The sequence below is a fragment of the Ursus maritimus genome, unplaced genomic scaffold (genome assembly GCF_017311325.1).
Source record: "Ursus maritimus isolate PB19 unplaced genomic scaffold, ASM1731132v1 scaffold_6, whole genome shotgun sequence".
NCBI classification, from domain to species: Eukaryota; Metazoa; Chordata; class Mammalia; order Carnivora; family Ursidae; genus Ursus; species Ursus maritimus.
The window spans coordinates 50,889,120-50,951,740 of record NW_024426774.1 but is presented as its reverse complement, the minus strand read 5'-3'; the positions used below and the strand labels follow the sequence as shown (position 1 = coordinate 50,951,740).

Here is a 62,621-nt window from a genome sequence, read left to right as displayed (position 1 = left end):
AATTTGTTTTTACTTGCCTATTGTAAATGCTTGAGTTATTGGTGAAGGCTATTTGTATGAATACTTAGTCATTCCCATTAATTATAGGAAACAGTACCGCTGCTTTGATACCTACCTAGAAAAGTATGGAATCTCCAACTTTATTTGGCTTTGGAAGCATTACAAATTTTTGGTATTTTATCTTTAAATTATATAGTTAACTTAGCCAAAATTTTAATACAAATTGCATTTGCTGACTGAAAGCAGGATAAGGCCACCTTGGAGGAATGTTTTTTTATTGTCAAAAACAAGCATGACTCTGGAATATAATTATGAGGCAACTTTGTTTTTCTCTCCCACTGTTCATCTACATTTATTCATGGGCCTATCTCTTCTCCTGGCTTTAGATGGAAATACAGATAGAGGATAGAGCTGGGTCTTTTCTGGTCACTGTTAGGTTTTAAAAAGTCCTACTTTGCATCCCTTAAGGTCATTGTAGTAATTAATATGTCTAGTCAAAATTCCAAACTTGATTTACAGTTGAAGCTTCTTCCCTTGTTTAGCTCTGGCCTATTGCCAGCAGGAATAAAGAATATGGTGGACTTCTCTTCTTTCTCCACCTCATTTCTTCCACACGCCCAGCCTTCCACCCCAGCCCACACTTAGCCAGGGTTGTAGCAGGAGGGAGAGTAAGGGGAAGCAGGGAAGTCCTTACCTGACTGCTCGTGCTGCGGTGGTACAGGGTCAGCACTGTGTACCATTGACAGTTAACACTGATTCTTAGGGGCATTCTCCTGGGTTCCTTTATCAATCCCGTCACCAGGGAACCACTCGTCTTCTGTTCCTTTGGCAAGGCAAATGTATTCTCCTTTTCCAGCCCCTAGGAAACTTGGTGATACCCTCAGGTGCTCTTTGCTGAAGTCAGTTTGTCCTTCCACCCAGACCTCTAGGACAGAATCTAAGATGATCCCATGCTGGCTGTCTTCTGGTGGCCCACACTTGTTCCGTGGGAAACACTTGCACATCTTTTGTGCTGACAAATTCTGGGCATGACTGATGCCCTTGCTGCCATTCCTCTGTCCCTCTCCTCCCCATCCCCCACCAGGCTGCCTCAGTCAGCCTCTCCCCATTCAAATTTCTCAGGGATGAGTCAGACGCCAGTCCACTGGGGCCCCAACTACACATAGTGCTGATGGGAGTATAAACTGGTGCACTCTTTTCAGAGAACAATTTGGCAGTAGTTAATAAAGTTGTAAAGCTCCTAGGAAATCCACTTCTAGGAGTCTATTTGGTGAATCTTTGCACATGGTGTTCATTGCTACTCTATAAGAACATTAAAGTAGAAACAACCTTACTCCCTCAAAGGTAAACAAATTGTGGGTTAGTGACACAATCAGCAGTGAAAATTAACTGGAGATTTGTCAACTAGATAAGTCTTAAAAGTATCATTTTGAGAACGGAGAAAGGTGCAGAATGATAGGTACACTATGATTCCATTTAATTATATGCCTAAATGTTCTCAAGAACATGTATTACTTATGGGTATAAGAACATGTATGGGAAAAATGATACACACTATTCTCAGGATGGTGGTTACAATGGAGGGAGAGAGAGACTGAGATGGAGGGTGAACTCGTTCTATATTCTATTTAAAAGAATGAATCAAAGAATTTTAATTTTAAATTATCATACTTGTGGTGGGTCCATAGGTGTTTATCGTATTACTCTGAGTAATTTATTGTAAATACTTTATTTACAAAGTAGCCGAAGGGAGTCAGGGAGTGAAAGTCGGCTGCCCGGAGTCCATAGCAACTGCTGTACACTTCAGGCAGACAGCTGTAAATTTTGCTTGGGCCTCCAGAAGGCACTGTAAGCCCTGCCAGTCCCGGTACCAGACCCTACCCAGACGTTCCATTGCCGCTAGGAGGGAAGCTAAGGAGTGCAGGGAACATTTGCCACAACCCGGCTAGAGCAGCAGAAGGCTGATGTTTAAGAAACACAAAGGCCTAGCAAACTCCACATTGTAGGTCCTCCTCCTCCCCGAGGAAGCCATGCCAAATCTCCGCAAAGCGTGATCCCAGCAAATGGTGAGCTCTTCTAAGGAAGAACCCAAACTGCGCCGTCCTTTTAGCCCCTTGCCTGGCACAGAGCCTACTAGGTATCCGGAACTCAAGGAACCTTTGCAAAAAGAATCAATGAGGCGCAACTCCCGGTCGAGCCAATACAATGAGGTGTGTAAAGTAACGCTAAAATCTAGGTTGGCCCCAAAGCTCACGGTAGTGTGAGACCCAGGCCGACCGCAGGCCAGCAATCACCTAAGCGCCTAAGCTATTCCCAGTTCCAGCCCGCGTCCCTTTCAGTGCAGGCTCCACCCACCAAGCACACTCGTCTTTCCCCGCCTCTTCCGGAGGCTCGCCGCGCGCACGCGCCCTCCGGTCCACGCTTTGTTGCGAAAGCGAGGGGGCGAGGTCCTGCGGTCCCGGCGCGCCGCGCGGCTAGACGCGGCGGGCGGGGCGGAGGATGGAGGCGGTAGCGTCCGCTGCAACGGTTGGGGCTGCGCGTGAGAAGGTGGCGGTGTAAGCAGCCGGGCTGGGTGGAGGCCGGCAGCGGCCGGGCCATGGCGGGAGACGGTCTCCGTTGGGCTCCCTGAGGTGCGCTCCCTGAAGTCCCGGGGAGCCGTGGTCCATGGGCTCGCTGAGCAGTCGAGTGCTGCGCCACCCGGGGCGAGCCCGAGCCCACCAGGAGCCGGGTTCTGGGGCGGGGGGCTCGACTCGCAGGCCGGAGACTGGCGGCGATGCGGCCGGCCACGGCTTCTGTTACTGCCCGGGCAGCCGCAAGCGCAAGCGGAGCAGTGGGGCCTTCTGTTACTGTCACCCCGACTCCGAGACAGACGAGGATGAGGAGGAAGGGGACGAGCAGCAGCGGCTTCTCAACACCCCGCGCAGGTACGTGGAGGGACGCGCCCGCACCTGTTGGGCGATTCCAGGGCTGCGCCTGGGGACATGCCGGGGGCCGGGTGCTCTTCGGGGTACGGTGCTCCCCAGCGGGTGAGGAGCCGACGTGCCCTTGACCGGGAAACGTGGGAGCCAGCCGGATGCTGAGCGGATGGGGAGCGCCTTGGGAGACGCCTGGCGTTCTGGATTATAAACCACAGACGCTGCCCGAGTGGTATTACAGCTCCAAGATGAGACTGGCAAACGCCAAGCCAGAGCTTGTGCCTCATTAAACCTTAGACTGGAACGGCTGGCTGGCCTTCCTAATACACCTTTGTCCTCTCTGAGTGGGTGGCAGGAGAATGAGTTGTTTTGCATCCGGTTACCTTAAGGGGCACCCCTACTGTCGTCCTCCAGTGTAAAGGGAAGTGATTGCTTACGCGAGGAGTTCTCCTTAACTGTAAAGGTGAAGTTTATCAATAGTGTACATTTGTTCCTTACTTGGAACAAAGTCTTTCAAGTCTCTAGTACTTGAACGTTGACTGTGGATGTGTGTGTGTAAGTCAGTGCTGCAGCTTAACCTTTTTTTGAAAGAGTTGAAAAACAGGATGTTTACTTGTGAATTAGAAAATTAGAACGTAGTTTATGCGTAGAATGTTTTCACATAAAGCAATCTCGTTGCTTTTTTTTTTTTTAAAGATCATCATTGGGTTCACATAAATGTAATTTTTTAAATGAAACTTTGAAAAAAGATGTAAAAACTTTGCTACACAAGTGTAACTTACTTATCGTAAAAAGTATTATGGATAACCTCTGTTAATAGTTTGGTATCTAAAAATCTTTCATACAGTTTTATGTAGGAATGCTTGTATTTATTTANTCACATTTTTGGAGAGTCAGTCTAGTATAAAGAACTCAGATTCTGACTTCTATTCTGGATTCTGTGCTTAATGGCCTTAATTCCTCATGAGTAAAATGGTGATGCTAATACTTACCTTTTAGGGTTTGAAAAATACTAGATTGTGTATAATGCACAGTGCCTGGTGTTGAAGCACTCAGTAAATATTATGTCTCTTTGATAAATTGGCCCCCTTTATTATTATAAAATGTCTCTCTTTATCCCTGGTAATATTTCCACTATTACTTTCTTTTGATAAGTGTTTAAAAGGTATAGTTTTTCCATTGTTTCCTTTTTTACCTGTATCTTTATAATAGGTATGAGAGCGTATAGTTCAGCTAGCTTTTTTTTAATCCATTAGGATAATCTCTGCCTATTAATTATTATTTAGACCACTTATATTTAATGCCATTTTTGAACTCTATGTCAGGGTCCATCCAAAAGAGAAACTATGCCGTAATTAAACCGGGGAAAATTTAATACAACCATTATTAGCAAGTAATGGGGAAATAACTACTGAAGGTAAACTACTAAGGTAAAGAGATCTCTAAAAATATACAGGAATAGAGCATATAAGGGTGCAATCACAACTTCTCAGACTGAGACAGAATACCCAAGGAAGGAACAAATTTGGAATATAGCCGTCTTTCCCCAGCTGAGATTCAGATACTGGAGGTGGTGTGGCCATAGCCCATACTAGATGGTAGAGAAGTTTACTGAGATGTGGTAGGCTAAGGCGGGCAAGCAGGCAGCTGCCATTGGGATGCCAAAAAACTTGCTTGGAGCCTGTCTGGCCCACAAAGCCAAAAATATTTACTGCCCAGACCTTTACAGAAAAGCTTTGCCAACCCCTGAACTACATGAATGGCCTAGAATGGAAAGTCTTTAAAGCAAACCCTTATTAGAAAATACATTGAGAATTTAGTATGTTTTGTATCCGTGGAAGAGACCTGGCTATTCAGCCCAGCATGGATGAAGGGTGCAAGAAAATATTAAGACCTAGAAATTTGTGTGTTGGCATCAGTTATGCTCTCTGAGGTTGTCTGATGTGCTCTCCCACCTCAACCAACTACTCCATTAAAAGCTTTGGCTTCCGTGCCCACCTTCCACTTCATTCACACCTTTTGACAACTGTATTTTTTACTTTTACATTAATGTAACTTAAAACTCAGCTGTTCTGCAACCAGATCTTGGGTGTTTGCTGTGCCTAGACTGTCTTTAAATTTTGAAACCTAGTAAACAATATTTGTTGTTAGAACTATGTAAATACTGTTCACTGCAAAGTCAAGTAGTGTGCTAAGATTATAAATGATACTTCCAGGGTGCAATGTCACAACTCCTTGTTCTTCTATTGGTGAAATTTTCTAACCTCAAATTTAAGTACAATCGTTTTTCTCATTCCATCAAGTGCTCAAAGTCCAGCCCTGTTTTCATTTGCATCTTATTGCAATAGTTCCCTTTTTTGTATTGCTTTTTTATTTTCCTAGAGTTTTCTAACTGCCTTCCCCCTCCTCACCATTGACAAAAGAATACTATTCCTTCATTATATATTCAGGTTTTCTTATGGATCCCTTCATCTTCCTGTTCCATTCTGGATCCATTGCTCTCCAGGTCTGCACTTACCCTGGGACTTAATTTTACCACATCTCTAGGATTGGATCTACTGTTTTTTGTAGCCTGGGTCTTTTTCTTTCTCACCCATTTTAGAGAACTGCATCCTCATGTATTTTCCTCAGAAAGGGTGCAAACGGAGGTAACTTGTGCTTATCTAAATGTAAATTTAGTCTTTCACTTTATTCACCCTTTGGTATGGAACTCTAAAATAACTTCATATCCTTGTTGATATTACTTCGTTGTCTTGTAGCCTACAGTGTTGATGAAAAATAGGATGCTGGTCTAATTCTCTTTTCTTCGTAGGTGACCTTTCTTCCCTCTGGAAATTTTGGAATTTTTTTCTTTGGTATTTTGGAATTTAACTAGAATGTGCTTAAGTGTGGGTTTTTAAATTGCCTCAGCACTTGGTTGATCCTTACAATCTGGAGACTAGTTTGGAGAAATTTTCTTCCATTAATTTTTCCCCTGATTTCCCTTTTCCTGTTATTTTTGTTTTCTCTTTGGATTCCTCTTAACCAGATTTTGGATTTCTTGGAATGTACCTCTTTCTCTTTTCTTTTTTTCCTTTTTAGGTCTTTTTCACTTTATGTTCTGGGAAATTTCCTTAACTTTCTCAATCAGCCTCTGTTTTGGCTTTGTAATTTCAGTAACTGTGTTTTTAGTCTCTAAGAGCTCTTTTTTCCCTTGTTTCCTTTATTATAGTATCCTGTTGTTTTATAAATGTAATAATCTCAGATATCTAGATATACTAATTTTAGAGTGTTTTAAGTTTTCTTCCCCTTGAATTAATATATTTCCTCTGGGGCCTGTTTCTCTCTTTTTAATAGTCTTTAATGCTCCTAATTCTCTTCATGTTGGGTCATCCTTGGTTGTCTGTTTATATTTAAGAACGACTAACGTGTGTGTGTGTGTGTGTGTGTGTGTGTGTGTGTTTTAATTGAGTAAATAGATCTATTTCTACTAAGCCTTCCCTTTAAGTAAGAAGACTGACTACTAAATTGGGTGTGGGTGGGGCATGCTTTGTTTTAGAGCAGAGATTCCCAAACTTTTTTTGTTCACAGCACCCTTAGTGTCTCAGTAATTTTTTTCATGGTACCTCTGGTCCTAAAGAAATATCTCATAGTTAGATTCAAACTACTGCTTAGTAGTAGTAGATAGCATGGTATCTGAAAGATGCTCCTGAGTTTGGTGTGGTGCTCCAGGTGCTTTGACATGTAGTTTGGGGACCATGATTCAGGGTGAATGGGTTAACAGCTCACAGGCTACAAATTCCTCAAATACCAGAATGAGGATTGCTTTGTCTGGGGTGCCAACGCCTTCCTGATAGATTTGTCCACTCCTTCCTAGAACAGCCTTGGAATCTTTATGCCTGAGTTATCTCTCTTCTGGCTCTCTCTATTCTGTGTTCATACATTGTGGAAGAGGCCATTAGGGGAACATGTTTCCCCATTTTCAGCCTCACTTTTTGCCTTTTGTTTCTCCTGAGACTCTTCCCCTCAACCCACACAGGCTTCTGAAGGGCAGATGGGCTTCAACCTGCATCCTAGACCTTCATGATGTATTCCGGGCTGTGGCTTCTGCTGCTCTTTTCTATTACATTTTATTTTCTAACTTCCAGATCCATCAAATTCTCGTCAGGTGATAAGCCCACCCTTACTTTCTGCTGTTGCGGGCTTAATCCTTTCTGTACTTTTAATCTTTTGATGTGATTTGGGGATGGTGCCATCAGAAACTGGAAACTATATTGTCCCATTTATTTCTTACAGTAACCCAATAAAGTGATTACTACTAATATCCTCTTTATATCTGGGGTAACTGAGGGACTCAAACCCAAGTCTCTCCACCACCAAAGCATGTGCTATTTTTACTGTCTGTTGGGAAGACGTGGCAAACACACTGGTTCAAGACATCATCTGAAACAATTACTTCATTTTTTAAAAGATTAAAAATTTTTAACTACCAAGAAAACTTGTCAGGATTGGCCAGGAATATAAAAAGGTATTTATCGGCCTCTGCCTAGGGCTTTTCTTATTCATTGTACCATCTTGGAACAATGATTATCAAACTTAAAAAAGTATATAATTAATCTTTTAAATGAAATCTTATGCAGAAATCCCTCAGATGCACTGCTGCTTTAGCTGAAGTTAGGTGAGGATGCCCAGGGTTTATTCCTCAGCGCTCTCTGGTGGCCCCGAAGACACTTCTCCATTGAGCATAGTTGTGAAAACCTTTGATGTAAGGCTGCAAACCATTTGTCTAATGGGAAAAAAAGTTGTTTAGTTTAAGAATGATTTGGTACCAAAATAAGATTCAATGTAAATTATTCTAAAAATTACTTGGGTAGGTAAAATTTTTACTCTTGTTCTCCGTTTTGTAGTTGCATAGAAGTATCATTGCAGTTGTATTGAGAGCCTCCATAGTACTGTTCTCTAAATGAGGAAGTAAGCAAAAAGCACTGTGCTGACCTACAGGTAATTCATTTAGTTCAATAATCACAAATTGCAAAAATGGTGCACAGTGAAAGGTCACATGTACATGCTGTCCCATCTAGCCACTATTAACCCTCTTGGGAATATAGTACCCTAGAGATAACCACTGTTATTAGTTTCTTATGTGCTCATGCAAATTTGAATATAATATCCCTCTATTCCTTTTACACAATGGATAAGTTGGCTTTATTTCATAGAAATTGAACAAAAGGAGTATTTTGAGTTGTATGCAAAATCAGCAAAACATTCAGTTTTACACATATATAATATTTGCTTTTCTTTTAACAGGAAAAAATTAAAGAGTACCTCCAAATATATCTATCAAACATTATTTTTGAATGGTGAAAATAGTGACATTAAGATTTGTGCTCTAGGAGAAGAGTGGAACTTACACAAAATATATTTATGTCAAGTAAGTATTTTATTTTTCTATTTGAGTAAACAAGGTGGTTACTTAAAAATAACTCAAACTCTTTCAAGTCATGTTCTTTCTAATTGCATTTCACAGCAATCTCTTTGCATGGACAGTAGTTGTTTAAGTCCTCTCATCTCATTTCAGAGTCTTGTTTTATCAGAAATACAGCACACACTTAGTTTGGTCTAGAAGATAGATTTTTATTTTTCCTTGTCATACCAGCCCAGCAAATACCTTTTTGTCAGTTACTTCAGAAAGGTTCTTATTTTGGTGCCTTTCGTTGACAAAAGGGAAAAAAGTTAGGGGCAAAATGTCTAAAGTTAAGATTGCTAAATTTGTTTATTTTGTGTATAATTATTTAAATTGGATGAATTTAGCCAAAATGGTATTTTGTAGATATGGTTGAAAGTGAATGAAAAGTTCTTGACACTTACTCTTCTTTCCTTCTGGAAAATGCAGTTAAATTAAAGACAAGACCCAGCAAATACAGACTAATTCATTTAGCTGGTATACCTATTTGGTTTGTGTGCTGACAATATTACCATCTGCTACCCCATTTTAAAGATTCAAAACTCTCAAAATGAAAGAAAATGTTGCTCTAATGGCTCAAATATTTTACTCATTTATTCTTTCATCAAATGTATCTATTCTTTCTTCAAATCATTGTTGTAGGCACTGGGAATAGAACAGTGAACAATTCAGTTTTTATCCTATGGAGTTTATATTTTCTCTGTTCTTCACCGTTTGACAATAATCACTGGTAAGACAGTATAGTATAAGATTTTCAGTAGAAATATTTTAAAAGAACTTTTTCTATAACATTTTAATCATAATGTTTTTTATTTAAATTTTTTGAATAAGTTTACTTTGGCTTGAAGTTTATAGCTCAGGGAATATATCAGAATATCGGTCTCAACTTGAGGATAGGGTCCATATCTTTTTTTTAATCACTGGAAGCAGTTTTGTGAATTTAAGGATGAGAATGCCTCAGTGAAGGCTTTCCCTCTCAAGAGAAGCTGTATTGATTATAGTGCAAACCACATGCAAAAATATAGTAGGCCCCCTAAGGACAGAAACAATGTCTGTTTTGTTTACTGCTGTATTCACAGTGCCTTATACATACTAAGTATTCAGTAAAATTAGTTAATATTTGATCTATTCCAAAGTAATTCTAATTAGGAGAGGTACTATCTAGAAGGTAACTAAAGACTTCATCCATTCTGGTACCTTACCAAGAATTAAGGCCATTCTGGAATTTTCTGATTAGATAAAACTAAACTTTAGATTTATCCTCATTTCTGGGGATCATCCCATTTACAGCCACTAACACAGTAAGGATTCAACAGTAGGAAGGTTCTTAGTCTTCACTCCTCCTCAGTGCATGTTTATGTATTTACCTTGTGTGTTGTCGTGTTTATGAGAGTCTTAAATACATGATATATTTTCTAAGCTTGAAGGAAAACCTGTAATAGACTCAGAAATTGTTTTAACCAAGTAAAAAACTAATGTAAGGTTCAAATAATAATACAGGAATTCAGTTCAGATAGTATTTTGACATTTTCAGTTTCATTTTCCTGTAGACATGTTTGGCAATTCTTTTTCTCTTAAAATAATATGGACTTATTTTGATAGAAGAGTTGCTTGGAATTAGAAATGGGAAAATAATTTGCAAGACACAGAACGTACTGGATAATTGTTTTTTTGTTCTGTTTTTTTTTAAGTCTGGCTACTTTTCTAGTATGTTCAGTGGTTCTTGGAAAGAATCCAGCATGAATATTATTGAACTGGAGATTCCGGACCAGAATATTGATATAGAAGGTAACCCCCACCATAATTACTGTTATGCAGAATTGTAACGTAAACTTTTTATTCATTTAGTAGAAGATAAATATTTTCTTCCAATCTTGTAGGCTAGAAAAAAGCTCCATTTAACACTCCAGGGAGTCAGCTTTGTATTGATTTGCTCCATAGTTTTTATCAATTCTGTTCTATCTGTCCCTAATCTACTTAGTCATGTAGGCCTTATCAGTCTGCTTACTTATGTTTATAAGTGTATCTGCCTGGGATATGGAGGATGTAGGGTGAAGGAAGAAGAGTATGACTATTTTTAAAAATTACATAGAAAAGCTGGTAAAAAAAAAAAAGAAAAGAAAAGCTGGTAAATAGTGTTTATTGATTATTCCCCATGTGTGAAGACTTTCTCTGGGAACAGTAGGATATGAATCATGTAATCGGTATCTTAGAGCTCTGAGTTCTTAGATGAGGAAGCTCAGGCCCAGAGGATTTAGGGACTTATTTTAGGTCTCAGCAGTTTAGTGCGCCTCAGTCAGCCTATAGTTCTCCTAATTCCCATTCCAGTGCTCATTCTCTGCTCCCCTCTTTGATTGCCCAAGTGTAAGTACCCAGTACTCACAACACAGGCAAAGAGGAAAGCTAAGGATATTCATAAACACACACAAGAGTGGCAGTGGAGAGAAGGAAGGACAGGCCTAGATAGCTGTGGTGGCTGGGGGAGAGTGTGGCATGGAGAAGACCAGGAGCTATTCCCCACTCCCCAGGAACGAAGCACTGAAAGCACCAGGGTTAAGATTATCATGGGGTCTGTGTACTTAATGATTGGTCTACTCAGGGTGTCTTCATAAAACTTTTTCCAAGGGTATCTTAATTCTGACCACCAGCTAATGTCAAGATTAGATGTGGAAGAATCCAGCTCTGTTAGGTAGAATAAATGGAAATTTATAACATTATTATTAAGTTAGTACAATTGATCAGTAACCATTATTAGCATTTTAATTAGTGATACTTCTCTTTTATGTACATCCTAAATTTAGACATATGTCTTAGAGTATAAAGATGGTCATTATTGTTATTTTTGTAATACCTTTATAGATATCACTGTTATTTCATTCCCCGTGTCTGCTTTTGCTTTCAGCACTGCAGGTTGCATTTGGGTCACTGTATCGAGATGATGTCTTAATAAAGCCCAGTCGAGTAATTGCCATTTTGGCAGCAGCTTGTATGTTGCAGTTGGTGAGTGTGCACATAATTCAAAGAAAGGATCACAGTTGGATCTTTGTTTCAAAGTATCTATTCTAAAAACAAAAATAAAGCTTATCATTTTACGATTTTTAAAATAAAAATGAAATGTGTAAATATGTCATTTGTGATAGTCATTTAAAATGCTTACCCCCAAAAAATACCACTAATAAAATAAAATGCTTAATGAAAACCAATTTATTATAGATGAGGGGGTCATCATGTCTGTTGTAAGGTAAATGCAGGCTATTTCAGTGTAGATACCTTAGAATTACTATAATGTAAGAATTTACTTGTCTAAGTCCATTTACAGATTTCTGTTCATTAATGATTTATCTTGACTGTTATTAAGCAGATCACTTATGATTACTAATTCATTTAGGTCATGGGTTTAAAAAACATTGAGTGCTTACTTTGTTGACTTTTTCTTAATTATGAAATAATTGTGGTAAACCACATAAAAACATATAATCCTTTGGTAGAATGACAGATTTGTTCTTTCAACAAATATATTGAGCAATGTGTCAAACTAGGCATAGGGATCTGAAGGTAAATTAAGACATAGTCCCAGCCTTCAGAGAACTCACGGTATAATGTGTGTGTGGAATGGGAGCAGGAGGGTTAATAAACAGACCCAGAGATAAAGTAAGAACTGTCCAGTATTATAGATATGATAATAAACATCCTGTAGGATTTAGTGGATGAACAGAAGGAGTGGTCAGTTCAGCTTGGTGATGCAAAGAAGGAAGTTGAGTCTTGAAAACTGAAAATGTATTTATCTTGCAAAGAAAGAAAAGGGGAAGGAAGCATTTTATAGAGTAAATTAATACTCTGAGAAGTGAAACAGTAGAGAATCAGAGAATCTGTGTGCACGTGGCTCTAGCACAGAAGTGAGAGACACATACAAGAAGCTCTAGCACATGAAAGGAAGGGTTGTAGAGAAGGTGGCAGAGGCCAGATTGTGAAAATCCCTCTATACCTTTTAAGAAGTTTAGACTTTATATGTAGGTACTTTTGGAAGATTTTTTAAAAATTTATTTATCTGAGAGAGCTTGCACGTGAGTAGGGGATGGGGCAGAGGAGAGAATCCTCAAGCAGACTCGCTGCTGAGCGCGGAGCCCCATGTGGGGCTCGATCCCATGACCCATGAGACCGTGACCTGAACCGAAACCAAGAATCGGATGCCCAACCGACAGAGCCACCCATGTGCCCCCTTTTGGAAGCTTGTAATCAGAGGAAAGACTGGTGTTTTAGAAAGAATACTTCAGAAATAATGTGAAGGATGTACTGAAGAAAAGAGTACGTTAGAGACAAAATCTTATTGCGGTAGTGTCTAAAGTAGGGCGGTAGCAATAAGCATGGAGAGGACAGACTGGATCACAGAAAGATTAATCAGGGATAATCCACTGGACTTGGTGACAGACAAGATGTTAAGAGGAAAGCCGAAGGGGCTGGGGGGCTAGTCTCAAATGATTTTCAGGTAAGTTTAAAATCCTAATGGAGTCAATATTGTATTATGATCTTTAGAAAAAATTAAGTTTCCTTTTCTGTGACATTTGTATAATTTTTTATTTGAAGTATTAGTAAATAGCTTGCTCAATATATTTAGCTGAGATTTAATTTTTTAAATGTTGTCATCCTTTCAGTACTTATTTTCAAAAAGTATACTTTATTTTCTAACTTAAGTCCTTTTGGTTTTGTCCTAAATCTCTTTTCTGCATTATCTATGTGACTTAACTAACTAACTTAATAATATACTTGCATGATGAATATATTTCAGAAATTTAGGTAAAAAGTGACATTCTTTCCATATATTGAATAAAATTAGTTTGAAATCTTACATATAAACATTTTAGATTAATATTTCAGTGCAAATAATGTTTCATAATTTTAGATTAATATTTCAGTGCAAATAATAATCTCTTAGAAATTGAGAAGTGTTTTATACTTCAGTAAACACTTCCTGACGATTCATACTGTTTATTTGCATAGCTCCGTCCCATGGTCGACTGAGTATGTTAAAAGGTCTCCATTTAAAAAGAACAGGCAAACCAGACATAATGCTGCTTAAATTTGCAAATGTCCCAGAGAGGGGAAGAATAAAAAAAGAAAGAGAACAGCAGTATTCATCTCTACTTTACTACCTTACTGCTTTTATCCCCTCCGTTCTGTTTTTCAATTCCAAGTATTTAGTTGAATACTTGCTGGATTTTTTTTTTTTTTCAGTATTTTTACTGGACTTAAAAATTTAGGCTTGCTGCACTTAATGAGTTTTCTTTCTTTCTTTCTTCCTTTTTTTTTTTTTTTTTTTTTTTACCTTTTAATATGTACAAGCACATATTCAGAGCTAATTTTTCCCACGTGAAATGGGCCTTTCCAGTGCTTATTTATATTTACAGGATGGTTTAATACAGCAGTGTGGTGAGACAATGAAGGAAACAATTAATGTGAAAACTGTATGTGGCTATTACACATCAGCAGGGACCTATGGATTAGATTCTGTAAAGAAAAAGTGAGTTACCTTTTTTATTTTTCCTCCCATCCCACTTGTGGGAATTTGGCTGCTTTGGTTTCTTAAAAGAATGTATAGCTATAAGAAAGAAAGAAAAAAAAAGATAGGGGACTAGAATTTTGTTATAAAAAGTCTTTTTTTTACATTTGGATGAATTAGTAAATTCCTTGAAAGTGTTGCCTTTGTAAGTGACCATGGGTGGGTTATACGTGTTTATACATGGCTTATAAAAACTCTGGTCACTCTTTACAGTGCGTTTTCTATTAATATTTTTTAAGTAGTAGGCATCATAGACATTGTATCAGTACACCTACTGGCAATGTTTTTAACTCCTGAGAATTGCAGTACCCATTTTCAAAGGTAATAGCAGTGTGCAAGCCCCTTCATAAATGATGTAACACCAACTTGAAATGAGGTTCTCTTAATTAGAAATGCCCTTATTAATATAAAGGAAATATTTCCTTAATAACTGCTGACAAAAACAACACTAAATTTTCGGTTGTTAAATTTAAAAATTTGAGCATGTTCTGGCAAGACTAATTGTTTTTATTTTAACTAAGTCCTACTAAATAAGTCATAAATACATGATATATTATTTATGTATCATGTAGTAAGAAATTCCATGTTTTAATTTCAGGTGCCTTGAATGGCTTCTGAACAATTTGATGACTCACCAGAATGTTGAACTTTTTAAGGAACTCAGGTATTTTAATTTTAAGTAACTTTATAATTAATCATCCTAAAATAATGTTTATTTGTTAAAGTATGCATGTACTTTATACAAAAATATATTACTTATGAAAAGTGAATAATTTAATGAAAGGTGTCTTGAGATCTATGAACTGAAGAAATGGCTTCACAAATCTTGTCATAAATAATATGTATATTATGTCTACTATTTTAACCAATTTTAATAGAAAAATTCATTGTGACCATTAAACTATAGAAAAATATCAAGTGTTACCTCACTTTTGCTGGGCTCTTAGAGAATCTAAAAGATTATTTAAAAACCATCTTTACCATTGCAAAATTAAGTTTTAAAGATTTTATTTTAAGTAATCACACCCAACATGGGGCTCAACTCGCAATGCTGAGATCAAGAGTCGCCGGCTCCAACTGAGCCAGCCAGGCACCCCTGCAAAATTAAGTTTAAGGAGGTTGTTTTAAACTTTATGCTAGGCCTGATGAAGTTAAATTTGCAATCAGGTTGGCCTTTTGAATAGCATCTGCTTATTATTCCTTCCTTCCTTCCTTCTTTCCTTCCTTCCTGCCTTCCCGCCTTCCTTCAGCAAACACTTGCTGAATGTCCACTGTAGATGAAGGTACTCTGTGAGAGGCTGTGAAGGATATAGAGATGATGATGTCATGGTTTTTGCCCTCAACGAGATCATTCCTGTGATGTCAATTTTACTGTTTTTTTTTTTCAAGGGTGGGTGGGGAAGTGGTGGAGAAAAAGATAAACATTTTTATGTTTAAATGCAATATGGAATAGAGAGAATTCAAGCTTCTTTGAGTTTTAAACATGAAATAAAAGAAGTAGTAGAAACGTTGTTTTTATGGCTATCTCCTGGATTCCTGGGTCCTTTCCTTTCCCCTGCCTTTAAGAGGTACTTTGGTAGAAAAGTTTAAGAAACATTTTTCTACCAAAAAAAATCATTACCTAATGATGTCAGGGCATAAACAAAGCTCTGCGTTATGTTTGGTTTGAAAATCGTCAGGGCACCTGGGTGTCTCAGTTGGTGAAGCATCTGCCTTTGGTTCAGGTCATGATGCCAGAGTCCTAGGATCCAGCCCCGCATCCAGATCCGTGCTCTGTGGGGAGCCGGCTTCTCCCTCTACCTCTGCCCGCTACTTGCCCTGCTTGTTCTCTCCATCTCTCTCTCTCTCTCTTTCTGTCAAATAAATAAATAAAATCTTTAAAAAAAATCATTAGAAACACTTTCATTTTTTTCTTTTTCACAATTTCTCATTGAGCTCTTTCAAAAAGAAGATAAATTGTAGTGGTCATCTTAAAAACCTAGATGTTCTTCTGGCTTTTTATGGCTTGACGGGGGAAAAACAGCTGGTAATGTAATTTCTACTCTAATTTTAAACTAATACATATTTCTTGATCCTACTCTTAATGAGAACATGTTTTATGACTAAGCAATTCTCTTAAGCCTCAATGTTAAAGGTTAAAGATATAGATGTTTCGGTGAATTCTGACAAGTGTCTTTTTTTTTTTTTTTTTAACAATGAATGGGCAGGAAAGGCAAAACAGGAACCGTGCCACTTTATCAGAGCATACTAAAAGTTATTTCATTGAGACTTCGTTTTAACTTGATTAATCAGCAGATCAAAGTTCTTTGTTTTCCTGTCAGTTCAAAGAAAGACCTTTCATAGTATACTCTCTGAATTAAAAGTATCCTTGTGTTCAGATAGGTTATTTCTGTCTAAGATTCTTTTTTTTTTTTTGCCCCAACACGGGCAAAAATACCGATGACATTTTCTTTTCATAAGAAAGACCTAAATTTTTTAGTTCCGCCAGGGTGTTTTAGCCTGTGCATGAGAATAAACTCACTACCTCTATTTTATCTTTTCTAGTATAAATGTCATGAAACAGCTCATTGGTTCATCTAACTTATTTGTGATGCAAGTGGAGATGGATGTATACACAGCTCTTAAAAAGGTATTGACATGATATGTATGTAAGGACATCACCTCAGCATTACTTATAATAGTGAAAAACTGAAAACAGCTCGTGTCCAGTGATAAAGAAATGGTGTAAATATAAGAAATGTAAAAGGAAATATGCCAAAATGTTAAAAAAAAAAAAAACTTTGTTTAGGGATTTGCTATCATGAGTGATTTTAATTTCATTCCTTATGCTTGTCAACCTTAAAAGTACAATAGCCAGTTATTTTACCAGCAAAATGGATTTATTTGGGAATAGTAGAACAATTGGAATTTGGGACATGTAAGCTACGACAAACCATAGGCAAGTCCAGACCTCAAAGGAGATGAAGATTACATTATCGAGGAAAAAGAGGAAGTTGGAAGTGGCTGCTTTGAATGAAAGCGTGTTGGAGGAAAGCTAGAGTTCCTTGTTGTCTGAGTTGTGGTATCTTCTTATTGGCTGAACTTGTTGCTAGGCAAGAAGAAATTCTTCCTTTCTCCTGTTAGAGTAGTAAAGTTGGCTTCTTCCTGTTGGGAATGCAAGGTACTTCTCTTACTGTTGGGTCTGCAGTTGACAAGTGGTAGGCCATGAGAGCGCCTGTCCTATTTCCTTTGTTTGGTTTTAATACTTTTCTATCCTAGGAATATGTTTCTTTTTTTCTCAGATTTTTTTCAAAAACAAGCATGATGTTGTTATGTTATTTACATAATCAGAAATGTTAAATAATATGGTTTTCAGAAATGTTTTCGAAGTTGAATTAATGACTTTATGATGAAATTTTCACTTTTTCTAGAAAATGGTGAAATTCTTTAAAGACCTTATTTACACTTCAGGCATATGTGTCATTTCAAACTTTTGAAAGGTTTTAACATTTTTAATTTTGTTTTCACAACTCTGAAGAGACAAATCAGCTATCATTCTTGTTCTATAGATGATAGGACTTAGGACTTAGAACTTTTACAGTTACCAAGTGGCAGACTTGAGGTAGAACCCAGATTTGTGAGCCCTAGTCCATTGCTTTTCCTACTGAATAATTTTTCCTTTAGCCTTTTGTCCCCAGCAACAGAGTCTCCATTTAACACAGCTTTGAAATCTGAGAATGAGACACCTTCTAAGTTATATCATTGGAATTGCTTATTTTGTGGTAGAGATGAGATTCTATTACTGTTCTTTTTTTTTCAAGGAAGTTTAGTAACTGAGTTATGTAATCGTTGAAGGAAGGGTAGACAGGCCATTTCTGTCTCTGAGCCAGTGGTAGCATTCATTGTTTCCTATTGTTGTAATTGCTTTTATGCCGGGAATGGTAAGCGCTCACTGTGTGCCAAGCACTATTCAAAGTAGACATAATAACTCTTTTAATGTTCTATGAGGTATCATGTTCATTTTATAAATGAAGAAATTAAGGCCCAGAGAAATTAGGTAATTTGCCCAGCTGTTAATTGGCAGGACCAGGATTTAAAAGTCCATACCCCCTAACTACTCTGTATATTGTCTTAACAGTAATAAAACAATAAGAAACTCTTTTTCCCTTGTTTAATAAATTATTATTAAATAATCTATTAAATTATTATTAAATAATTAAGATTATTTTTATAACCTTACACAACATTTAGCAAAATTGAGTTAATTGATGAGTAGAATAAATTAGTGTAAAATTACTAATGTAATATATATATCAAACATTTACCATTTTGTGTAACTGTACTGCATTTGAGGTCATAAATACTTTTCGGGAATTCATTTATTATTTATTAATTTATTATTTATTATAATTTATTTATTCTTTATGTTTTAGTTTTTATCATTGGACCACAATTAAAAGCCATGATGAGCGGGAGGGAGGGCAAAGAGAGAGGGAGTGAGGGAGAGAGAGAATCTTAAGCAGGCTCCATGCAGCATGGAGCCCAATGCAGGACTCAGTCTCCCAACCCTGAGATCATGACCTGAGCCAAAATCAAGAGTCAGATGCTTAACCGACTGAGCCACCCAGGTGCCCCAAAGCCATGATGAATTTAAAGCATGTAAGCATGTCATATAATAGTTCTACTTCTTTCAGTTGCATGTACAGGAAATTAAATTTTTTAGATATTATGTTTTAAGGTGGAAACAGTTTGAATGTAAAATTGTAACATGATGAAATCTTGTAATTTTTTTCTTAAATTTACTTTTTTAACCTAGTGGATGTTTCTTCAACTTGTGCCTTCGTGGAATGGATCTTTAAAACAGCTTTTGACTGAAACAGATGTCTGGTTTTCTAAGAGGAGAAAAGGTATACCTGAAATTTTTATTGAGAACTTGTTTTGGGGGCCTTAATAAATAAATTTAAAAAATTTATTAAAATCAGGGCCTAACTTACTTGTAGACCTAGAGAATTTTAGATCTGGTGAGGACCTTCAGCAGTTTTAATTCAGCCCCTAATTTAAATTGAGAAAAGTAAAGCTGGATAAGAAAAATGCCTTGCCAAGTATTAACTGAACTATTACTCCTTGAACTAGCACCGTAGTTTGATCCCCTGAACTATTGCCTTTCCCATTTTATCAACAGCAGGTCTTGGTGATTACGTTTGTCTTTTGTTTGACCACATTGAATTTCCCTTAACACATTAACCCCATCTATCAGGCAACAGTTCTTAACGCGGGGGGCCCATCTACAGGCTTCAGGGTATTGCTAACCCCCAAAATTATATGCAGAACTTTATACATATGTATGTGTTGCATGTATTTTGCAAGGTGAGAACTTCATATCTTTTGTCAGATTCTCAGAGAAGACTGATCTAAAATTCTTTAAGATCAGCTGCCATTAAATTCTTTCTTATTGGGGTAGAGGTGGAACATGCAATGTATCTCTTTTGTACTTTGCCAGAACAGATAATAGGCAAAAAATTTTAGGTACAAAGAAGTGGATAAATCATAATCCTTATTAGTTCATGATTTTCTTAGTCCAAGGTCATTTTTGGTCCATGCATAGCCACCTTTTTTGCTTATTTTTAATAATATATTGAGCCCCCACAAACAAATCTTCAAGTACTAGAACATTAGTAACTTCAGTCTACTCCTATGCTTCTCTCCTGTTGTGTGTCTCTGACTTTCCCAACCACTCTCTTGAATTTTGTGTTTATTATTCCCTTAAAAAAATGTTATTGCATTGTGCATGTAGGTCTTAATATACATAACATAGAGGTATGCTAGTAAGCTGGTCTTTGAAAAAATAATCCCTGGCTCTCAGCGTCTTAATAATTTCCATGATATAAATTCTCCCAGTGTGGCCAATTCCAGGCTACCAATATGATGTCATTGACACTGAATGCAGAGTTGAGAAGAAATGCACACCATCAGCTCCTATAAGCCAGGGCAAGCCATCTCCAGCACACCACAGGACAATATATCATTTGATTTTAGTTGTTGTTGAACTGTTTCAATACATGTGTTGCAAATCAATGGCTATAGTGTCTATCTTATTTTGTATTTTAATAGAGAATTAATATATTAACTAGTAGTGTTTATCACATGTAGCTAAAGCATAAATTAGATGAATCCCAAGGGACAAATCCATGTCCTTTGTATCTTATGAAGACTCTTGAGTTTGGCATTTGAGCTCTGGACTACCGCTGGAGTGTTCAGTCCCTGGGAAAAGGGTTTCTGGAGAGATACCATAACCCTAACTACCATTCTCAAGCCTTCTTTTCCCAAACCTTGCTGCACTGCTCCAAACCCCAGAAACTAGGTATACAACTGAATTCCCAGTCCGAAGGCCACTTGGGACCAAAGTTAATTTCCTGGGGCTACTTCTTAAATCTCTTCAAGTTTTTATCCATACGCCACAGGTTTATATAATCTTTGAAAACTAGCTTATTTGTATTCTAATTGACATACGTGTGTGTGTGTGTGTGTGTGTGTGTGTGTGTGTGTGTGTGTGTGTGTCCCTGCCCATAAAAACATTTAGGAATAAAATAAATAGATTTGAAAAGAATGCCTATTGAATTTAAACTGTTTTTTAATAGATTTTGAAGGTATGACCTTCCTTGAAACTGAACAAGGAAAACCATTTGTGTCAGTATTCAGACATTTAAGGTTACAGTATATTATCAGTGATTTGGCCTCTGCAAGAATTATTGAACAAGATTCTCTAGTACCTTCAGGTAAGAGAACATGACGAAATTATGATTTTAAGTGATATCTTTCTGATTATATTAGTAATATGTGACATAGAAAAGAGTAAAAAGAGGGGTACCTGGGAGGCTCAGTCAGTTTAGTGCCTGCCTTCGGCTCAGGTCATGATCCCGGGACCCTGGGATCCAGCCCTGCGTCAGGCTCCCATTGGGAGCCTGCTTCTCCCTGTCCCTCTGCCTCTCCCCTCCGCTGGTGCCATCTGTCTCTCCCAAATACATAAATAAAACCTTTAAAAAAAAAAAAAAGAAAGAGAATAGAAATTACCCTTAATCCTAGTAAGATATACATTTTTGTACCAAAGTGGAATCATACTACATAGGTAATTTTCTGTGTTCACATTCTATATTGAGTATTTTCCCCCATCATTAAGCACTATCTGGACTATTTAAATGACTCTAGTTTTCTGTGATACAGTTTTGTTTTGTTTTTTTAAGTATGAGGAAAAAGAAACTAATCCCATCTTCTAGAATGAACATCTTGGTGAATTTCTTCTAGTCCTTTTTATTAATATGTATACATTAAAATGAAAACAAAAGTATAATATGTACCAAGTTTATATATTAATATGGATATTCTTTAATTTGATTAAGTAGTACACTATTTTAGACCAGACTTTTTTTTTTTTTTAAATAGGCTATATGCAGTTTATTAATATGCAAAATGAGTCTGTTTCATTTTCTGAGATGCTTCACTAGACCCAACTTGACTTTCCCTTCTGTTATTTTTTTCTGGATTTTTTACCTCTAGACCAGACTTTTAAAAATGAGTTTTAAAGTATTTGAAGTATACTTATACTTCAGTTGGATTGGGAATAAATAAAAGCAGAAAGATAAATATGGTACTAAGCCAATTCTACCTATATTATTAATAATTTTTTTAACTAAAATTTCTAGACTTGTGGAAAAAATGATATGCTTATTAAAGGAAAAAATATAACTTTTATTCCATTTAGAATGAATTAAAATCTCTTTTTAATATGTTACCTAAATCTAATATGCCAAAATTATTATTTTTTTAAAGATTTATTTATTTTAGAGAGAGATACCAAGCGAGAGGGGCAGAGGGAGAGGCGGAGAGAATCTCAGGGCTGACTTTGCACAGAGTGCCAAGGCGGGGCTCTATCTCACAACCCTGGGATTACAGCCTGAGCCGAAACCAAGAGTTGGATGCTTAACGCCACGCAGGCACCCCCCAAAATTATTTTTTGAGTATGCATAATTTTTCTGATAATTTACCTCCCATTAATTAGTTGTTATTTTTAGATAATTTAATAAAACAATTTATTCAGTTCTCTATAAAAGTTACATAAAAACTGAAAATATTACTCTAGGTATGTTTGTCACAAATATTAATATGAGCTATGAAAAAGAAACTATTAAATGGAAGAATCCGCTTTTAACTAAAGATTTAAATCCTAATTTAAATGCATGTCGTCTGGGGCGCCTGGGTGGCTCAGTGGGTTAAGCATCTGCTTTCGGCTCAGGTCATGATCCCAGGGTCCTGGGATCGAACCCCACATTGGGCTCCCTGCTCAGTAAAGAGCCTGCTTCTCCCTCTCCCTCAGTTGCTCCCCCTGCTTGTACTCTGTCTCTCTCTCTGTCAAATAAATAAATAAATAAATAAATAAATAAATAAATAAAATCTTTAAAAAAAAAATGCATGTAATCTAAGTAGAGTCTATCCTAAAGCAAAGCAAAATAGTGTTTACCACACTAAAAATCATTAAGCCGTATTGTTATAGCATATTTATAAAATATAAACTACCAGCTTTATTTGTTGCTATTTTAAACTTGAGTTTAGCAATGGTAACAGTTTTATCAAGTTCTTAAAATTTTTAAATGCTTTATGTTTTCCTATATTTATTATTATTTTTTTATGTTTATTTATGTTTATATTTTAGAATGGCTGTCTTCAGTGTACAAACAGCAGTGGCTCGCTATGCTCCGGGCAGAACAAGACAGTGAGGTGGGGTAAGTATGTTAGATCATAGCATTGTTCATAAAAAACAAACAAACCGAAAACAATGTAACTTCTGTGGATGTTTAAATGCATTTATTATATTGAAAGATCAAGAGATGTTAGAGAAAAGACCATTAATCAACTTTTATTCTTATATTTCTGTAACTTTATCAATATTATTAATAATCTTTCTGGTCAATTAATGGAATGTTTGAATAGTCATTTGCTGTGTTTGTAAAAATTGAGTCATTCATAAATTGTATTTCACCTAGTGTTGTATAAGGATTTTCTTTCAGCATACCAAAATATTACTTGAAATAATGCTTTCACAAAGCATGATTTTCATACTTACATACAGGTAAAGCTGATTTTCTTATTTGTGGTAGTAGTATGAAATTCTAATTCTTATTAATTAGCTAATAAGTGTTTTGAAGACCTTTGAGTCTGAAATGAATTAACATAATCCAGTTATAGACGCCTACCCCAGAAACATGACCCCCCCCAAAAAAAATATTTCTGTGCATTTTTCGCTTGAAGGGAAAGCAGATCATCTGTTCTTTCAGTGTGCTTTGCAGTTCACAGAAGTACTTCCACATTTATTATTTGGTCTGTATACTGGCTCCTTGGTATAGGCTGTGTGAGGAGACAATGCATCTGAGAGTGTATATGGAAGAAGCCTTAAGTTTGACCTTTTTTTGCCCCTGATCTCTTTTAACCCATGTTTATACACCAAAAAACTTGCTAAAATATATGACCTGGTTATGTTTATATCCAAACAGTGACTGTATGGAAGTGTTATACAAACTCATAGTAGTGATTAGGAGGTTATTATCCAGGATTCTTGGTTTCTACTTTATTTATAATTTATGTTCCATCTTTTTCCAAATATATTCACAGCATACTTATCCACAAATACAGTAAGATTGTTGAAGTAGAAATAATAACAAATCAAAAAGCAAAAAAACCCCAGAAAGTTAATTATTTAATGGAATTCAGATTCAAAGCATTTGTAATATATGAAATATTTTCAAAATCATCCTCATTCTTTTGTATATTCAGTTTTTAGATGTTAGGTGTTCTTATTTTTCAAGATTTTCCTCATCTGCATCTTTACTGAATTGAACATAGAATCTGACCTAAGAGACCGAGCTGGACTAAGTGGGTTTCCTCCCCTCAGAAGTGTCTGTATGACTGTAGCACCCCAACTTTCATAGACACTCAGCGTCTGCTCACTGCTGCAGGTCTACTAAAGCGAGGAAGACAGTGTATTTCCTGGATGTTAGGTTATAATCCGTTAAAGTCTACCTTCGTGCTTTTCTACATTGCCGACACGGTTATCTTTCTGAAGCAGGAATAGAATTGTGTCACTCCCCTGCTTAAATATGTCCAGGAATTTGATGATAAGGACTATTGTTATTCTTTATGTGTGATATAAACATTTTTTTAAATTCCTCATCCTTAAGAAATTCATACTGGACTATTTACAGATTAAAGGATATGTCTGGAGGATTAGCCTCAAAATGATCGGTCAGGAGGGTTATGGGGAGAAGTGGGTTTGGAATAAAACTAAAACAAGATTATTGAAGCTAGATGGTGAGAAAATTTAGCTCATTATACTATTTTATCTACTTTTAGGTATGAAATTTTTTGTAATAAAAAATGTAAAAGTAACAGAACTAATGCCTGGGAACTCTCTACTATCTACAGGAAAAGTTGGAACTCTTATTAGCATAGCCTGGGGGGGCCCATCCACAGTCCATCCTAAATGTCTTTCACTTCATCCCCTCTCATGCTCATTTTAGGCTCTAGCTGTACTAAATTCTTCATACATTTGGTATTCTTTCACGTTCCAGATTCTTTTTACCTACTATACCTTCTACCTGGAATGCCCTTCATCTGCATAGAATCCACCCCTGACCTCTACCCCAACAAACTCCCACTCAGGCACAAATAATACCTCCTCTGTGATGATCTCTGTGTAATCGCAGGCAGTAAATCTGCCTTCTCCATGCTCCTAACATCCCGACTCTCTCCACAATATTGTAATTATTACTTACAGGTCTAGTTCTCTACTAGACTGAACTCTTGGGTGTCGAGGACATGTTTTATGAGTGTTACATACATTCACTTATTTTTCATATATTGTATTTCAGGATTTTAATTTGATGATGATGATGTCCCCAGTATCTAGGCACTTCATAAATGTTGTATATGGTGAATATGTCGTATTACTTTTATCATTTGGAATTCCAAACTAATAATAATGCATTTTTCTGTTATAACTTGAAATAACAGTGTTTTTCTTGGTTGATTAAGGTTTTTAACGTAGGGAACCAAGTAAAGATCACTTGATAAAATTCTCCAGCTGTTTCTCTTAAATACCGAGTTTGTGTGGTTGTACTATGTAAAAAATGGCTTGGCTGTGAAAGCAGTAATGTCCAATGGTAGATGATACTAAGTCACATCTTAAATAATGGATTTTAACTGATTTTACTTCGTAGTTAGACTTTTAAATGTTTTATTTTCTTGATGAGCACAATTTCTCATAGACATTTTTTTCTTCTTCTCTGGTTTGGCTGAGCCCTAATAAAAAGTATTCTAGAAGTCAGGGCAATAAGTGACACATTGAAGTTAATTTTTTTTTTTTTTTTTAAGCAAAGGCAATGGGCTAGATTTAATCAATGCATTATTTTATGTATAACACAAATAGGTATTTTTAAATCTATAATCAGGTTTTTCTATTCTTTTAAACTTAACAATTCTTTTAAACTATTAGTTGCCTATTTTCTATGAGATTTCACATCTTATGTATATTTCTAGGCCTCAAGAAATCAATAAAGAAGAACTAGAGGGAAATAGCATGAGGTGTGGTAGAAAGCTTGCCAAAGATGGGGAAGTAAGTATGGGTTTTGACTCTTAATATTCTCATTCAAATTGTTGTACTATTAGTGCAAAATACACTTTCAGTAACAATCATGACACCTGCCACACCTCAGAAGAGCTTTTTTGGTAGTTTCTATAGCATGATCTGCTGGACAGGGAGTTAGGTGCTCCGTTGTGTTGCATGAGACTGTTAAACTTTTCGTGTCCAGCTAAGAGATAGAAGAAGATCCCTCCGCAATCCAGAAATTAAGATAAGAAAGAAATTATATGGAGCTATTACATAGTCTTAAAAGTGATTCTTTCTATTTTATAGTTACCTTAAATCAAAGACATTCAAATCCTTTGATAGCTACCCACATTTAGACTTCTATTTTTCATTACCACCATATATAAATGTATATAAGTGAAACAAAGTATTTTGAAACAATACTTACTGTTGCTATATCCAAAGGTCCTATTTTTTATTTAATTTTTTTTAAAAAGCTTACTGTGACTCATTAAATTGATTTTAATGGGACATGAACTACATTTTTAAAAATCCCACTCTAATTGTAATTTTCATCTTAAAAAATAAGTCAGCCTGGGGTGCCTGGGTGGTTCAGTCGGTAAAGTGTCCAACTCTTTTGATTTCAGCTTAGGTCACGATCTCAGTGAGATCAGTCCCCTCATCAGACTCATGCACTGGGCATGGAGACTGCTTAAGGTTCTCTCTCTCCTCTCCTTCTGCTCCTCCCCCTCTAAAAAAATAATAATAATCCAGCCTAATTTAGATAACCACTCAGTTATTTTTCTTCTAAATTTTCCCTCAATTTAACTTTTTTGTTTTTAGAAGTTATGTTTGCATTCGTAATTGTGATAAATGTTAGCAGTGTCTGAAAGGGGAATAGGTAGGTGTCTTCTTTATTCCTCAGTCTTCCTTGTTGCTGCTTCCACAACTTGTTCCTCCCTCATCCCTCATTGAACCACAGCTCCTTCTACTACGCCACTCACGACCCTTATTGTAGCCATCATTCACTGGGCTATCTGTATTTATCACTGTTCCTGTTATCAGTCTTGGTGATTTCAGTGTCTCTGTTCTCTAACCTTTCTCCCCACAGTGATCTTATGCTCTGCCCTACCTCCAGCACCTATTTTCTGGTGGCATATCCTCAGTTTTTGCTTCACTAAATAATGCACCCCCTTCAGAATCGCCATTTCAAGCATACCATTTTCAGACTCCACTACTGTTATCTTTCTAGCACTCTCTTTCTAGAACCTGGGCTCCCAACAATTTTTTAACTCCACTGGGATGTACAATACATTGTTGTTATTACCTTTTCCCGTTACTCTCTCACCACGTCTCTGCTTCTTTCTTTACCTGACTTATATTTTATGTTCCATCTTAAAATTGGTCCCTGGCTAATACTCTTAACTTCCCTTTTTACTCTGTCAAGCTCAGCTGGCTAAACTCCAATTCTTACTAAATCCTGACTTACCATGCACTCCATGCCTGCTTCCAAACAGATCGATATGACTAAAGAAAAACAGTGTACCCCACCAGGGGTCACTTGAATGTTTGTAACTGTAAACTTCAAACAGGTGCTGCATGGGGCTCCTCCAGCATTTCATCCTGCCACTCTTTGAGTACCTCTCATACCTTCTTTAAGAGGGGCAGTGCTACCACCCTCATTCTTACCTGATGACATTGTTTCTTTCATCACTCAGAAAATAAAAGCAACAGGAAGAGAATGTACACATCCTCCTACCAAACAGTTCTGCCAGTCTGACTGCGGCTGTAACTGTGTGCTATGCTTTTCCTCTTATTAGAATGGATGAACCATCTGCTTGTGTCCTAGTCCGTTCCCTCCCCTCATAAAAAACTCCATCCCTTCTCACCTATTCAGAAGCTTTGTTCCTGCAGTTATCACCTCCCTGTCCTGCATCATCAGTTTTTCTCTTCTACTGGGTCATTCTCATTGAGCATATATCATACCATACCGCCGCCCATCTGGAACCACACCCCGACCCCACATTCTTCTCTAGCTACCACTCCCATTTCTGTGCATCTCTTTTAAGCAAAAAACTCATTGAAAAAGTTGCTCAGGTTTGTCTATACTTCCTGTTTTCCAATGCTCTCTTGAATTCACTCCAATTCATTCATCCCGGTAAACTCCACTGAGACTGCCATGCTAGTGTCACCAGTGATTTCCACATTGCCAAGTCAGGTAGTTTTTAGTCTTCCAGAAGTTCTTGGCAACATGACATATCTGCACTAACTCTTTCTTAGAGATTTTCTCCATTTGACTTCCAGGATAGCGTATTCTGCTGGTTTTCTTCCCAATTCATTGGCTATTCCTTCTAAGTCTTTGCCTAGAACCTTCTCTTTCTCAGCAGATGTTGGTATGACTTAGAGGTTCAGTACTTGAACTTCTTCCCTGTCGAAGCTCACGCCAAAGTGATCTCATCTAGTTCCCATGACTTCACACTGATGACTTCTAACTCCAGATTCACATATCCAGCTACTCACTTGACATCTTTCTTAGAATCCTAGTAGCATCTTGAATAAAATAGTCCCAGCGGAACTCTTTGATTTTCATCCCCAAACTTTCTCCTTTCCAGGTAATTCTCTAACCCATAAATGGCCCCTCTGTTACTCCATTGAAAAGCTCCAAACTTTGGATTCTTCTTTCTTAAATACCACACCTGGTGTTCATGAGGAATTCTGCCAGGCTGTACTTGTGAAATCTATTCTTAGCATGTCTGCCACTACCACCCAAGTCCAAGCCAGCATTATCTCTTGCCTGGACTACGGTAGTAGCCTCATAACTGCTCTCCCTGTTTTCACTCTTGCTCTTCTATGTGTTGTTTTCCATACAACAGCCACAGTCATCTTTTTAAAATGCAAGTTAGATCATGTTACTTCCTTTCCTAAAACTTTCCATCAGCTTCTTACTGCACTTAGAAGAAATGCATGCTCTTCCTTGCTGTGGACTCCTAGGCCCTACGTTTTCTGACCCCTGACTGACTCTCTGACCTTATCCGCATCTTCTGTCGACCCATGTCACTGCCCTAGCCACATAGCCCTTCTTGCTGTTCCTCAGATATACCAAGCATGTTTTTTATCTCCAGAGCTTTGTACTTGCTGTTCTCTTTGCCTAAGTTGCTCTTTCCCCAGATAGTTACTGGTCTGCTCCTTAGTTGACTCAGGGCCCGGCTCACCTAGTATCTCCTTGGACAGACTTTCCCTGACCACCTGTCTGAACCAGCAGGCTCCCCAGCTGAGGTCCCCCTTTTCTATCCTGTCACTCTATCCTGACATTCTATTCTGTTTTGTTCTCTTACATGCCATTCTATCTATTCCTTCCACACAAACATACACACATATTAAAATAAACATTTTACCAGGGCAGAAACTTACTGTTCTTCAGTGCCTAGAACAGTACTTGGCACATAATATGTGCTCAAGAAATACCTTTGCGCTATTAAATTAGTGTTGTAATTCACTATACCATATCAGCTTGCTTAATAATCCATTAACTATTAGGTGATAGATTAAACAAATTTGTGAACCTCATGATGGTATTTAAAATAATTCATGGGCGCCTGGGTGGCACAGTCGTTAAGCGTCTGCCTTCAGCTCAGGGCGTGATCCTGGTGCTCTGGGATCGAGCCCCACATCAGGCTCCTCAGCTGGGGGCCTGCTTCTTCCTCTCCCACTCCCCCTGCTTGTGTTCCCTCTCTCGCTGGCTGTCTCTCTCTCTGTCAAATAAATAAATAAAATCTTTTAAAAAAATAAAATAATTCAGTTATGGGGTGCCTCGCTGACTCAGAAGAGCATGCAACTCTTGATCTTGGGTTCATAAGCCCCACGTTGGGTGTAGAGATTACTAAATAAATTTTAAAAAATAAATAAAGTAACACTGTGTATCTGTTGGCTAGTTATTTAAGGAACTTAGAATCTTTTTAAAGCAAGGTGGATTTTAATGGGGTCTTACTACCTCCTTATAGCCTCCTAGCGCCCTGAGCTCTACATCCTTAGCGGTGCAGTGAAAAGCCATATTACTTAGCATAGAATTATGGTGTGGAGACATAGCAAAACAGATCGTGAAGAGATATATTGGGAAAGTACCTTAAAGAATGGTGATCATAAAGGCTGCTTTTCTGGCTTTGAAATATAACTGTACCCATGTGGTAGACCTTTATATAGATTCACAGATATAGTCTGTGTGGTAAGCCTTAAGGGAAAGGTACCCAAGAGAGAGAAATATTTGGAATGAGTTAAAGAAAGAAAAGACATTTTGAATTTTTTATTTTTGATTTACTAGTATGACAAACTGAAGTAAATCTTTCTCTTTTCTATTTCTTAGTACTGCTGGCGGTGGACAGGTTTTAACTTCGGCTTTGACCTGCTCGTAACTTATACCAACCGATACATCATTTTCAAACGCAATACACTGAATCAGCCATGTAGTGGATCTGTCAGTTTACAACCTCGAAGGAGCATAGCATTTAGGTAGGATGAAATTTCCCTGTCCCACTCCTCCTCACTCCAGAAAAAATACAAGAAATAAAATAAAACCTGTTACTTCATGCCAACAGTAGTAGAGTTTTGGTAAGATATAGTATATATGAAAGTGCAAGGAAATATTAAGGTTCTGTTCCTGTGAAATGTTAGTAATAATCAAAATCAAAAAGCCTGGATCTGGTATGTCAGAAAGAATAGGCTGGAATATGAATGATAGAAGATTGATAATAGGCTTGAAGCTGTTGCCTTGCTGCTGTTCTTGCAAATTAAAGGTCCAGAATGGAAAGACTGCAAGGTATTTCTCTAGGAAAACATATCTGGTATTGTATTTTACTTTCCGTGGGATTTCATATGTCCAGCTTTGCCTGATAGTTTTGCTGGCTATCTTTCTGGAGAGGATGCTGACAAATTGGAAAATAGCTTAATGGCAGATTTTTTATTTTATTTTATTTTTTTTTTTAAAGATTTTATTTATTTATTTGACAGAGAGAGAGACAGCCAGTGAGAGAGGGAACACAAGCAGGGGGAGTGGGAGAGGAAGAAGCAGGCTTCCAGCAGAGGAGCCTGATGTGGGGCTCGATCCCATAACGCTGGGATCACGCCCTGAGCCGAAGGCAGACGCTTAACCGCTGTGCCACCCAGGCGCCCCTAATGGCAGATTTTTTAAGTCATATATTTATACTTACCTTAAACCATATGCAAAAATTAACTCCAAATGGATCAGAGACCTAAACATAAGAGCTGAAACTATAAAACAACTCTTGGAAGAAAACATAGGGGAAAAGTTTCTTGACGTTGGATTTGGCAATGATTTCTTCAATATGACACCAAAGCATAGGCAACAAAAGAAAAAAATAAATTGGACTTAATCAAAATTAAAAGCTCTTATGTATCAAAGGATAATATCACAAGAGTAAAAAGGCAACCTAGAGAATGGGAGAAAATATTTACTAACCATGTATCTGAAAAGGAGCTAATATCCAGACTATCTAGAGAACTGCTAAAACTCCACAGAAAGACAAACAGCCTCATTCAAACATGGGCAGCAGACTTAAATAAACATTTCTCCAGAGAAGATATGCAGATGGTGAATAAGCGTCTTTTCAAGCATGAAAAGATGCTCAACATCCCTAATCATCAGAGAAACGCAAATCAAAGTCACAGTGAGATACCACCTCAAACCCGTTAGGAGGGTTATTGTCAAAAACAAAACAAAAAGTGTTGATGAGGATGTGGAGAAATTGGACCTTTGTGCATTGCTGGTGAGAATGTAAAATGGTGTATCCTTTGTGGAGAATGAAATGGCGGGTGTTTCCTCAAAAAATTAAACATAGAATTACCATGTGATCCAGCAATTCCTCTTCTGGGTAATTACCCAAAAGCATTGTAAGGAGGGACTGGTACAGATATTATTAGTACATTCATTTTCACAGCAGCCTTATTTACAATGGCCAGAAAGTGGAAGCAACCCAAGTGTCCATCAAAGATGTCCATGTAGATGTTGTCCATACCTACAATGGGATTTTATTTAGCCTTGAAATGGAAGGAAATTCTTACACATGCATCAACATGAATCTTGACGACATTATGTTAAGTGACACAAGCCGGTCACAAAAGAATAGGTACTGTATGATTCCACTCACATGAGGTACCTGGAGTAGACAAGATCGTAGAGAAAGTAGAATGGTGATTGTCAGGGGCCAAGTGGGGGGAAATGGGGAATTCGTGTTCACCGGGTACAGAGTTTCAGATGGAAAGATGAAAAAGTTCTGGAGATGGATGGCAGTGATGATTGCAGAACAGTGTGACTGTATGTAATGCTGAGAACTATACACTTAGAAATGGTTAAAATGGTAAATTTTATGTATATTCTACCACAGGAAAGACATTTATAAGTTATTTTATATCCCAGTATGTATAATAGCTCAAGCTTACAAATCTCTAAGGGGATCAGTTTAGAATTTGAAGAGACTTTTTAAAATCTTTTATCAAATAAAAGAGTATGAAGAGAAAAGTAAATATTAAAGTGAGGGAGGGCTTGTTTGAATTAATCTGTGGTAAAAAAAATCATATGTTTAGGGACGCCTGGCTGGCTCAGTGGGTGGAGCATGCAACTCCTGATCTTGGGGTTGTGGGTTTGAGCCCCACTTTGGGTGCAGAGATTACTTAAAGTCTTAAAAAAAAAATCATACATTTATCTGTATTGTTTTTTTAATCCTAGGTTACGTTTAGCCTCTTTTGACAGTAGTGGAAAACTAATATGTAGCAGAACAACTGGCTATCAGATACTTACACTTGAAAAGGACCAGGTATGTTTGATTACTTTTGTGTTGTTTGGTAATAGTATCTGTCTTTTGAATCCTCTTTTGAAAGTTCTTAAGTAGAATTAACATCTGATTTAAAGATTGGTTTAAAAGTTTTTTAAAGGTAGAGATGGAAATACCATGTTCGCGTATGCATAACTTACCCCCATTTTATTACAAGTGTAACTAAGACAAAAAAAGAAAAAAGGCAACAAAGTTTGATTTGAGGGGCAGAGAAAAGCTGATAATAGGGAAATAATTGTTTATCCTGAATAACTTCTTCAAAAAGTTATGAATCTTGATTGCTTTATCTGTTGCGCTCATAAATGCGTTTACTTACAGATTAACAGCGAACACCTTAAAGATGATCCAGTATGTCTGCATAACTCCTGAATATTAAGAGAGCATGATCCTCTCGCACAATAGATTTCTAAAGTAGCAAGCATCTGTAATGTTCCCCAAACTCTCTCTAAATCCATTTGTTTCTTCATACATCACATGCATGCGGAAGTTTCAAAATGTCATGAAAGGGAAGTAAATCATTTTCAAAAAGTAATATGAGAGCTGTTAAAATATTAACGAAGCTTAGGGGCACCTGGGGGGCTCAGTTGGTTAAGCACCTTCAGCTCAGGTCATGATCCCAGGGTCCTGGAATCGACCCCTGCCTTGGGCTCCCTGCTCCGAGGGAAGCCTGCTTCTCCCTCTCCCTCTACCTGCTGCTCCCCCTGCTCGTGCTCACTGGCATATGCGCTCTCATGCACGCTCTCTTGCTTTCTCTCTCAGATAAATAAATACATAAATAATCTTTAAAAAAATATTAAGGACGTTTACTTCTGTTAAAACTAACCACCATTCCAAGGGACATACTGTTTTAATAAAGGGTTCAGAGCCTATAGTTCACATAAATTATTAGAAGTTAGCCGTTTTCTTCAGACTGAAGAGCCTCTTAACAGAACATCAGCATTTAGCACTGCAGGGAACCTTGGAGTGATAGTTCTGACCTCACATAGCTTGTATGAGAACTCCTTTAACAACATTCTGACGGAGGATCCTCCACTTGTTGTTGCAATTCTAGCAACAGAGAGTGGACTCTCTCACATGGTAGGTAGTATTTGAGAAGGTATATATACCTTATATAATAAGAAAAGTTCAAATCTGCCTTCAGTAGAACTCTCTTGGTCCCCCTGGCACCCTCTGGAGCTTCATGAACAATGATTATCTTTACTTTCTATCTGGAACTTCTTAAAAAATACTGTCATGGCTCAAAGCAGCCAGAGATTTTAAAACACCAGGCCAAGATAATAGTTGTATTTCAGGGGTTTCTTGAGTTGTTCATTCAGCAAACATTTGAGTCCCTGCTGTGTGCTAGGTTCTCTGCCACCCAGGCGCCCCTGATTTTTGTGTATTTTATAGCTATCACAGGACTGTGCCGTCAAATGAAGGATCTCAGCAATGTGGAAGAAGGATTAGAGACACGGTAATAGGTGAAAGATGATTTAGAAGCTATTGCTATAATCCAGATAAAGCATGAAAACCTTAACTTAAGAAGGTAGCAATGGGGGTGAAGAAATGTTGATGGGTTCTGGAAATAAAGCAGTGCAGTTGATAGAATTTGGTGCCTAATTGTGTGAAGGTGAGAGAGTAAAGTTAGTTCCCAGGGATGCCTGGGTGGCTCAGTCAGTTAAGTGTCTGCCTTTGGCTCAGGTCATGATCCCAGGGATCTGGGATTGAATCCCGCTCAGCGGGGAGCCTGCTTCTCCGTCTGCTGCTCCCCCTGCTTGTGTGCTCTCTCTCTCTGACAAATAAATAAATAAAATCTTTTTAAAAAAATAGTTTCTAGTATTCTGACTTGGGCAACTTGATTTATAGTAGTTTTCCTTTGATTTGACTTATAGGAAGGAAAGTGAACATGACAAAATGCGGGTGAAAAGATGATGAATTCAGTTTAAGCCATATTTAATTAGAGGGCATTGAGATGAAAGTGTGATGGGTGGGGGATAAATGGGTCTGGGGTTTACAAGCAATGCCTGGGCTGGAAATAATGACTGGATGAGATAGCCTCTAGGAAATGTGTAGAGACTCTAACAAGACAGAAACCTAGGGGACACTGGTATTTGAGGGGTGGGCAAGAAAAGTAACCTGGTGAGACATTGAAGAGCTGGGATGGGGAGTCAAAGCCAGATTGCAAGAGTGAAAGTATAGATGGCCCATAAAGAAGAGGTAGTAGCCAGTAGCTGCTGGTTTGAATTGGAGTTGCTTTATGTCTAAGTGAAGATTTCCAGTAGAGAGTTAGATGTATAGGTCCTGGAATTTAGACCTAGATGAAGAATGTGGGGAAGTAATAGAGCTCTAGGACATAGGTGGTGAGCCTCAGAGAAGCAGGGATTTGTACATGAAGATGGAGAAGTAACAGTCTGGAAGTAGAAATGGAAACATAGGAAGATGCCACCACTCTGTCTGATGCTGTGATCTGTGGGCTTCTCAGCTTTCACCCTGTAGTGGAAGAAAGAAAATGGAAATTTATGGTGCTTCAGTGCAAACATAGATGTAAATTGAGCCCTCGGGCGGAGTTAAGGGTTTAGTAAAGCTATGATTAAATCTGTCTAGTTTGGGGCTAGGGATTGGGAATTAATACAACCTAATATTCAGAAATCATTGTGTCCTTTCAGCTCTCAAGTAACGTCCACATGGCTCTGCTCTTTTCCAAAAGTTGGCACTTAGACCTACCCTCACCCCCAGCCCTAACTATATTGAAAAACTAGAATCTTCCTTGGAGTTTTGTTTTGTTGTAGCTCTGAATCGTGGTTTTTATCATCAAATAAACATATTGTCAAAGCATATGTCCTCAACAAATTTAGTAAGTATGCCTTCACCTGGGTTGTAGCCGTAAGCTTTGTCTAGGCCAAGGTGTCTCAGGCATCTCAAGACCAACTATGTTTGACATCATTCCTTTCTGCTAACCCTGTTAGTACCGTCAGGCTAGGTGATCGGCTCACTTGACCCATCATCTCACCCATCTTGTTCACGAACATTTTTTTTTAAAAACGCCACTTTCCCTGATTTGGGATATATGGAGATGTGTGTGTGTGTGTGTGTGTGTGTGTGTGTGTGTGTGTGTGTGTTCCTTACCTTCTTGATCCAGTTTATTTGGCTTTCCCCCCAATACAGAAGCTATGTCCAGTTAAGCCTACATCAGTAATTCAAGTGTTCCAGTGTGTTCGTCTCTCTTCATTGGAGGAGTATCATCCTTAGTAAAAATTAAACACTCAAGGCTTAAACAGTGTTTAATAGTATGTTCTTCAAAATGTATAAAATAAGGCAAAACTAATGTATAGTACTGCAGAGAGTGTATCTAAGTATTCAAAAAGGAGAAGTTGCAGTGCTGCTCCTTTTACTCTGAAGACTCACTCCGTTCACCAAATGCTGTTGGCACAGGGTTCCACGTGGAGGTGTGTAGAATGAGAGATGGTTGTGTTTGTGCTTCTTGGATACAGGAGCAGCTCCTGTCTCTGTGAGATTTCAAGGCATTCTCATGTGTTCTGATGTAACTGAGCCCGAAATTGATTTTACATGATAATGTATTTTACATTCCAAGAGACAAATAATATGTTTGCATTAGAGACAGTGGAAAATCTTAGACAAGAGTGGGAACGTGGGAACCATGCTTGTTGGTGCTAATAATGGCTTCCCACCTTCTTCCCATTTATTTGCTATACCTAAAGGCCATCAAGAGATGAATCCAAAATGCTATATATTTCTCGACTATATCTGTTCCTAAGATATGTAGGTACTCAATAGAAATTTTTCAATAATGAAGATAATGACCACTACGGAGTACTTCATATGTGGCTGGCTTTGCTGAGTCCTCTGTGTGCATTGTCTCATTTAATCCTCACTATAATCGTGTGAGGTGGGTATTTTTATTTATTTTACAGTAAGGAAACTGCAGTTGACAAGTCATTGACTTGCCCAATGCCACAGCTAGTAGATGGGAGTTTCAAGGTTAGAATAGTGCCTTTGAGGCTTCAGATGCAAGCTCTTAACCACTGTATGATCTCCTTCAGTTTACTCAGTTCAACAGTTTGGTTTTCTGTTTTCTGTTTGTCTTGTCATTAAAGCTACAAATTTGTTTTATAGGAACAAGTAGTGATGAACTTGGACAGCAGGCTTCTGATCTTCCCTTTATACATCTGCTGTAACTTCCTGTATATATCACCAGAAAAAAGAACTGAAAACAGTTGTCATCCAGAAAATCCAGAAAACTGAGGATCTCATCAGCTGGAAACAGTAGCACTTTGAAAACTTTTTCGGCCAGCTTTAATTTAATGGCCCTACTGATATTCACATCTAAGGTGACTAACAATGACAAAGGCCTTATGAACTGTACAGATAATACAGAAGACTATTCTTATGCTCATTACATTTCTATGCATATGTGAAAAAAACGTTTTAAAGCCAAGAGAATATCTGTCAAACCATTTCTGTTATAAAGATGTTGACTCGTGCTTTTAATTTTTAAGCATCAGTAGAAAATCGCTGTAGGTAATTTCACATGGCAGCCTAATATAGATTTAATTTTTTGTTTAAACTCGGATCCTACCTAATGTTAGTGAATGTCAGTTATCTATCTGTAAATTTATTTTTATTTGGCTAAAAGAATGCTTAAGGAACAATTCGAATGGCTAATTATAAATGCTCTTTCAGTTGGTGCGTTTAAATCTGTCCTTTAATTTTTTCAACTGCTCTTTATGATTCCTCCTCATATTCTGATATCCCTCCAAGTTGTGCTTGTTTTTAGTCATTAAATACTTTTTTGTGGTTTTGGAGACTAAGGTGGGGGACTTTTTATTTAACGTAAGCATTTTCATGCTATTTTATTTTGCTTTTAATTTAGCTTTCTTAGTATTTTTAACAAAATCAGCTTTAGACTTTCAAATGAACTTGAATGGGGGAGAAAATCAGTTTGAACCTGACGATATTTCTTTGCCTTACATGGTCTTTTTTTTGACATGCTGTACTTTATTCTTAGGTCGTGGATTATTTATGTACCAAATATTACACCTTAAACATTTTCATATTCTCTCATCTTCAGAATTATTTATTTCAAATTTTGGTTGGGAATCCTATTTCCTACTTAAGCTCAGGACCTTATAACCTCTGAATTGAGTGCCTTTGAGTTACACATGCTAATAGAAATTTCATAGTATATGTAAATAAGGTTGGAGGATCTCATATAGAAGCTTACAATAAAGCATTAATGTAAAAATAGAACTTATTTTTGTCAAAAAGGGGATGTACACTTGTCATGATTTATATGTTTGCTTCTTGTGTTTACTGCTATTTTGCAAATAGCCATGCTCATCTTCCTTCCAGAGTAAATGCTTTTTGTGGTTAATATATATTTTTAGTATGTTTTAAAAATTGGGAATCATTTTTATGTATCTGTACAAATAATAAATACCCATTTGGAAAAAATAAATAAGCTCTTATATAAAATGGACAAAAAAAACTTAGTTGAAAACAATTTTTTTTCTTTCTAGTTAGATTTAACTTTTGGAATTTAATAGTTTTTCTTCCCCAGTAATAGGGTCCATAGCTTCATAAATTGCTTTTCTCCTTTCAAAATTCATCCTCTTTGACTTAAAGGAACCTTTTTTTTTTTTAATTTTTTTTTTTTTTTTTTAAGATTTTTATTTATTTATTTGACAGAGATAGAGACAGCCAGGGAGAGAGGGAACACAAGCAGGGGGACTGGGAGAGGAAGAAGCAGGCTCATAGCGGAGGAGCCTGACGTGGGGCTCGATCCCATAACGTCGGGATCACGCCCTGAGCCGAAGGCAGACGCTTAACTGCTGTGCCACCCAGGCGCCCCTAAAGGAACCTTTTAAATGCCTCCCCCCCACCCCCCAAACTGTAACTTAAATGTTTTAAATACAATAATTTAGCTTATCAAGAGGCTGCTTTTCTTATTTTTATATATGGCTATAATTATATCTTTCATGAGATGCTTTTTTTCTGTCTTTTTCTAGCATCAGAGGTTCCTTGCTAAAAAATATAAATAACAAGCTTAATTTGAATTATGTGATTAATTGACTTTTTAGAAATCTTGGGAGTAAAGAGAAAGTTTGAGTGTATCAGTGAGTAAAATTAACTATTTCATCTCATTATATAAATTAACCAAATTTGAATTATCTATGGTTCCTGTCTTTGGTTCTTCCTAGCCAAATTGCTTACGTCGTCCACAAATAATAGCTACTTCTTCAATCACAAGTAGGTTGTGTTCTCATCTGAGAAATTGGTACTTGTCAGCTAATGATAGTAGAGATCTGCTTTTGTTTTTATTTCCTTAGCACCAACTTCTCATTCTTTTCAGCAGGAATATTTTCCATTAAGTATTAATAGTGTCAGCTGAATTATCATATAAACCATTATATATGAAAGCTTTTATGTTTGTCTGCCTTTGCCATATAGCCATTGCCAACTCTTTTCTTTAAGCTAATTTTTTAAGGCTAGAAAACGGTATTTACCCATTAACAATTATTATCAGTAACTTGGTTATTAGTATCAATTAATTTGGTTATCAGTAAAGAAAAGGTCCTTAGGAGAAAATATTCTAGAGTCTCATGCTAAATTATTAAAGAGGAATATGAACATACCTTTTTTTTTAATGAATTTGCCTTGAAACTTAGCAAGGTACAGGCAAAATTAAATGAAAAGTCGCTAGCTTTTAATTAAGTGTTCAGTGGCTAACATTTTATCACATTTTAAGTCTTTCAATGGGATTACCGTTATATATGAATGATTTTCAATATCAAGTGCAAAAGTGAGGTTACCTAGGGTCACTGTGGCTATTTTTTTAAGTTTTTATATGAATTCAAGGTAGTTAACATATAGCGTAGTACTGGTTTCAGGAGTAGAATTTAGCGATTCATCACTTAGATATGTAACACCCAGTGCTCATCCCATTTTTAAGGGCTTGAACTCAAGACCCTGAAATCAAGACCTGAGCTGAGATCAAGAGTCAGCCGCGTAACTGACTGAGCCACCCAGGAGTCCTTGTGGCTATTTAAATTTAAGTTAATTAAGATTAAATAAAAGTTAAAATTTACTTCCTCAGTCATACTAGGCACATTGTACTTAGTAACCACATGTAACTAGTGGCTACAGTATTGGACAGTGCAGATAGAGAATATTTCCATCGTTGCAGAAAGTTCTGTTGAACAGTTGGTCCAGAACACTGAACTGTTAATGTTGAAACTATGTCAAAAGTTACATTTCCTTAAAGATGAACCCATGTTAATAATAGATAATAGAGCCCGTGGTGCCAATGGTAGATCAAGTACTTGAAATGATAATGTTGATTCATAATTTCAAGTGATGTGGACCTAAAAAACAAAAGACATAGTACAGTTCCTCCTTAGCCAGAGACTTTGACATTTTTCCCAGGGTCCACCTGCAGGGGTATAAAAGCAAAAAGCCTCAAACATCATCAATCACTGTTAACTAGAGGTCAGACTGCATCTAATTTAGCGGGGAGATTACTGACTCAACAGCATGCTCCCACATGTAATGATAAAGTAAGATACTTTTGTAAAAGGTGGTGGTATTTTAAAAAATAAGACTAGCAAAGTAAAACAAAGTTTAACCAAGGCTAGAGAATAGTACATTTGCAGACAATCACAGATTGTTAATGTTGGTTCTTATGTAAGGTATATATATACTTTAAATACAGTTTGCCTTTATTGAAAAACTATTGTTTGGTTGGGGAGGGAACTTAAAAACAAGTGTGATCACAAGTGCTGACCCATCCCACTTGAATTCCATTAAAATGGAATAAGGGTACCTCAAACTATTCATCAGAAATATAAAGGATTTTCTTCCAGATGCAGTGCTGAAAGATATACAGTGCTGGATAACCTACATCCTGAGAGAAGGCAATTTGATCAGTAAGTAAGGAAGCCTTAGCAGAACTCAATTTCTGTCCCACATTTTAAAGGGGAAGGAGACCTCTGGAGACACACAATTTCTTTTCCCAGAGAAGGTTTAATCTCCTTTAGGCAATTTATTCCTTTGGTTTTTCCCTTTCTCTTCTGTATCTTTTTTTTCTCTATACTGACTCATTCACACCAATATTTAAATGTGCTTAGGGAGAAAGACAACTATCACATGATTTCTCTCATCTATGGAACATAAGAACTAGGATGATGGGTAGGGGAAGAAAGGGATAAAGAAAGGGGGGGTAATCAGAAGGGGGAATGAAACATGAGAGACTATGGACTTTGAGAAACAAACTGAGGGCTACAGAGGGGAGGGGGGTGGGGGAATGGGATAGGCCGGTGATGGGTAGTAAGGAGGGCACGTATTGCATGGTGCACTGGGTGTTATACACAACTAATGAATCATCGAGCCTTACATCAGAAACCGGGGATGTACTGTATGGTGACTAACATAATATAATAAAAAATAAAAAAAAAAAAGAAAGAAAGAAAGATTATGTATAAAGCATGCCTAGTAAAGATATGAGGTGCTCAATAAAAGAGGTAGCTGGTTCCAGGAAAAATAAATAAATAAATAAATAAATGTGCTTAGGTTTCTCACATCTTTGAAAAACCTTCAAACATTTACCTCCACCCATTGCCGAATTTTGCCCTGCATCAGTTAAACATCTCATAAGGGTTCTCCAAATTCTGTCTCCACTTCCAAACCCATGCACAACTCGACTCCACTAAAACTTCTGAATCAAAAAAGACTTTGTTGCTAAATTATATAGGTTAGATGTGTTTTTTTCATTCTTTTTAACTAACACTTAAAATTTACCACTTTATCCTCCTTAAAAAGCAGCCTTCTCTTAAACTTCTCTGACATCACACTCACCCAGTTCATTCTGTTTCTCTGCGCAGCCCTTAGTCTCCTTTTGGTGACTCATCTTAGTCTCCTCTGGCTGTCTCCAGGACCTTTTCTGTGTGAAGCGTGCACCAGGGGATATCATGCACTCAGATGGCTTCAAATGAACATCCGTATTCCGATTATTTTTTTAAAAGATTTTATTTATTTGAGAGAGAGAGAGCATGAGCACGGGGGAGGGACGGAGGAAGAAGCAGACTCCCTGCTGAGCAGGGAGCCCAACATAGGGCTCCATCCCAGGGCCCCGGGATCATGACCTGACCTGAGGGCAGATGCTTAACCGAATGAGCCACCCAGGCGCCCCTCTGATTATTTATTTTTCTGTAGTTCCAGCCTGGATCTTTCTAATGACCTTCAGATACACATCTAGTTGGCATCTCCTCCTGAGTGTTCAAAGTGGAACCTCAGATTAGCATGTCCAGATCTGAACATCATCTTTCTGAATTTATCATATATGCCTTATCTTAGCAAGTGATGCTACCATCTAGCTATCCAGTTTAACAAGCCAGAAACCTGGATGTCATTCTTGAACCTTCTAATCCCCTCATCATCTGCATCCAAAAATCACCAAGTTTTTCCTATTTTAGCAACTATTTCTCAAACTCAGCCACTTTCCACCTTACCTACTGATACCATTCTAGTACGTGCCGCTGTAAGTTCCAATCTGGATTATTTTACCAGTTTCCTTTTATAACCCCCTCTAGTCAAGTATCCACATCAAGTGTTCTCTGAATAAACTCAAATCTGATTCCCTCCCATCCTTAAAAACCCTCAAAAACTCCCTAATGCCTTTGCCTCAGGATAACTCTTTACCATAGTTTACAAGCCTATTCCAGCCTTTATATTTCCTCTCCCTTGCCTCTGACCCTCACACATTCAGGCTCCTCTACCTGGTCAATCTCTTCCATCTCTCCCTACAACTGCCACCCCATTTCTCCTGGCTAATTTCTACACCTTCTTAAGGTCTTGTTTGGACATTATTTCCTCTTAGAAACTTCTTGACAATCCTCCCCCTCGAAACCAGTTAGGGACCTGTCCTGTGCCCTCACAATAATCTAATTCTTCCCCTTTCAATGCACTTGCACGCTGTTTACTTGTGTGTTTCCCTCGCTGGACTGCAAGCTACTCAAGAGCGGACTTGTGTCTTTTTCACTGATTAATCCTCTGGTATATAGGTGTGCAATAAAGGTTTGTGTGAAAACTGTTAGTCATGCCTTTTTATTTATTTTTTGATGTTTTGTCATCCTTGCTGAGACTGCCCTTCCCAGGGCTAACTGTTCCTAGATACAGCAAATGTCTCTCTTTCTAGCCAATAAAAGCCCAAACCCTCCAACCACCTTCTTTATCAAACTTTCACAAGCCAAGGCCATATTGCTCTGCTCTAACGACCCCAGGGCCAGGTACCAAACAACTCAGGATAGCCCCTACGTCCCAAAGCCCACTGAAATTTTTCTAACTAATCTCAAATCTCTTAGCTCAGGGCACCTGGGTGGCTCAGTCAGTTAAGCGTCCAATTCGATTTTGGCTCAGGTCATGATGTCAGTGTTGTGAGATGCGTCAGGCTCAGCTGGGTGTTAGGCACCAAGCTTGCCTGAGATTCTCCCTCTCCCTCTCCCTCTCTAAAAAACAAACAAAACCTCTTATACTTACCCTGCCTCTGCTATTCCTGCCTGAAAACACAATAAAGGCTCTCACCGATGCTTTTCCCTTGCTCCTGGCTCCTGACCCACCCTAGTGCTTCCCTGTGTGGACATAAACTTTGTGTATTCTATGTCTAGAATTGGTTTGGTATAAAATATTTTATGCATGTGGGCAAGAACTGGAAAGGAAAATGGGAAAATGAGAACTGTCTTGGGGCAGAGGGTATACAGCTTTTTCCAGACCCTTATATAATATCAAGTAGCACATTTTAAAGCCCATCGTGGACACAGAAGATGGGGAAGCCACCGGGAAAGTGAGGTTAGAGGAGCGGAGGTGAGAACTCTGTTCTCACCAGAATCTTGTTACCAAAGTGGCAGGGTTTTTGGTTTTGGGGTGGTTGTGTTTTTTTTTTTCTACTCAATACCATTTGCCAAATAACGAAACAGTATTTGAGGGCAAGTAGGTAATGTATTCAATAGCTAGAGAATAGAGACGGGGAGCTCATGCTCTAAAGGCACCTTTTTCCTATTAGGTCTCATGTCAGGGTTTTATGTGGTTAAGGTAATTAACGGGCTGGTAAGCAAGCGTACCTCGGGGCTTTTGGGGGGAGAGGAGACTTCTCAGAATGAGAGTGCCAATTCTTTTCTTCCCTTAAATCGGTGCAGTCAGATCTATCACGGCACCGGTAGCTGTGTTTTTTGTTACTACAATTAGATAACAATGATCCGGAGGCCATGTGGAGGGTTAGCACGGCGGCCGAACTGGACCAAACGGGTGGAAAACCGGGTCATGTGGGGCTTGTTTGGAGTCTATGGCTTCTGGTATCTGGCTGTAGTTTCTGGTGGCAAGCAGCATCTGCAAGCAGGACCCGAAACCTGGGCTATGTGGCTTGTATGGAGCTTGTTACAGAGTCTCTGGTGACAATGTCTGGTCTCGGAAGTGCTGGCACCCGGGCAGCCTGCACGATTCTAGGCAGGGTCAGTGCAGCCTCCCTTCTTTAGAAGCCGGAACCCCCTCCCTTCTTTAGAAGCCGGAACCCTCCGGAGTCTTTTCTACGTTTTCCAGTCGGCGGTGAAAGCTCAGTACCCGGCCTTCCCGGAAGTTGTTCCACAGTCGTTTCCGGGGCAGGGTAAGATAGAGGAAGATTCCGAATGGGTCGCAGCCGCAGCCGTTCCCCACGGAGGGGTGAGTCCAGAGGGAATTTGGCTGGTCTGGGGCTTGGTCGGAGGTGTGGCCCCTTCCTTTTCCTCACCCCATGTACGAGCGCAGCAGAGAGAAGGGCCCTTTTCGCCTGCGGAGAAGAGTGGAGTTGGATGCGGGCGGGGGGGGGGGGGGGGGGGGGGGGGGAGAAGACCTGAGCCCGGTACTCTTCAGCCCTCCGGTTTGAAGGCAGTTTTCCCTTCTCTAAGTTTCGTGGACTCTTTGTCAGCCTCATACAGTAACTTGTTATACTTGTGACTGAGGGATTTAGAATCAGACCATGGTTCCCTCACTTAATTTCTGGTGGCCTTGTGCAAGTCATCCAGCCCTTCTGAGACCGAATTCCCGTAATTAGACATTGCGGGGTAGTACCACCTATCTTTAAAAACTGATGTGAGAATTAATGTCACATTCCATAACACTGAGCATGTGGTAATGGCTAGTTCTTGAATGCTCAATGTTAGTTTCCTTACCGGTTTATATAATAGGAAAATCGATATTTAGAATTTTGCGTCCGGGAGCTCACCTTGTAATATCTTCTGGCACCCACCCCCATAAATGAGGCAGTGGGATGTAAAGAACAGGACTTCGATAAAGAGATCTAACTTAGACCCTCGATTCTTCCTCCTTTGGTTAGTTTTTATCACCTTCCACTAGTCAAGACTTGATTTTTTAAAAAGTTGAATGAGGCCACGATCCACATACGGTTATTGAGCACTTAAAATGTGCTCAATCAGAATTAGGAAATGCTGTGTAAGTGTAGAATACACTCCAGGTTTCCTATTAAATACCAAAAAAAGTAATATCTCAGTGATTTTTATATCGAGTACATGGCGAAATGTTAATAGTTGGAATATATCGGGTCAAATAACAATGTTAAAATTAATTCTACCTGTGTCTTTTTACTTTTTTTAATATGACTACTAGAAATGGCTGGCATTATATTTCCATCGGACGGCGCAGCTCTAGATATTTGAGGTAATATTTTGCCTCCGCAAAAAGATTTTGTGTGTTTGTATTAGAGCGCAGGCGGTCCCGGTCCACATCCCGTGAGCGAGAACGCAGACGCCGAGAAAGGTCCCGGTCCCGGGAGAGAGATCGGCGAAGGAGCCGCTCTCGATCCCCGCACAGAAGACGTTCCAGGTGAGTGCAGAAAAAAAAACAAAAACAAAAACACCCAGAAGTTTTACCACAAGTCGCAAAGAAACTAGTCGCTGCCCTTAATTTTGTTTTTATCACAAGGTATTTACAGGTTCCTGAAATGAGGGAAACTTAAGCCCACCTTATTTTAGACCCAACATTTCCATTGGTAAAATGAGGTTAATCACACTCTCTATGCCGTAGAGTTGCCTTGAGGAGGAAATGAGAAATAATACATGAAAAACACTAGCGTGGGGCTTGGCAGGAGTAGGAAATAAGGGTTTTGTATTTTGGGGGATTTTGGTTTTTGTTTTTAAGATTTCATCTTCATAAGTAATCTCTATGCCCAACGTGGGGCTCCAACTCACAATCCTGAGTTCAAGAGTCACATGCTCCACAGACTGAGCCAGCCAGGTGCCCCTGTTTTGTTTTTACTAACTTTTTGGTGATGAGGGTTTACTCAAATATATAAACAAGAATGTGAGATCTTGAAAGAACCCTAGAAATTGACTCTTGATTCTTAGTATCAGTTGCTGTTTAAGTCAACTTTCTGTGTATTTGTAATTGTTAGAAACTTTTATTTTTCTGCCTTACAAAAAATTTTTTTAGCCCTAGCTGTACTGAGACTGATGATTAAAGCAACAAATTATGTCTTTGTTTCTGTTTTTTGTTTTTTAACAGTCAGGGCCTAGGCAGAACCTTCTTCCTTGTTCTGCTATTGGGAATGGACTCCTGGTTCTCTGGAGCCTGGCTTTTGTTCAGCCTTTACCTTTTAGGAGCGCATGTATATCTTTGCCAGTCAACACAAGTCACCAGTTATGTCTCTGCTTCTGATATCTTTACTTATTAAATATTAGATCCCCAAGACGACATAGATCCACATCTCCTTCTCCTTCTCGACTGAAAGAAAGAAGAGATGAGGAAAAGAAAGAAACAAAAGAAACAAAGAGCAAAGAACGCCAGATTACTGGTAATGTTATTAGATAAATAACTGTAGGAAAAATACAGCCTGTTCATTTAACTTTAGTCATGATAAAATTATAAAAGTATAATTTGGGGACATTTAAATATTAAATTTTTTATAGCGTTCATTGCGTATGGTTTTGAAATTTTGTTGTCATTGTACCTTAGTGAGTTGCTGGTTATCCGTGGTGCTCTGGATATAAGGACAGTTAAAAACATGAGAATATTCTATTTTGGAAGTACCTTCAAAACTAGTGTAGTATCTGATATTAAAAGTGGTCCTGCCCAAAGGCTCCAAGCATGTCCTTTTAAGCAGTCTCTTCTGATGGAGGATGGAGAGCATATTCCCTCCATGCATCGTAAGTTACATTGTGTCCAAACTGAAGAGGAATTTTTTCCAATTTCCAAGTCTTTAGCTGATTGTTTTGTGTGTTCTCTGCTGCCGAGGTGGAATAACAGTTTTTCTTTAAAAGATTTTATGTATTTTTTTGAGAGGGAGATAGTAAGCGAGAACACGAGGAGAGAGGAGAGAAGAGGGGAGAGGCAGAAGTAGACTCCCCGCCGAGTAGGGAGCCCAAAGTGGGGCTCAATCCCAGGACCCTGGGACCATGACCTGAGCCAAAGACAGATGCTTACTCAGCTGAACCATCCAGGAGTCCTGGAATAACTATTAATCTATTGCCAGCTCTTTTTATACAGGTCATGTCCCATGTCGTTGTCCCCCACCCCTGAGTACAGAAGTAGAGCTTTCCTATGAAACCTTTCCTCAGCTGAAATGGCATAAAGCAAGAGTATCCCATGCTTTCTGAAAATTTGTGGTACACTACTTTGCTTTTACAAAAGACCTACATTAGTACAGTAATTGCTTTTTTCTTAAAAGTAAAAATCCTCTTCAGATTTCTTTTGGTTAGCAAAAAAAGTACTAATGTACGTCTTTTTTTTTTTTATTTTGAAGATTTATTTTGAGAGAGAGAGGGGGCGCTCAAGCGAGCACAAGCGGGGAGGGGCTGAGGGAGAGGGAGAAAGAATCTGAAGCAAACTCCACACTGAGCACAGAGCCCAACATGGAGCTCAGTCCCACAACTACGAGATCATGACCTGAGCCAAAACCAAGGATTGGACGCTTAACTGACTAAGCCACCCAGGTGCCCCTAACGTAGGTCTTTTCTAAAAGCAAAGTGGTGTACCTCAAGCTTTGGGAAGGTGGGATGCCAATACATAAAATGATGGAGTTTAAAATTTTTTTTTATTTTTGTGTTGTTTTTTGCAGAGGAAGACTTAGAGGGCAAAACAGAGGAAGAAATAGAAATGATGAAGTTAATGGGATTTGCCTCTTTTGACTCCACGAAAGTAAGTAGAACACATAGCCAGTTAAAATTCTGATTTTTTTAATTAATCCATTATTACTGTCACATTTTTCCATATTCTTTTACAATTGCTTGTAATGTCTTCCATTCATACAAGTTTTTTCCTTTAGAATACATGAAGTGTCTGTGTGAAGGGCATGGAGAACACAGAGAAGGAAGCACTGAGCTGCCATTAGAATTCAGGGAGTGTCTGCCTGATGTTTAAGTTTGATTTTCAAGGTGATCAGATGAAGAGGAGGAAGATCATTTGAAGAAGAGGGAAGAGCTCATGAAAATGCCATGTAGGCATGAAGGAGCATAGTGTATTGCGGGAATTTCAAATTCAGTGACTGGTAAAAGGGTACTGATGGACTAGTGGCTAAGAACGAGGCTAGAAAGCAGGATAGGAGGCAAATTGTGGAAGCTTTTGATACTCTTAGCCATGCTAAGGAATTTAGAGTTGATTCATTAGGCGTTGAGGAGAGGAAGCAATGATTTTTAAGCAGGATCATATGTGCATTTAGAAAGATGAGCCAGGACAACATGGAGAACAGATGAGAGACAGGTTAGATTGGAGGCAGGGAGAACTGCTGGGTCATGCAAGTGAAAGATGACGAAGGCCTGAACTGAGGCCAGAATATTGAGTCCACTCAGGAGCCAGAGTTGGTGGTAGTGATGGTGGTAGAAGTGGGAGTGAGTAGTCAGTGATGACTCCTCCAAAATGACAGGCTGAAAGACGGGGGAATAGGGTTAACCAAGAAGAGGTTCTGGTAAGGGGAAGTGCTGTTAAACAAGAATGAAATTCAGCTGCAGAGAAAGATAACATTGGGTAGCTGTATACATATCTCATAGCTCAGAAGGGGGGATATTGGAAAGTGAATGCCTGATCATAATAGTGCAGAGAATAAGGAAGTGGGGAAGGAAAAAGAGGAGGATTTGTGGAGAAGAAGATGAAGAGAAGGGATTATTGGTGGGGGGGAGTAGAAAGAGATAGGAAGATGGGATAGAGAAATGGGGGAGGGGAGATGGAGAGAGGATGTGGAAAGAGAGAAGGGATAGAGGGAGCTAGTAAGAATGGAGAGGGAGAGTATGTGTGGAAAGAATATATATTCTCTTTAAGAATATGGTTTAAAAACAGTGTCTAGAATTTTAAGTCCATTTAGTTTTGTAAATGGTATTGAGATTTTTAAGAAAAACTGTCAAAAATAATCCACTTCGGGGCGCCTTGGTGGCACAGCGGTTAAGCGTCTGCCTTTGGCTCAGGGCGTGATCCTGGCGTTATGAGATCGAGCCCCACATCAGGCTCCTCCGCTATGAGCCTGCTTCTTCCTCTCCCACTTCCCCTGCTTGTGTTCCCTCTCTCGCTGGCTGTCTCTATCTCTGTCAAATAAATAAATAAAATCTTTAAAAAATAATAATAATCCACTTCCCCTAACCTTGTAAATGGAATGGGGTAATCTCAAATGCTGTAAAAGTTTCTTACTGATGGTTGTGATTGTGTAGGGCTCACATGTTTTTACAATGACAGTGTATAACCTAAGAGGAATACTGAGGCATGACTGTTTTGAGGTATGAAAATTATGAGCTCTTGTTCTCACAAATGGTTATATACCCCATTTTGGAATTTAATGCAGTTTATGTATCAGTTTTCTTCCTTGAGTACACCAAATCCTTATTTGTCTTTCCAAAGAATATTTTATAAGTGAAATGGTTTATTAATATGTACACTGGGTGAACAAAAATATCTCCAGAGTAAAGCAACTATAATTTTACTGTTTTTAGAAGAATAGGGAGGGAACCCATCAGAATTATTTTGGGGGGTGGAGCTGGGCAGTGGGTTTACTATTGCCTGATGTTAAGTTTGAAATTCTGAGAATCAGGTGTAAAAATGGAGCCATACTTTTATTTTTTTTTTTAAGATTTTATTTATTTATTTGACAGAGATAGAGACAGCCAGCGAGAGAGGGAACACAAGCAGGGGAAGTGGGAGAGGAAGAAGCAGGCTCATAGCAGAAGATCCTGATGTGGGGCTCGATCCCAGAACGCCGGGATCACGCCCTGAGCCAAAGGCATACGCTTAACCGCTCTGCCACGCAGGTGCCCATGGAGCCATACTTTTAACTGTAGTCTGTGCTGAAGGTGTTTGTTTGTAAAGGAAGAAAATAGGTGAGAATTCATAGATCCCGTAAAAATTAAGGAGTACCATGAGAACAAATGATGTCAGTTGTTTTCTTAAGGACATCTACAAGGATGTTAATTTAGTTTGTATGCAGTTGGCTTCATGGCCATTAGTTATAAAGCCGCTCGGTTCATTTGCTTTTCAGTAATGTGTATCTTGTGATATTTCGTCATAGATCTGTGGTGGTACCTTTTCATGTGCCAATGTAGTCACTTATTTTCTCTTCCATTTTCACATTCTAGAACATTTCAAAGTTTGGTTATGTTTATTAATGGATAATTTTCTATTTCAGCCTGTAAATCAAAACAGGCTAATAATATATAATTCTGCAAATAGTTTTAAAAAACCAATAATCCTTTAGGAATTGAACTTAATAAAGTGGTTAGCATCATTTACTTTTTTTTCTGAGCCAGTCTTTCCAAATCATGTCTACTTCCTATTCTTGGGAGGGCAAAATTATACACTTCAAGTAATTTACCCAGTATTCTACTCTCTGCTCCCCCCCACAATGTAGTGAAAACAGGAATAGAAAAGTAAGACCACATACATCTTTTTTTTTAAAGATTTTCATTTTTGGAGCAAGTGCGAGCAGGGGGAGGGTCAAAGGGAGAGAGAGAAAATCTTCAGCAGACCCTCTGCTGAGCTCGGAGCCTGACACAGGGCTCAATCCCACAACCTCCAGATCATGACCTGAGCTGAAATCAAGGTCAGACATTTGACCGACTGAGCCACCCAGGTGCCCCCAAATATATTTATTTTAGCTCCACCTCAAATATGTACCTTACCTGTGCATGCCTTTAGGGTAGTGGATAAGAATCCTTTTTTTTACCCTAACACAGATATCTAGTAAGTGCGCTATGCAGATAGGGTATACTCCCATGAGTAATAATGGGGGAGGGAGGGAGGGAATTGGAGGTCACGTGTGTGTGTGTGTGTGTGAGAGAGAGAGAGAGAGAGAGAGAGAGATGGCATTAATCGGTGGAGTTCATATATTTAACAGTCATTTTCTGAGCACCTGCAAGTTCAGTGGCTTAGGATGTGAGAATGCAAAGGTGACTCACATCCATATCCCTCCATCAAGAAGCTTTCAGTCTTGGGGAAGTAACATCATGTATATACATTATGATAATGCAAGGTACAAAATGGAAAGTATTATGAGGGAAGCACAGTTAACATTCTGTGGAGGGGTAGAGGGTGCTTTCCGGCAGCTGAACCACTTGAATTTGCCCTTGAATGATGGATAAGACCAGATGGTTCTTTGATGGGGGTTGAGAAGGCAGTTTAGACATGAGGAGTAGCAAATGATGAATTAACTTGGCCAAATCAAAAGACCCGTAAAGGAATTAGTGAAAAAGAGGGTAGATGCCACATAAGAAAAGCTAAAATAAAAGAGACACGTAACAGTAGCATCTGTTATTCTGTATTCTGATTTTTTTAAAGATTTATTTATTTTAGAGAGGGGAGGTTGGGAGAGGGGCAGAGGGAGAGAGAATCCCAAGTAGACCCCCAGCTGAGTGTGGAGCCCCATGCAGTGCTCCGTCTCACTACCCTGAGGTCATGACCTGAGCCGAAACCAAGAGTCGTATCCTCAATCGACTGAGCTACCCAGACACCCCTGTATTCTGATTCTTGGTTTAAAAATCAAAATTTCAAGGACTGTGCAAAAAATGAGATCTAGGGGCGCCTGGGTGGCACAGCGGTTAAGCGTCTGCCTTCGGCTCAGGGCGTGATCCCAGCATTGTGGGATCGAGCCCCACATCAGGCTCCTCTGCTGTGAGCCTGCTTCTTCCTCTCCCACTCCCCCTGCTTGTGTTCCCTCTCTCGCTGGCTGTCTCTATCTCTGTCAAATAAATAAATAAAATCTTTAAAAAAAAAAAAAAAGAAATGAGATCTGAATGAATGGTGACTATTCCAGCTGTGGTTTGCGAATGCTATGAGCTAAGGTCATAAGTTAAATTTTTCTAGAGAAAATAACTGGTATTTGGTTTCAAAGAATTTTTGGACTAAAAAAGGTTAGGATCTACTACCCTATTTATCTGCATGCCTTGCACATAAATATATATACCAATTCATACCATGAATGTTTGTTGGCTTGAATATTTGAATATGTTAGATTATGTGTGACTGTAAAAATGGGAACAGAGTTGTAATACTTGGGAGTTCATGGAATATCATCAGTATCTGAAAATTCTCTCATTGGGCTTCCTCATTCTTAAATTGCCATTTAAGTATGTCTATAGGATCTAGCTCTTTGATCAAGGCATTTAATATATCTTTCCCATTTTTTATATTTGTTTATTGCTTTTCTCTAGGGGAAAAAGGTGGATGGCTCTGTAAATGCCTATGCCATAAATGTGTCTCAGAAGAGGAAGTACAGGTATGCTTAGCCCCCATAATGTTTGAACTAATGATATAAATTAGGTGCTTGGGAAAGAATTTATTTATGAGATAGTTGTGTTTGTAGGAAATGTAGCAGTTCCCATATAGTCCCTTGTTTTGATCTTCTTTGCTTATATTCTGGTGTGTTAAAATAATTTCCAATTTACATGTGAACTAATAACTATTATAGAGAAGGGTAGTTGGCTTAAATCTTTTAAAGCTCAACAGAGTTCTTTCTTCAAAACAGCATAATTTCAAGTCTTTAGGCTTTAATTCCATTACATTATGGGTTTAAATTAGATCCATCCTGAATTATTTACCTAGAGTGATTGTGTAAGGATTTCAGCTGTAAATATATTTTTCTGTTAAGCATATTAAGTATAAGTATATTAAGGCATATTTTATTAATACCACAGAAAAAACCTGAAATCTCAGTAAATTCCTAATGAATTGGAAAGTCAAGACGTCTTCAAACATGCCTTTCTGTCAGCTTTTACCACTGATAAAAGACTAATAATCCAATTAATTTAGAATATGTATAATGTGATCTGAGAACGCTGTGAGTTAAGGTGAGGACCAGAATCATCATTAACAGTCCTTTGTAAAATTATTTTCAAAGAAAGTCTTACAAGGAGAACTAGTACAATATGTGACCGGATTTACTTGATGAGTACCTATTTTAGAGCTCTTCTCTATTTCCTTATTGTTACCTATGAATATGGATTTTCAGCTTTTTTTTAAGTCTGTAGAATCTTTCCAAATAATTTAGAAAGCATATTTCCATACTTCTATTTGGATTTTAAAGAAATCCGAAAGGCTTTAGGTTATTTTGAAAGTGAAATAGTATTTTTAATGTGCATTAAATAACCATGAATACTTTTTACCCTAGTTTTTGCCAATTAAAAATGGTTTATATAATTATTTTTTTATAAGAAGAGTCCAGAATTTTTTTTTAATAAACAATGAGTTTTCTCTTCTCATCATAGGCAGTACATGAATCGAAAAGGCGGATTCAACAGACCTTTGGATTTCATTGCATGAGAATTGAAATGTTAAAGAATGATTTTTTTCCCCCTTGTTCAGAAGAGTGGATTTTGTATCTCATATTTAATATGCATAAAAAACAGGATCACAGTCCTTTCTCCTTATAAAGTAAGAAAATTTTATTTATGATGTATGCAGTTCACTTACCCTGACTCACAAAAAGGAAAGTTAAATACTGCACTTTTTTTCTTTTAGGAAGTATCATTTGGGGCAATCATCAGCCCCATTTTTTTGTTCTTATTATTGTGGAAGCTGTATATGTTTTCTTCTTGGAAGCTCGTTAGGACTTTTTAAGACACATAAAAGTAATTTGGATGTAAGTTTCTCAAATAAAGCAATATTTCTGCCCTTTTGTATTTGATAAATATTTGTATTGCTATAAAAAATGTCCCCCTACACCGTTTTTTTTCTACATAGGTTTAGATTTCATTACTAATTTATAAATAACTGGATTTTTGTATCTTCTGTAGCTTTTTCCCCCAAATATTTCCCCCATTTAGTGTTTTTCCCCATTTTAAAAGCAATATATACATATTATATAAAAACTTGGAGAAATCCAAAAAGTGAAAAGAAAAGCCAAAAATCACCTATAATCTACCCCCAGAAACAATCAATAGTTTGGTATATATCTTTCCAGCCTCCCATGATGTATATTTATTGCCCCCACTCATTATATTAGAATTTATATGCTGTTCTCTTTTGCTAATCTTTTTTCTCCCATGTGCTGTGAACAGTTTTTAATACTCTTTTACATGTTCTTTAGAAACTTAACTTTTAGTTAAGTTTAGCTACTTGGTTGTACCATAATTTATTAACTAATCTTTTATTAGCAAACATTGGCTTCCCTCCCATGACTTGCTGTTTTAATTACAACTGTGAGTAGTATCTCTGTTACATATATCTTTTTGTACTTGTTGCATTATTTCCTCAGGTTCCATTCTTAGATGTGGCATTGCTGGGTGAGATAAAGGGGTGTGTGTACGTGTCTTAAGGCTTTTGATACATGTATGGCCAGAAGGGTAACAACTAACTCTCACCAGTAAAGTGTGAGCATTCTGATTTCATATATGTGAACCAATGTCAGGTGTAATACTTTTTTTTAATTTCTCATCTGGTGCGTAAAATAGCATTCGGTTTTAATTTGTTCAATTTCTAAGGATGATGAACATTTAAAAAATGTGTTAGCCATATATATATATTCTTGTGAAATGCTAATTCCAAGTCTTGGATCCACTTGTCTTTTGGCAAGCTTTTCTTTTTCTTAGTTGAGGGAAGCCTTTTTTATATTGAAGATAACAACCACTACTCATTCTGTTTCATGTCTTGCTGATATTTGAGGCTCTGTGGTTAGATTTTATTTTACTTTATTTTTGAGTAAGTAATACACATGGAACACAATTCAGACAGAACAAAGGATATATAGTGAAAGCTAATTGTGCATCCTTTCAGAGATATTCCATATATACACAAACATATATGTGTACATGTCTTTATTATTCAAATGTAAGCAGACTCTACACACTATTCACCTATCCTTTTTTTATTTACTAGTACATCTTAATGATTGTTTCTTTTTCTTTTTTTTTTTTTTTAAAGATTTTATTTATTTATTTGACAGAGATAGAGACAGCCAGTGAGAGAGGGAACACAAGCAGGGGGAGTGGGAGAGGAAGAAGCAGGCTCATAGCAGAGGAGCCTGATGTGGGGCTCGATCCCTTAATGCCGGGATCACGCCCTGCACCGAAGGCAGACACTTAACCGCTGTGCCACCCAGGCGCCCCTTCTTTTCTTTTTTTTTTTTTTTTTTTTTAATGGTTTTTTATTATATTATGTTAGTCACCATACAACTTCTTTTCTTTTTTTTAAGTAGGCTTCACACCTAGCATGGAGTCCAGTGCAGGGCTTGAACTCACAGCCCTGAGATCAAGACCTGAGCTGAGATCAAGAGTCATACAGTTAACCAACGGATGTACCCAAGTGCCCCGAGATTGTTTCTTATCAGTACATGTAATACTGTCTCTATTTATTAAGGGCAGCAGTTACAGTTCATTAAAGGATGGACTGTAAGTTAATAGTCCTTATTGATGGGCACTCATTTTTTTTAAGTCTTTCGCTATTTTTAAAAATTTGGGGGCACCTGGCTGGCTCATTCATTGGAGCATGTGACTCTTGATCTCGGGGTTATGAATTAGAGCCCCACATTAGGTATAGAGATTACTTTAAAAAAAGAATTCTACAATCACTATCCTTATATGTAAATGATTTTACAAGCATTTTTAGCTGGATTTTAAATCCTTATTGCATCTGAGTTTGGCCACCTATTGTAGTTCTTTAGAAACTTTCCTGGCAGATTCATTTCCTGTAAAGAAGAGAAGAGTGGTGTGACTGCATTGCGTAATAATACAGTGCACAGAGCACCTTGGTTTATTTAAGCCGTATGAGACAGAGCAGGTACTATTATCTCCATTTCCCAGACGAAAAAGCTGAGGCTATTCAGACCGTAAAAGCAGAAGATAGTGGGATTTATGCTACATCAGCTGCACAACTTGTAGTACCCATTGCACAAGTGTCACTGCCCCCAGGTGACATTATTTTGCTTGGCGTTTTTGCCAACTGAGGTGTGTGTCTCTAAATTATCCAGATAAGGGCTATTCTTTTTTTTTTTTTTTTTTAAGATTTTATTTATTTGACAGAGATAGAGACAGCCAGTGAGAGAGGGAACACAAGCAGGGGGAGTGGGAGAGGAAGAAGCAGGCTCATAGCAGAGGAGCCTGATGTGGGGCTCGATCCCAGATTGCCGGGATCACGCCCTGAGCCGAAGGCAGACGCTTAACCGCTGTGCCACCCAGGCGCCCCGATAAGGGCTATTCTGACCACATTTGTGCACACTTAAGAAAGGCAGATCCAACTGTGGTTTTAATAAGGAAGCTAAAACTTCTGGGATAATATAGTCAAGATCAAATTATAGATTTTTGGATTGTCATTTTAGTGTGGTGTTAATAGAGATTTGACTCAAGATCCTCAAAGCAGCATACTTTGTAAAGAAATATTGTGAGAATACCTTGTAGGTCAGTAGGTTTGCTCTCCATGAGCTAACACCAAGAAATGAAGAGGAAGACATCTGAAAAGCCAGAGATAAGACACATACGATCCTAAAGGAAGTCCTGTTTTTGTTTGTTAATTTTTTAAAGATTTTTAATTTATTTTAAGAGATAGAGCATGAGCAAGGGAGAGGAGCAGAGGGAGAGGGCGAAGCAGACTCTGCTGAGTGCGGAGCCCAACACAGGGCTCAATCTCACGACTCTGAGATCATGACCTGAGCCAAAATCAAGAGTCGGATGCTGAACCGACTGAGCCACCCAGGCGCCCTGGGAAGTCCTGGTTTAAAGGAAGTTTTATCCATCAGATCATCTGATTCCGTAAGAACAAATATGGAGCATCTTTGTCTTCCTCTAATAAGCTGCTATGTCTCAAATGTAAATTGTACCGTATCTTCTAAGTATCTAAATGTTGGAGTGCTCTGGGGCTTCATTCCTGGACTCTCCATTCTCTTCCTTAGTGAGTCTTCAGTGTGACTTCAGACATCTTCTGCCATGGCTCTCAAATTTATACTTCCAGCCTGGCCATTTTACTGAATTGGAGACTTGTGCAATTGTGCAATTATGTGCCTAGATTATTAGGCACCTCAAAGTTAAGGTTGGCTGAATTGTCATTTCCCTGCCCAATCTTCTCTGACGCTTTCCCCATCTCAGTAAATGACCCATCCTTTCACTCCTTTGCTCAGACCAAAATCTTTAGGGTCATTCTTGACTCCTCTTTTTCTCATACCCCACATTCATTAGCAAACTTTTTGGCTCTGACCTCAGAGTATATTTTGAATCCAACTGCTGCTTTTTTTCCCCAGGTTTACTGAGGTATAATTGACATATAAAATTTTAAGATATCTAAAGTATACATCATGGTGATTTGATAGACATTGAATCTCTGACCACTTACCTCCTAGACTAACATAAGTCATCTCTCTTGCTTGGACTGCTGCAGTAGCCTCTCTTGCTGCCTTAGTTTACTCTCCACCCAGCAGCATAGGTGAACCTTTTAAAATGTGCATCAGGTCATGATTTCAGCTCAGGTCATGATCTCAGTGTCATGAGATCGAGTCCAGCATCAGGCTCCACGCTGCAGAGTCTGCTTGGAATTCTCTCTTTCCCTCTGTCATCCCCCCCCCCGCCCCCATGCACTCTCACTCACTCTCTCTCTCTCACTAAAATAAATAAATCTTTTTAAAAATGGAATAAAGTACAGTCCTTACTGTAGTGTTCAACCCTGTGCAGTCTGAACTCTGGCTTCCCACGGTTTCACCCCCTTCGCTGCTGCCTTTAGCCATGCTGCTAACTTTGCTGTTCCTTGAGAACATGTGTGAATCTACCTCAAGAGTCTTCCCACTTGCTCTTCCTTCTGGAATGTTCCATTCTCCCCGACTTCCACCCCGATTTGCATGGGTAGCTTTATGTCTCTGCTCAAAATAAGGTCATTCCTGACCATCCTACTCAAAATAGCAACCCTACTTCCCTCTCTGTGCCTTTACCCTGCTTCACTTATTTTAACATTTAAATTGAGATAAAATTCACACACCATAAAATTCACCCTTTTACAGTGGTACCATTTCAGTGGGTTTTAGTATATTCAGTTATTTTTTTTTAATATTTATTTATGTGAGAGAGAAAGAGAGCATGAGCGGGGAGGAGGGGGAGAAGCAGACTCCTCACTGAGCAGGGAGCCGGACGCAGGGCTCGATCCCAGGACCCCGGGATCATGACCCCAGCCAAAGGCAGATGCTTAACTGACAGAGCCACCCAGGCACCCCTCAGTTTTGTTTTGTTTTTAAGATTTTATTTATTTATTTGAGAGAGAGCACAAGCAGAAGGAGGGGCTGAGGGAGAGGGAGAAGCAGGCTCCCCGCTGAGCAGGGAGCCTGATGCGGGGCTCGATCCTAGGACCCTGGGACCATGACCTGATGCCCCTAGTATATTTAGTATATTCAGTTATATATCACCACTATCTAATTCCGAAATACTCTCATCACTCCAAAGAGACCCCATACCCAGTTAACAGTCACTCTTCATCCCTCCCTGCCACCCTCATTCCCCACCCCTGAAACCACTAATGTACATTTTGTCTCTAAAGATGTTCCTATTCTAGACGTTTCATATAAATAGAATCATACAGTATGTGGCCTTTTATATCTGGCTTCTTTCACTTAATATAATGTTTTCAAGGTTTGTTCATATTGTAGCATGTGTCAGTACTTCGTTCCTTTTTTATGGTCAATTAATATTCTGTGAATCTAACACATTTTTATAATTCATCAGTTGATGGGCATTTGTATTTCACTTTCTGGCTTTTATAAAGAATGCTATGAACATTAGTATACAAGTTTTTGTATGAACATATTTTCAGTTCTCTTGGGTATGTAACTAGGAGTGGAATTGCTGGCTCATACATTAATGTTTGACTTTTTGAGGCACTGTCAAACTGTCTTCAAAACCAGCTGCACTATTTTACATTCCCACCAGCATATGTGAAGCTTCCAGTTTCTTCATACGGTCTGCAAAGTTTCCTTTTCCTAATTGCAGTTATCACTGCCTGAGCTACTGTGTACATGTACTACAATCTGGTTCTTACACTAGACGTCCAGCTCTGAGAACTGGGGCTTCTGTCTTGTTTAATACTGTAGCCCCAGCACCACACAGTGCCTGGCACAGAGTAAAGCACCCAAAAATATCTGCTCAGTCCATGAAGATAGTTCAGTAACCTTTTTTTCACTTAACCACTTCCTTTGATCTTTATGTTAACTTTTAGTTACCCAAGTAATAAATGGACACATTTTTTCCTGTAAAAATCTTAAAACATCATGACAAAGCTAAACCCCTTTTGAACAGTACCCACAGTCCTGGTCCTATTACCCCTTCTTCACTTTGAATCCTTCGCAGTGTATCCTTCCAGACCTTTGCCTATGTACCTATGTATGTCACAAAGTTGCAAAGGAGCAAAGTACATGGTTTGGGCTTTTTTTTTTTTTTTTCCCCCATAAACAATATGTTATAGGAACATTTTACAGCTTATTTACTCAATACTACCTTGGAGATCTTTCCATGCCAATATATATACCTCTCCTTTTTTAACTGCTACCATAGTGTTTTCTGGACTGTACTACCACTGGTTGTTTAGCTATTGCTCTGTTTTTAAAATCACAAATACTCGAGTAACTCATTTTTGGAAAGCAGCATTTTTAAAGGTTTTTAAAGCTTATATCATGATACTAGATCACCCAGTAATACCATGATAACAGAGCATCCAAAGTAGCCACAAAGAAGGGGATTAATATTAGGAAGTAGCAAATTTCAGTCCTGATTCTTATACTTCAAAGAATAAAATCAATTCCTCAGAAACATATAAAACAAAATTCATTTTAATGTCATAGTGGTTAGCTGTCAAGCTCAGTTACAAATAGGGTTTTTTTTTTAATTCCTACAGTTTGGAACTTTTTAGACATTTAAGGATTTTAATACAATAGTAGTCTTCCTGCCATGAGGGATTCACTGAAGAGGCCTCTCTCTATCACAATTCCCATAGCATTTAATGAACCTGCCATTTGGCATTGGCATTTATATGCCTTCCTGGAACATAAGCCCCGCAGAGGAAGGAGGCTGGGTCTTAGCCTTCTAAAAGATGCAGTAAAGATTATCTAACAAGTATAGTATCTTCTGCATTTATGCTTCCCCATTTTCAGCATTTTCTTCCTCCTTCCCAATTCTATTAGTTTATCTTGATGCCTGCTTGAAAATGTGAACTATTTTTGGACAGCCCATATTCATGCATAACTTTTTATTTAAAATTCTGGTCACAGAGTTTAGGTTCAAACATTCTGAAATTCCCATTTTTTATTTTTGGGTTCGTGCCTAGTGGTCAGTGCTTTTATAATGCCTTTGAGGCACTAGGTGCTATACTTTGTTTTAGGATTTTTCTTTCTTAAAAACCTGTACTTTTAGATTATCTTAACTAGACATTGTGTACATTTGTGTAAAATAATTCCTAGAAAAACAAAACAAAATCATTGTTTTATACTACTTGATCTCCAGTAGATGGCACCAAATACCCTTTAAAATTCATGATACCAATTCCTAGTTGGTGTTACTGGCTAATTGATAATTTCTTGCACCACCACCACCAGGGAATAGAAAGGGTCCATTCTTTCATCTAATTCTGTGATTGTTATATAACTTAGTATTTTATCCATGGTTTAAGATAAAACCGTTGGTGGGCACCTGGCTGGCACAGTTGGAAAAGCATGCAACTTTTGATCTTGGGATTGTAAGTTCAAGTCCCATGTTGGATGTAGATATTACTTAAGGATAAAATCTTTAAAAAAAATTTTTTTTAAAGATAAACCCTTTGGTATTTGAATTATTAATTTGCTATTTCTGATCACCTTTTTTCCTTTTTATGTAGTGATTTTCAATCACATTGATTCAAGGGGAAGGATCATGGTATTGAAATAAGACTGGGCTAAAAAAAGTTGAGGATAAGAGAGAAAGAATAAAGAAATATGCTGAATGTTCGTGATAAAATCACAGAAATATAAAAGTATGTAAAATCAGATTTAAGATAACGAAGTGTTTTTACTGTTGTCAGTTTTGGTACTTCAGTAGAATTGTATTCATTTCCTTATGACTTTCAAATTTTTTTTTACAAATAACTTGCAATTAAAAAACGCTCATTAAATGGGGCACCTGGGTGGCTCAGTCGGGTAAGTGTCTGCCTTTGGCTCAGGTCATGATCTCAGGGTCTTGGGATCAAGTCCCACATGGAGCTCCTTGCTCAGCCAGGAGTCCGCTTCTCCCTCTCCCTCTGCCCCTCCCCCCACTCCTGTATTATATCTCTTAAATAAATGAAATATAAAAAAAAAACTTGTTAGAAATGTTATATGTAGTAATAATTACATTGTAAACTGGTTGTAAAAGGGGTTTTTTTTTAACAGCCAGGTTTTGAAGTTTACTTTTGATTAATGGATAATCATATAGACCTTCATTTGGAATATTAAACAAACCTGTCTTAATTTTAAAAAAAGTTATATCCCCATTCTCCTTTCTGACTCTTCGCGTTTTCTTGAAAACCTTTATCTTCAGTGTATTAGCTTTCATAAAGAATAACCTTTTAGATTGAATTAACCATTAAAACCAGAAAATGTTTCCTATATGTCAGGCATGGTTTACTACATTTATTCTACTTGTTCATTCTGTTGACTTTAATTTTAATGAATTTGTCAACCACTAAAAAGGTCACATTTAAAAAATTCCCATCATGATTACATTTACATGTTTTTCTTTCCCCCCAGTGTTTGAGTGTCAGTGTTTGTGACTCAGTCTGGAAATCTATTTCTTAACTCTTGTTCAAGGCAGTAGCGTGAGCTCTAGGCGAAACAGATCAAGGTTCAGTATCCATCTCTGGCTAAATGGATGACAAGGAAAGTCATTTAGCTTCTCTGGGCCTGTTTCCTCGTGTTCAGAATGTAATTATCCCATCTAATGGGGTTATACTGAGGATTAGTGATAATGCAGGTGATACATAGTAAGCTATTATTTTCACATATTGCCAACAGTAAACTTTTTTAAAAAGCTTTATGAAGTATGTTAAAGCTTACCAAGACATTTTTTTTCCTCCTTTTTAAAATGGAGACATCAGCATATTAACAATGAAACTTGGGTCTCAAGATAGCTAGCTTTCATCTAAAAAATCTTGATAGGTTTAGGAAATAATCCTTAAATTTTTAGTTCTATATATTTTATATTGGTACCACCCCCCACACAAACACCATTTATAGACTTGAACAGAGGAATAATTTTTTTTTAATGTTTTCATCTAGAATTAAAAGGGAAGGAAAGACCCTGAACGAGATTTAGGTCAAAGAATCTGAGGATTCAACGCCATTCTGTAGGTGCAGTCATTTTTTGAGCTTTTAAAGCACCCCCTCGCGTGAGGGAGTGAGTATACCTGCACTTGGGGTAGGTGTGGGGAGTGCCTTTAGAGACGCGCAGTTCTGTAAACAGCCTCCCGATTCCACCGCTTTGAGAGAGAAAAAACGCTGAGCGGCGAGCGTTCAACGCGAGCCAAGCTTTTTCCTTCAAGCCCCACAGCCACGTGGCGCCCGCGAGAGCCCCGGGCCCACCAGGTTGCCGGCACTGCTCTCCCTTCAGGCGGATTTGCGGCGGGGCCCACAGGCGCCCAGGTCCCGGAAAGCCTGGAACCTCTGGGACCGTGGCCGCCAGACCAAGGGCTCCGGCCCGGTACCCGAGCGGGACAGAGCGCCCAGGCGACGCGCGGTGTCAGCCTTCCACTCGAGGGATACCCGGCAGGCCCTCGGAACTTTTCCCCGGGGACAGGTCCAGGCAACAGGTCCGAGGCGGGGTCGGGATGT

General features: G+C 38.2%; 2 protein-coding genes across 2 annotated transcripts; both read left to right on the top strand.

Moving 5' to 3' along the window:
- Window positions 1-2,418: 2,418 nt before the first annotated feature.
- GMCL1 (germ cell-less 1, spermatogenesis associated) lies at window positions 2,419-37,425 on the top strand. The gene is made up of 14 exons (XM_008700474.2): window positions 2,419-2,924; window positions 8,202-8,325; window positions 10,050-10,146; window positions 11,261-11,358; window positions 13,764-13,876; window positions 14,514-14,579; window positions 16,460-16,544; window positions 18,711-18,801; window positions 20,533-20,670; window positions 22,602-22,671; window positions 25,481-25,556; window positions 29,890-30,035; window positions 32,269-32,356; window positions 36,488-37,425. Exons 1-14 carry the CDS (start codon window positions 2,665-2,667, stop codon window positions 36,614-36,616), a joined length of 1,581 nt encoding a protein of 526 aa, XP_008698696.2. The 5' UTR covers window positions 2,419-2,664; the 3' UTR covers window positions 36,617-37,425.
- Window positions 37,426-43,923: 6,498 nt separating this feature from the next.
- On the top strand, window positions 43,924-53,498 carry SNRNP27 (small nuclear ribonucleoprotein U4/U6.U5 subunit 27). The gene is made up of 6 exons (XM_008699955.2): window positions 43,924-44,080; window positions 45,118-45,238; window positions 46,093-46,205; window positions 47,469-47,548; window positions 52,036-52,100; window positions 53,089-53,498. Exons 1-6 carry the CDS (start codon window positions 44,047-44,049, stop codon window positions 53,141-53,143), a joined length of 468 nt encoding a protein of 155 aa, XP_008698177.1. The 5' UTR covers window positions 43,924-44,046; the 3' UTR covers window positions 53,144-53,498.
- Window positions 53,499-62,621: the final 9,123 nt, after the last annotated feature.

Excerpts from the sequence above, each read along its gene's own strand:
- GMCL1 (XM_008700474.2), top strand. The coding sequence starts at position 2,665 with ATGGGCTCGCTGAGCAGTCGAGTGCTGCGCCACCCGGGGCGAGCCCGA. Across the intron at positions 18,802-20,532 it reads GTTTTCTAAGAGGAGAAAAG|ATTTTGAAGGTATGACCTTC; the intron begins GTATACCTGAAA and ends GTTTTTTAATAG. Across the intron at positions 20,671-22,601 it reads AGATTCTCTAGTACCTTCAG|AATGGCTGTCTTCAGTGTAC; the intron begins GTAAGAGAACAT and ends TTTATATTTTAG.
- SNRNP27 (XM_008699955.2), top strand. The coding sequence starts at position 44,047 with ATGGGTCGCAGCCGCAGCCGTTCCCCACGGAGGG. Across the intron at positions 47,549-52,035 it reads CCTCTTTTGACTCCACGAAA|GGGAAAAAGGTGGATGGCTC; the intron begins GTAAGTAGAACA and ends GCTTTTCTCTAG. Across the intron at positions 52,101-53,088 it reads TCTCAGAAGAGGAAGTACAG|GCAGTACATGAATCGAAAAG; the intron begins GTATGCTTAGCC and ends TTCTCATCATAG.